The sequence below is a fragment of the Rutidosis leptorrhynchoides genome, chromosome 10 (genome assembly GCF_046630445.1).
Source record: "Rutidosis leptorrhynchoides isolate AG116_Rl617_1_P2 chromosome 10, CSIRO_AGI_Rlap_v1, whole genome shotgun sequence".
NCBI classification, from domain to species: Eukaryota; Viridiplantae; Streptophyta; class Magnoliopsida; order Asterales; family Asteraceae; genus Rutidosis; species Rutidosis leptorrhynchoides.
Genome location: NC_092342.1, coordinates 69,403,834 through 69,475,922, shown reverse-complemented (window position 1 = coordinate 69,475,922; position 72,089 = coordinate 69,403,834).

Below are 72,089 nucleotides of genomic sequence, written 5' to 3'. Positions count from 1 at the left end.
TCATCACGATTATCATCTCTTCATCCTTATAACCGTATTCATCATCTTTATCACCTTTCATTTCCGTTTTCTTTCTTAATCTTCTTCTTCATTTTGATCACCATTAATATTTTTGAACTATCATTATCATAGCATGCATCATCATCACTTCCTAATCCTAATTCACATATCATCATACGTTTTTGCTCTTGTTCATCACCACTTTCATGTTTATCTTCCATCATCATAACTGTTCATCGTCATTCCCATTATTTCATCGTTTTCCTTGTTCGTAAACAGAAAAAATTATACAGCAGCGGCTGCAGTAAATGATGGCGAGTTGTGTCTTGAACCGAAACAGAATACAAGCAGCGGCAGTAAAAAAATAAAATGGTGACGGTTTTTGGGGTTTGGAATCGAACAGAACAACAACAAAATCTAATGGTTTTAGTTTATGAGGTGGGCTTTTAATGTAATCTGTTTAATTTAGTGGGCTTATTTATGCAATGGGCTTAAGTCATTTTATGAGCTGAGTTTGTTTTGATAAAAGAAAGAAACGTAACAAAATATAAGTTATAAGAATCGAGTCCTATATCACAATCGATCATCCTCATAACTGTCGCCATCATCAACATTCACCATCATCATTAATTCTATTTACCTTTATCTTAAATTCTGTCTCTCCAATCGTCATATCATATACGGCCCAAAATTTTAATCACAGTCTAATCTAGTAACAATCCAACATAAGTATTTCGTGGGCCGTTTGGTTCTTGATCTTCGACCAGAGATAAGTAAAAGAGAAGAAGAAGAAGAAAAAAATTAAGCAGCCGCTAGTTAACCATGACATCATCGTTATCAATAATCTTATTGCCATCCTAATCATCACACATCATTTTCCATTATCTCAATTATTAAAGATAGTTGGTCGGCTAATTAAATTGATATACTTGCAACTTTTTTTTTAAAAGCAAAAGTGAAAGGGGGTGAGGTTTCCACCATAATTTATATCATCCTCACTTGTGCATTAATGAATTTGTATTATCTTCATTACCTCAACATGGTTCCTCGCAGTTGTAATAGAAACACGAAGATAGCAGTAGGAGTCTTCAAATCACGTTGGGTTTAGGTGGTGTGGTAAAGTGATGAAAGGTGAAGGTGATAATCCTGATGATCTTGGTTGATAGCAATCACGAATAGGTTGGGTTTTGAAAAGAAATAGAAACAGTAGCAAATTTCAGCAGAGATTATTGATGGTGGTTGTAGTTTTAATTCACGAATGAAACAAGGAAAGAAAAGAAAAAAAATAGTTATGGGTATTAATGGGAGTTTACAACATCAAAGAATACGGGGAAAAGAATGGTGGAGATGGTGAATTCAAGTGATGGTGATTCCCGAATGGTTTCATGGTGGTTAGTGGTCGATGGTTATGAGTCGAATTAAGAATGGTGTTTGGTTTTGATTGAAAGAGGAAACGAATTTAGTTATAAAGGTGATGGTGGTGGTAGTTATATTTTTGCAGCCGAGACAATTAGTAGGAAGAAAAATCGAAGATGTTGAAGTGGTGATACCCGATGTGAGTTTTTATATATGTGTAAGTAATATATGCCTATGTATGTGTATATTTATGTAAGTCTATATAATGTTATTGATGGTAATCGAATAATCGATTGAAACTATATCCAATTGTTGTGTAGTGAATGAAGTTGACACCGTAGAGTAAAGAACAGAGAAAGAAGGATAAAAGATTAAAGTTGATCTTGATATCTAACTGCATTGTACCTGCAGTTGTTTGGTAGTGATTTGGAGTCGACAGAATGAAATTCGTGAGCAGGTAATAATGCTAAAAACGAACATATATTTCATAGCATTATTCCTCAAGAAAGACAAGCTTTTAGTTGCAATTGTTCTATTTACAAGTGATATTCGTTTAAATAATAAAAGGTGAAGCCAAAAGACAGATTCGACGAATTGAAGACGCAAACGATCAAAAAGCTCAAAAGTACAAAAGACAATCAAAGAGGTTCCAATTATTGATAAGAAACGTCTCGAAATTACAAGAGTACAAGATTCAAAACGCAAAGTACAAGATATTAAATTGTACGCAAGGATGTTCGAAAATCCGGAACCGGGACATGAGTCAACTCTCAACGCTCGACGCAATTGACTAAAAATTACGAGTCAACTATGTACATAAATATAATATAATATATAATTAATTCTTAAAATTAATATATATATTATAATATATTTATAAATCGTCGGCAAGAAAGAAGCCAAATTAGGGTGAGCTGTATTTTCAAACTCCGCGAGTCGCGGAGTTTGAAGGCAAAAATTGCCGCAAGTCGCGGAGCCCCAAAAACTGAAACTCCCTATAAAATCAAACGAATTCTGATCGCAAAAATCATCCAATATCCATCAATCTCTCTATCTATATACGTAATATTTATATTTATATTTTATATTTTAATTTTAATTTTAATTTTAATCCTAATAATAAGGGTATGTTAGCGAATGTTGTAAGGGTGTAAGTCGAAATTCTGTCCGTGTAACGCTACGCTATTTTTAATCATTGTAAGTTATGTTCAACCTTTTTAATTTAATGTCTCGTAGCTAAGTTATTATTATGCTTATTTAATACCGAAGTAATCATGATGTTGGGCTAATTACTAAAATTGGGTAATTGGGCTTTGTACCATAATTGGGGTTTGGATAAAAGAACGACACTTATGGAAATTAGACTATGGGCTATTAATGGGTTTTATATTAACTAAACAATACCTTGTTAATTTAATATACAAACTTATAATTCGACGTATTTATATATAACCACATACGCTTGACTGGGTACGGTGGGCGGGATATCTATAAATACCAATATTTATTCATTTTACCGGATACGGAACTGGATTAATAGTTAATAGACTTGTTGAAACAGGGGTGAATTACATTCAAGGGTAATTGGTGTAATTATTAACAAAGTAGTAAAACCTTGGTTTACACGCAGCCGATAACCTGGTGTATTCATTAAACAAAGTATTAAAACCTTGTTACAATTCGAATCCCCAATTAGTTGGAATATTTAACTTCGGGTATAAGGATAATTTGACGAGGACACTCGCACTTTATATTTATGACTGATGGACTGTTATGGATAAAAACCAGACAGACATATTAAATAATCCAGGACAAAGGACAATTAACCCATTGGCATAAAACTAAAATCAACACGTCAAACATCATGGTTACGGAAGTTTAAATAAGCATAATTCTTTTATTTCATATTTAATTTCTTTTATTTTATATTTAATTGCACTTCTAATTATCGCATTTTTATTGTTATTGTATTTCATTGCACTTTTAATTATCGTACTTTTTAATTATCGCAAGTTTATTTTATCGCACTTTTATTATTCGCAATTTCATTATCGTTATTTACTTTACGCTTTAAATTAAGTCTTGTATTTATTTATTATTTTACATTTGGTTTTAACTGCGACTAAAGTTTTAAAATCGACAAACCGGTCATTAAACGGTAAAAATCCCCCTTTATAATAATAATATTACTTATATATATATTTGTATTTTTATAAAAGTAAACTAATATAGCGTTAAGCTTTGTTTAAAGATTTTCCCTGTGGAACGAACCGGACTTACTAAAAACTACACTACTGTACGATTAGGTACACTGCCTATAAGTGTTGTAGCAAGGTTTAAGTATATCCATTCTATAAATAAATAAATATCTTGTGTAAAATTGTATCGTATTTAATAGTATTTCCTAGTAAAATATAAACTATTTCGTACCCCCACGCTACGACATCAAGTATTTTTGGCGCCGCTGCCGGGGACCAATCTAGCTTAAAAGCCGGAAGCGCAACGCTACATAAAAAAAAAGAATTTTTTTAGTTTACTTTTATTAAAATTCACTTTTGTAAAAATACGTTTTTAATTATTCGAAAATATAAAAAGAAAAACAAAAATTTATATATTTTTAAGATTTTATTAAATATTTAAGTTTTATAAAGTTTCTTTATTTTTATTTTATAAAAATATAAGTTTTTATTATATAAATATTTTAGATTTTAAAACAGAAAACAGAATAAAAAAAAAACGCGTCGAATTTTAAATTGTACCTGAGTTGAAAATTGGAACCCCGCGACTCGCGGAGTTTGCAGCCTCGAATACCGCGACTCGCGGAGACACTCTGACACACGTGACAGAACCCTAATTTCGCATTAATTACGGATTTTATAATTATTATTATTAATAAACCCTAATTACTTAATTATTAATATAATTAGTTTAAGTTTTTAAATTAAATTGTATTTTAAATTTTAATTAGTTTTATTATATATATAAATTAATAGTTTTATAAAATAAATAATATAAAAATAATATTTTTATAAAAATTGTACTTTTTACAACTTTTAGTTTATTTTTATATTTTGTCCCTTTTTAATCGTTTTAGCATAATATTTGTATTTTTAGCTCATATTTAGTTTTAAACTTAGTTTTTGCCATAGTTATTTTTACTTCTAGATTTTTAGGCTTTGCCGTAGAATTCCTTAAGTGCTTTTTCTTTAGACTAAGATTTAGGTATTTTAGAATTTTGCGACGCCTTTTTAAGTTTTAGTTTCTTTTTAAGTTATTTCCATTTGGGATTTAGTTTTTCCTGTAAGCTTTAATATTTTTAGACGACTTTTACCTATGTATCAATTATCATTTCAATTAGTAATCTCAATTTGCGATTATAATTTTAAGTTAGTTGTGGTAATAAGGTTAGGTTAGTCAAGTGTTTTTAAGTTTTATAAGTTTCTTTTATTTTTCCGTCACCTTTTATTTTTCAACCATTTTTCTTTTTCGACCTTTTTCGACACGCTCTTTTTCTTTCTTATTTCTCGCTATTCTAGTTTTTAGGACATAGATTTTTATTCTACTTCTTATCTAAATTTCTTAAAATTACGAAAATTTATTTTAAGTGGTTAAATTGATAGACATCAAAATTTTCTGGTTCGTAGTAGTAGTTGGATTTGTACGTGGACCGGGTTATTGGAGCCAAACAGTCCTCAATTATATTGAGACCAAACGAATCCTGCCCCTCTGCTGCATCTTTTGGCTATTCGAAACGTGGGCAAAATCAGAAAAGTCTATTAATTGGATAACTTATATAATTTTTCTTTCCTTTTTAAAAAAACTAATAGGATATTCAGTGAATGCACCGAGCAAGACGTTCACCACCTTTTGTACGTTCACCACCTGTAACTAGATCAAGACATTTAGCAAATATTACCGCCGTTGATTTTTCTTTAGAATCGTCATCCAGTCGACCAAGTACTCCAGTTCAAATTTCCGATAATCCATTTTTTGAACCCGACCTCACAATTGAGAATCCGGAGAATATTCAGGGACGATTCGTAGATCCTGAACCATTAAATTTTTCTCCGGAACCACCAATCATTCAAACAGAGATTATTGAGGAACGAACCATTAAATCAGAATCCTCTAGTGATTCCGATTCAACAAATTCAATTATGGAAGTAACAGAACCATTAAGTATGGAAGACCGAATGAGAGCTAAACGCACTGGCCAAGGTCACGCAATTACTCATCCAGACATTAATGCGCCATATTATGAAATCAAAGGACAAATTCTACACATGGTGACTAATCAATGCCAATTTAGTGGTGCACCAAAGGAAGATCCAAATGAACATCTTCGTACCTTTAATAGGATCTGCACTCTATTTAAAATAAGAGAAGTTGAGGATGAACAGATATATCTCATGTTATTTCCCTGGACTTTAAAGGGAGAAGCCAAAGATTGGTTGGAATCGTTACCTGAAGGGGCGATTGATACATGGGATGTTTTAGTTGAAAAATTTCTTAAACAATTCTTTTCTGCATCTAAAGCCGTAAGACTTCAAGCAGAAATTGTTACGTTTACACAGAAGCCAAATGAAACTCTATATGAGGCGTGGACTAGATTTGGAAAGTTGTTAAGAGGATGTCCGCAACATGGTTTAGACACCTGTCAAATAGTACAAATATTCTACCAAGGATGCGACATCACTACAAGGAAAGACATAGATATAGCAGCTGGTGGTTCCATTATGAAGAAAACCGAAACTGATGCATACAAAATTATTGATAACACTGCTTCCCACTCACATGAGTGGCACCAAGAAAAAGACATCGTTAGATCATCTAAAGCAGCTAGAGCCGATTCTAGCCATGACTTAGATTCCATTTCCGCAAAGATAGATGCTGTTGAGAGACGAATGGAAAAGATGACTAAAGATATTCACTCAATACGAATTAGTTGTGAGCAGTGTGGAGGACCACATTTGACAAAAGATTGTCTCAGTATTGAATTAACAATGGAACAAAGAGAGAATATTTCATACATAAACCAAAGGCCTGGAAATAATTATCAGAATAATTATCAACCGCCAAGACCGATTTACAATCAAAACCAGAATTATAACCGAAATATTCCATACAATAACCAACAAGGTCCTAGCAATCAACAAGTATCCAATAATACTTACAACCAGCAAAGACCTAATTTTCAAAACAAACCACCACAACAAACCGATGATAAAAAGCCGAATTTAGAAGATATGATGACGAAGCTAGTTGAAACTCAAACGCAGTTTTTCACATCTCAGAAACAAACTAATGAACAAAATGCTCAAGCATTTAGAAATCAACAAGCTTCTATTCAAAATCTGGAACAAGAAGTAAGTAACCTAGCAAGGTTAATAGGTGAAAGAAAACCGGGAAGTCTACCTAGTGATACAAATGCTAACCCACGGAATGAAACAGCTAAAGCCATTACCACAAGAAGTGGTACAACACTTAAACCACCTGAAATACTTGTAACTTCTGATGAAGCTATTCCTACTCCACAAGAACCACAACCTGATCAAGATAAGGAAAAAGAACCGGTAGTTGAAAAGGTTAATGAAGATAACACAGTTAAGGCTAAACCTTATGTTAAACCATACCAACTACCACTTCCTTACCCGAGTAAAATGAAGAAAGAGAAACTTGAAGCCGAGCAATCCAAATTCTTGGATATGTTTAAACAGATAAATGTAAATATTCCTTTCATTGATGTGATTTCAGGAATGCCTAGATATGCTAAATTCTTGAAAGATCTAATCTCGAATAGAAAGAAAATGGAAGAACTCTCGGCTGTTACTATGAACGCTAATTGTTCAGCAGTACTGTTGAATAAGATACCAGAAAAATTATCTGATCCAGGAAGTTTCACAATTCCATGTTTTCTGGGTAGTCTTAGTTCAATAGAAGCATTGGCAGACTTAGGTGCTAGTATAAATTTAATGCCGTATTCACTATACGCTAAACTAGACCTTGGAGAATTGAAACCAACTAGAATAAGTATACAACTAGCCGATCGATCAATAAAATATCCTAGAGGGATAATGGAAAACATGCTAGTTAAAGTTGGTACTTTAGTATTTCCAGTAGATTTTGTTGTTCTAGACATGGAAGAAGATTCTCAAGTTCCTCTCATATTAGGAAGACCATTCTTAAATACGGCTAAAGCAATGATAGACGTGTTTGGTAAGAAATTGACCCTAAGTATAGAGGACGAGAGTGTTACCTTTTCAGTTGATAGATCAATGCAACAACCACAATCTGCAGATGATACATGTTATTATATTCAAACTATAGATGCACATGCAGAATTATTAGAAGAATTTCCAGAATTACAAGGAACAGGAGAATGTTCTTTAGGAGAAGGTAATGAACCAATTGATGAAGCTGAAATGTTAGCTACACTTATAGCTAATGGATATGAACCAACAACAGAAGAAATTCAAATGCTAAAAGAAGAAGACAGATATCGATATAAATCATCAATAGAAGAACCACCGAAATTAGAATTAAAGCCACTTCTAAACCATTTGGAATACGCTTATTTACATGGTGAATCTGAATTACCTGTAATAATATCGTCTTCTTTTACTGAAAATGAGAAATCACAACTCATTTCTGTGTTGAAAGCTCATAAACCAGCCATTGCATGGAAGATTCATGATATTAAAGGAATAAGTCCTTCGTATTGCACACATAAAATCCTTATGGAATAAGGTCATAAAACGTATGTGCAACGCCAACGAAGACTAAATCCTAATATGCAAGATGTAGTTAAAAAAGAAATTATTAAACTGCTAGACGCAGGTGTAATTTATCCAATTTCTGATAGTCCATGGGTAAGCCCAGTTCAATGCGTGCCTAAGAAGGGTGGCATGACTGTCATTACAAATGAGAAAAATGAGCTTATTCCTACTAGGACTGTAACAGGATGGCGTGTATGTATTGATTATAGAAAATTAAATGACGCCACCAGAAAAGATCACTTTCCCTTACCTTTCATTGATCAAATGTTGGAAAGATTAGCCGGAAATAGTTACTATTGTTTTCTAGATGGATTTTCCGGATATTTTCAAATTCCAATAGCACCCGAGGACCAAGAGAAAACCACATTCACGTGCCCTTATGGTACCTTTGCTTACAAACGCATGCCATTTGGACTTTGCAACACCCCTGCAACCTTTCAAAGGTGTATGATGGCGATTTTTCATGACATGATAGAAGAATGCATGGAAGTTTTCATGGATGACTTTTCAGTCTTCGGTGATACATTTGAATCATGTCTAGTTAATCTGGAACGAATGCTTATTAGATGCGAACAATCAAATCTAGTACTTAATTGGGAGAAATGCCATTTCATGGTTAAAGAGGGCATCGTTCTTGGACATAAAATTTCAAAAGAAGGAATTGAAGTGGATAGAGCTAAAGTAGATGTAATTGCTAAACTTCCACATCCCACCAATGTTAGAGGAGTTAGGAGTTTTCTAGGGCATGCCGGTTTTTACCGACGTTTCATAAAAGAGTTTTCTAAAATTGCCACTCCTATGAATAAAATCCTAGAAAAAGATGCTCCATTCATCTTTTCAGATGAATGTATCAAATCTTTTAATATTCTTAAAGAGAAACTCACTAATGCGCCGATCATGATAACACCAAATTGGAATCTACCATTTGAACTAATGTGCGATGCAAGTGATTTTGCAATGGGAGCCGTTTTAGGACAAAGGATTGAAAAACGATTTCAACCTATATATTATGCTAGTAAGACGTTACAAGGAGCACAAACGAACTATACAACTACTGAAAAAGAACTCCTTGCTATTGTCTTTGCTTTTGACAAATTTCGTTCATATCTCGTTCTAGCAAAAACGGTGGTCTATACCGACCATTCTGCTCTTAGATACCTATTTTCAAAACAAGATGCTAAACCAAGATTAATCCGTTGAATCTTACTCTTACAAGAGTTTGATATTGAAATCCGAGATAAAAGAGGAGCAGAAAATCTCGCCACTGATCATCTTTCTCGTCTTGAAAATCCCGAATTAAAAGTTCTAAATGAATCGGCCATACAAGACAACTTTCCTGATGAATATCTATTGAAGATAGATTATAAAGAAATTCCATGGTTTGCAGACTATGCAAACTACTTAGTTTGTGGATTCCTTGAAAAAGGGTTGTCGTACCAAAAACGAAAGAAATTCTTTAGTGATATAAAACACTATTTCTGGAAAGATCCACATTTGTTTAAAAGTTGTCCCGATTGAATAATATGCCGATGTGTATTCGGGGATGAAGCCAGTCAAATCTTAAACCATTGTCACACAGGACCAACAGGAGGGCATTATGGGCCTCAACTCACAGCAAGAAAAGTTTACGATGCTGGATTCTATTGGCCAACAATTTTCAAAGACGCACACCTTCTTTGCAAATCCTGTGATGCATGTCAAAGGGCTGGAAAAATAAGTCAACGTGATGAAATGCCACAAAATGTCATTCAAGTATGTGAAGTATTTGACATTTGGGGTATTGACTTTATGGGTCCATTTCCAAAATCTCATAATAATCTCTATATTCTCGTAGCCATTGATTATGTATCTAAATGGGCGGAAGCACAAGCTCTCCCAACTAACGATGCACGAGTTGTAGTCAACTTTTTAAAACGTCTTTTTGCAAGGTTTGGAACACTGAAAGCTTTAATAAGTGATCGGGGTACTCATTTATGTAATAATCAACTTGAGAAAGTTCTTAAAAGATATGGAGTAACTCATAAAATCTCCACCGCATATCATCCACAAACAAGTGGACAAGTTGAAAATACCAACAGTGCTTTAAAACGTATTCTAGAGAAAACCGTAGGATCAAATCCGAAGGAATGGTCCATTAAATTGGAGGATGCACTCTGGGCTTTTAGAACAGCCTACAAAACTCCAATTGGAACCATACCTTTTAGACTTGTTTATGGAAAAGCATGTCATCTTCCGGTAGAAATTGAACACAAAGCATTTTGGGCTTTGAAGACATGTAATCTTGATTTACATGAAGTCGGACGTCTACGATTAAGTCAACTAAACGAATTAGAAGAATTAAGACATGAAGCATACGAAAATTCGTTAATCTATAAAGAAAGAACGAAGAAATGGCATGATAAAAGAATCAGAAGTTCAAAAGAATTTAAAGAAGGAGACAGAGTTCTTCTTTTCAATTCACGATTCAAGCTATTTCCTGGAAAATTGAAATGAAGATGGTCTGGACCATTCATAGTCAAAAGAGTTTTCCCATACGGAACGATAGAATTAATAAATTCAAATGGGATTGAATTTAAAGTTAATGGTCACAGAGTTAAACATTACATACATGGTCCGATGGAAGTTGACAACGATGTTAATCACAATTTCGACACCACAGCTAACTAAGTGTGGGGAGAATCAAGTCTTTAAAGGATAATATGTATTTCTGTTAGAGTTAGATTGTCTGTTTTCGTGTAGTTCTCGAAAATGGAACCCGAATGGTCTTTCCCTAGCAGACCCTAAAGAACTAGTCTTCTCCCCCCATTCTGAATTTTTATTTTTTTTAGGTTTTTACAAAATGAAGACTGCCTGTGAACTAAACCATGGTCTAATGCTACACGCTTTGATCACTAAACGTAATAATGACACACTACCAAGTGAAATAGTATCAGTAATCAGAGAAAGATTGGACGGAGTAAGAAAAGAATCCAGATGCGAAGATAATAAGTTACAATTTGGTAAAGGAAAATCAAAATCCGCAGCGAAAAGAAGAGCACGACACCTAGAAAGATGTCACAAATGCGGAAAATGGTCACATGGAGGTAAATGTTCAAATAATCAAACCTATTCAAATACCGAATTTGTTACTTTATGCAGAGACGGACCGTTCATATGTTTAGAAGAAAAAACACTGAATGCTCGAGATTACGCCTATGTAGCCATGGAAAACCAATTAAACCGACTATCTTATGAATGGGATAGATCGTATAACTAAGAATACTATCTCACAGGTAAGTCTGTACAGTTTTTATTTTTAATTTTTTTTAACCTTTTGATAATAAACGCTAATTTGTTCGCTATAAAGTATTAAATTGGTATTGAATAAAATTAGGTTTGGCGACCGAAATTATTGATATCATACAAAAATTTATTACATCACTGCGAAATTTAACGTTTATTCTTAAGGTATAAATATCTTTAATCAATCAACCCAAAATATTTCAAAAATTCGTCATGAGTTAAATTAGGTCTTGGAACCGAAATTACTTTACCGAAAAGAGGGGCGCATATTTTTGATAATATTTGATTGATTAAAGTGGGATAAAAAGCCAAAAAAAATTTTAATTTTATTTTTACCATGTTTTTAAAATTAATATATAAATCTTAAATTAATATTGTAAACTTTGTAAAAACAATATATTTAAAATTGTAAATATTTGAAAAATTAATATAAGTTTGGAGTGAATTTATAATATGAATTTTTAAATTAAGTTTGGTGTGAATTTTTAATTTTTAAAATATGAATTTTATTTTTATGCATTTTAAATTGTAAGTTTGGTGTGAATTTTTAATATTAATTTTGAATTTTATATTTAAATTGTGTGAATTTAAAAACAAAAATTTACTTTATCTCATTAAGTTAAAAATATGATTTTTAAAATTCGTCGTAAGTTGAAGACTAGGTCTTTGAACCGAAATTGCTTTACCCAAAGGAGGGACGAGAACTTTTATTATCATTATTTTTAATCTTATTGAATTAAAGTATGCCAAAAAACATTAAAAAACCCCAAAAATCTTAGCTTTTAAAACAATCGCTACAAAAAGACAAATTTTAAAATTTTGTCGAAGGACGGACTAGGACATCGATCCGAAACGACCTCGTCCTAAATAACAAGGGAAACAAAATTTTAAAATTAATTACTTAATTGTTTTAATTAGAATAAGATGTTTAAAAAAAAATACAAACTCCGCGACTCGCGGAGTTTGAAGGTTCAAACACCGCGACTCGCGGAGGGACCGAATTACAGAAAAAAAATAAAGGAGCTGGAACAGCTCAGTCCACACAACACCCACAAAACATACTGCGAAAAAAACCCAAAAATATCACACAAAAATCGAATTTTTCACCATTAATCATCAAATCTTTTACTAAAATCATGTTGAGAAGGATGCTATCAAGGAATTACTCAAGAAAAACGTTAAATTTCTACACCTAAACACCATTTAATCCGAAAATTAGTGTTCTTGAGCAATTTTATACCCAATTCGATTTTGATGCTTTTTAGTGTAATTATGCTTCAATTGTTTATGTATTATGCTTGTATAACCTAGATTGATGCTATTTAACATGATTAGAAGCCTTAAACGTCAAATTTTGAGTAATCTAGGGTTTGTGTTCTTAAGCAAATTTGGGGCTTTTTGATATAAACAGATTATGGCCGATTTTTGTCATGAATTGTTGCTAAATTAAGTAGTGTAACATGTTTAGGTAGTTAAATGATCCAAACTTTGAGCCTAAACATGATTTTGAGAATTAAAGTGGACTTTTTCAAGTCTAAAATTCATGAACTTGATTTTTGAGAGATAATGCCATTTGAAACTTGTTTAATTGCTAGTGATGATTATTTTGACATGTTATTTGAGTTGAATGCTTATGAACTTGGTGAACATTTTCGTATATGCTTATTTGAAAAAGTATAGATTTGATAAAAATGTGAAAATGAGCTTAAGTTTGGTATAAATTGATCATGTCATTGTAATTATTTTGATTGATGATTTTGCTGACACTAATGCATATTTAGATGCACAAAAATTATGTTTGATGTGTTTTGCAGACTGAAAGGGGTGAATCTTCATCCCAAACTCGCAATGCTCCTGCTGAGAATGCGGAACAACAGGAGGTGGATAACTACTACAAACAAGATATACCTCATCCAGTCATGACATTTTCTGATATGCACTTGGAAGATTTGCACCCGAACCTGAGATTTGACAGACTTTGGATAGATTATCCAAAATACCAAAGGGGTTTGCATACTCTTCATTCTAAAGTTGTTGAGGTACCTAGGGTCATAGAATGGGGACCATTAGAAGCTGTAGAATTGGCCGGGCCAATTAGGAAATTACTTGCACAGAGGTATGGTAATTCTACTTTTAACGACTGGGTACGTTTATTCACCATGCGTAGACCTGTATATAAAGTATGGTGTGAAGAATTGTTGTGTAGTATAGAATTAAATGATCGGGTAGCTAGTTTAACCGATCGATCTTTTATTATATTTTTGTTAGGAGGTTCGATGCGCCACATGTCTTTACTAGACATGGCTCAGGCTTTACGTATATATACGCCTGAGGAGTTAGCATCTGCCGATTGTAGAGGGTTGATACTAAATGGTAGAAAGATAGATGAAAATTTTGATACACATGGTGTATGGAGTCAAATGACAAGCCATCACCGATTCAAAGGGGAAAATTACTCTTATTTGGATATAGATAGTGCTGAATTAAGAGTAATTCATAGGTTTTTAGCTAATTCGATTACACAAAGAGGTAAGAACAAGGAAAAGGTAAATGAACAGGATTTGTTTTACCATATGTGTATTCGAGACCCACAAAGTGCTGTAAGTATACCTTATTGTGTGGGTTATTATTTATCAGCTATGGTTAGGGGGATGAGACCGCATAGCATAATAGGAGGTGGTATATTTATTACTTTGATTGCTGAATATCTAGGTGTGGATATAAGTCGGGGGGATTATTAGTCGAAGAACCAGAACCCCGCGATACAATAGGTTTAAATGTATACCATGGTGTGAAAGTTTTGAAGAGGTTAAATAACGCCGCAGTACAATACCATGGTAGACATCCACAGGTTGAGAGAAACCAACAGCAAGGTAATGTAGGAGGGGGAAATGAAATGCAAGAAATGCAAAGGTTTATAGCTTCACAGGAGTACGAAAATGCTAGACATAGAGCATTTGAAGATTGGCAAGTTCATCAAAACCAAATCATAGCTTATTGCCAACATATAGGTAGAAACTATATTCCTACTCCATCGCCCATATTCCCTCCCTGGTCTATAGAGATTCAACCACCGTATCCTACGTATAACCCAGCCGAAGCATTTTATAGCACCTATGGTTATGCATGGAACCCCTACTGGTATCAGTATCATCCCTAGTCTACTTAGTTTTATTTATTTTGTAATTTGTAAGGTTGATACGTTTAATACTTATTTAATATTGTAATAGTTTTTATAATTTTCTAACTTTTATTCTTAGATTTTAATAATTTTTGAATGTGGGGTAATATACCAAACTTCAAAAATATGTATATATGTATGCAGTTTATCTTATGTACACAACAGGGTAAAACAACACATTTTCAAAGACTGGCATTAAGTTCAGCAAAAGCAACTAATTTTGACGACAAGATGCAAAATATATGTGAAATAACAACAAGACGGAATGAACAAATGATGTGCACCATTTATCATTCAGCAAACAAACACAAATATGTTTGGAAACTTTGGTAAAATTTAATCATTTTCACACAAATCACCCTCAATAATTTAAATTGTTACCGATTTCTTGCAAATGAGGGCATTGCAAGATCTTAAGTGTGGGAAGGGGTTAAATTCTTTCGGATTTTAAAATTCTTACTTTATACACTTGGTTACCATTAGAAATACTAGTAAAGTAGTAGTTGTATTAGAATCTAGTGCTCTCTGATAATAAAGAACAGCCCTAGTCTTATATACTGACTACCCAATTCTAGTAAAATTTTTCAAAATTTTTAATTAAATGAACTCAAAATCATGTTTATACATATTTATGAATGATAAAACTAGGTTTTAACACCGAAATTATTGTTACCTCGGAAAGGACATAAATTGATAAACCAAAATGTTAAAATTCATTTAAAATGGAATAGAGGACAATAAAAAGGAAAATAAAAGCCAAGTGTGGGAAAATTCTCCAAGTTATTCAAAACATATGTCACATATTTTTGTACAAATAACTGAAAATACTTTTGCTTTGGACTAAACTAAACTGTTTTACCCGATGACAGAAAAGAAGAGATGGATCTACACGATGAATCAATTCCATCATTAAAAGGAAGTAAAGTCTTCCGAAAAAGAAACGCGCTTCTTGATTTAGGTCAGGAAGTTGTCGTCCAGACCAACTGTAGGTTGACGAAAAACCTAGAAAAGTCATCACTAAAATCAGCAGGAAATCCACGGACCTCAGAAGTCATCGCTAAAAGTCATCGCCAAGTGGTCAGATTTATCCTAACCATGAGAAGGATTTATCTCGTACAATGGGGGGGCACCTTGCAAATTAGCTGGATAAGACTAATGAATCAGATCCCTAGAAAGGATAATCTCCTTTAAAGATCAAAAATCAGCTTTTAAGCCTGATATTACTCAATCCTTGAGATTGACCTTAAAGATTGAGAATTACAAACTCATGGAATCCAATGATATCTAAACTCGAGCCTGAACGAGAAAATATTTTGATCAAAATTACAAACCGATTTGTTTTCTAAAAACCCATTTTCAATGCGTTCATTACCATTGAACGTAAAATCCTAGGAATTCACCTAGAATTCATTAGGTCACCTGAACCAAATCGGGTGTCAACCGTAAGAACGGTGGTTGCATAGTGGTCAAAGATAGGACCTTGTGCCAAACCTACAAATTATAAGGGTGAGCTTTACTATTGCTCCTACCAAGGATAGTAATTGCGTCTGACACGTTATAGACCATAATTAAAAGCATGTCAGGGGACATTGCCTTCACAGTTGCTTGTTCAACGCTTTCCTTTACAACCGGACGGTAGTTTACCGAAAGGTAATATACGGGACAAGTAAACTGGACGTGTTGCTTTCCAAATACAAGGTTAGCAAGTGGGTGACACAAAACCATAAGTTTTGAGCTAAAATTTTCAAATCTGAAACCCACCAAACCCACAAAAATATTTTGCAAACACCGGTGAAGGGTTATTCCGAAAAACTTATCTAGGGTAAAAACTAGATTTAATTTTCAAAAGATCAAATGTTTTCATAAAGATCCAATTTCCTTAATGGATCTAAATTTTTATAGTCATGTGGGACTGTAAACTATATCGTTATTACCATTGTTTATACCGCCGTATAGAAATCACTGATGTACAAAGTGTGAAGAATAAAGAAGTGATTCTAGTATTTCAAGATGATATTGCTTGAGGACAAGCAACGCTCAAGTGTGGGAATATTTGATAATGCTAAAAACGAACATATATTTCATAGCATTATTCCTCAAGAAAGACAAGCTTTTAGTTGCAATTGTTCTATTTACAAGTGATATTTGTTTAAATAATAAAAGGTGAAGACAAAAGACAGATTCGACGAATTGAAGACGCAAACGACCAAAAAGCTCAAAAGTACAAAAGACAATCAAAGAGGTTCCAATTATTGATAAGAAACGTCTCGAAATTACAAGAGTACAAGATTCAAAACGCAAAGTACAAGATATTAAATTGTACGCAAGGACGTTCGAAAATCCGGAACCGGGACATGAGTCAACTCTCAACGCTCGACGCAATGGACTAAAAATTACGAGTCAACTATGTACATAAATATAATATAATATATAATTAATTCTTAAAATTAATATATATATTATAATATATTTATAAATCGTCGGCAAGAAAGAAGCCAAAGGAGGGTGAGCTGTATTTTCAAACTCTGCGAGTCGCGGAGTTTGAAGGCAAAAATTGTCGCAAGTCGCGGAGCCCCAAAAACTGAAACTCCCTATAAAAGCAAACGAATTCTGATCGCAAAAATCATCCAATATCCATCAATCTCTCTATCTATATACGTAATATTTATATTTATATTTATAATTTATATTTTAATTTTAATTTTAATTTTAATTTTAATCCTAATAATAAGGGTATGTTAGCGAATGTTGTAAGGGTGTAAGTCGAAATTCTGTCCGTGTAACGCTACGCTATTTTTAATCATTGTAAGTTATGTTCAACCTTTTTAATTTAATGTCTCGTAGCTAAGTTATTATTATGCTTATTTAATACCGAAGTAATCATGATGTTGGGCTAATTACTAAAATTGGGTAATTGGGCTTTGTACCATAATTGGGGTTTGGATAAAAGAACGACACTTATGGAAATTAGACTATGGGCTATTAATGGGTTTTATATTAACTAAACAATACCTTGTTAATTTAATATGCAAACTTATAATTTGACATATTTATATATAACCACATACGCTTGACTGGGTACGGTGGGCGGGATATCTATAAATACCAATAATTATTCATTTTACCGGATACGGAACTGGATTAATAGTTAATAGACTTGTTGAAACAGGGGTGAATTACATTCAAGGGTAATTGGTGTAATTGTTAACAAAGTAGTAAAACCTTGGTTTACACGCAGTCGATAACCTGGTGTATTCATTAAACAAAGTATTAAAACCTTGTTACAATTCGAATCCCCAATTAGTTGGAATATTTAACTTCGGGTATAAGGATAATTTGACGAGGACACTCGCACTTTATATTTATGACTGATGGACTGTTATGGACAAAAACCAGACGGATATATTAAATAATCCAGGACAAAGGACAATTAACCCATGAGCATAAAATTAAAATCAACACGTCAAACATCATGGTTACGGAAGTTTAAATAAGCATAATTCTTTTATTTCATATTTAATTTCTTTTATTTTATATTTAATTGCACTTCTAATTATCGCATTTTTATTGTTATTGTATTTCATTGCACTTTTAATTATCGTACTTTTTAATTATCGCAAGTTTATTTTATCGCACTTTTATTATTCGCAATTTCATTATCGTTATTTACTTTACGCTTTAAATTAAGTCTTGTATTTATTTATTATTTTACATTTGGTTTTAACTGCGACTAAAGTTTTAAAATCGACAAACCGGTCATTAAACGGTAAAAACCCTCCTTTATAATAATAATATTACTTATATATATATTTGTATTTTTATAAAAGTAAACTAATATAGCGTTAAGCTTTGTTTAAAGATTTTCCCTGTGGAACGAACCGGACTTACTAAAAACTACACTACTGTACGATTAGGTACACTGCCTATAAGTGTTGTAGCAAGGTTTAAGTATATCCATTCTATAAATAAATAAATATCTTGTGTAAAATTGTATCGTATTTAATAGTATTTCCTGCTAAAATTTAAAGGCTATTTTATATACACCTCGCACAATATCAGCAGGGAATAAAGAAAAAATTACAAGTGGATTGTGATTGATAACATATTCAAATGAAGTTGTTGTAGTGTTAATGGACTCGACATCTCAATATTCTATCAGAAGAAAATAAGAAAGGTGAAATCGACCCTTAACAAATTTTGTTGTTATTCAATTGTCCTTTGATTCTCACAGACAGTGAAGACTAACACTCTTCGTACAATTTTTCTATTTCTTTATTTTCAGATAAAACAAATACATATAATTGATATCGATGGTGAAGGAACTCGAAGGACTTCTTCCAGTATGAAGAGATTGTCTATTGCTAAAAGTGATGTCGACACAGAATCTTGATAAGAGCAAGAAGACAGGAAAAGAAATAGAACTGAGTGTGATAGCAAACGGATTCGTACAATTTAGAGATATCTATCAGACAGATTACACAGTTTAGATAATGATAGGAAATCTGATTTTGATTTCTTATATGTATAAATACGTAATTATTTGTATTTATATATATATATATATATATATATATATATATATATATATATATATATATATATATATATATATATATATATATATATATATATATATATATATATATATATATATATATATATAACTGTATTTTGTATATGTATATGTATTTATATATATCTGCATTTATTTACCAATCTTAATTTATTATATAAATATGTTAATACAAAAATTCTATAAATTTTATATTATTACTAATAATAAAGATATTAATACAATTGATAATAGTAATAGAAATAATAATAATAGAAACCATAATAATAATAATAATAATCAAAATAATACTAATAATAAAAAATGATATCAATAATAATGATGTTTAAATAAAATGATAATAATAATTAATGATTTATTTAACTCATAACTAGTTTATAATTTCAATCATTCTTATTATGATATTTTTAAAATCTTTATTTTAATAACCCTAAAATTTATTAGAATTTTTATTAATTACAATTATAACAGTAATAATAATAATAGTATTACAAATATTAATATTAGTATTAATTAAAAAGAATGAAGTAATAATTATTTTATTATAACATTATATTTTAACTTGTATTTATTTACATATAAATAAATATTTTGAATTTCTACATATAATACTTTATAACTTATTACAATATTCATATAATAATTATGTATAGAATTTATATCTAAATATTTATATATACATATCTATTGTTCGTGAATCGTCGGAAATGGTCGAAGGTCAAATGGATATATGCAATTGTTTCAAAATTTTTGAGACTCAACTTTACAGACTTTGCTTATCGTGTCAGAATCATATAAAGATCAAGTTTAAATTTGGTCGGAAATTTCCGGGTCGTCACAGTACCTACCCGTTAAAGAAATTTCATCCTGAAATTTGATCAAGGTGGTCATGACTAACAATAAAAATGTTTTTATGACGAATATGAGTTGATAAATAGGGTTTTATCATTATTGATAAATATATATAAAATGATTCGATTATGTGGATCGTTCGAGTGAAGCTGTCACAAAATATTGAGATAGAGATTTAACTTTTGACGTAGATACGGTGGATTTCCGAAATTTAAGGAATTTAAAAAGAAAATCTTGGAAATCTATAAGATCTGATTCTTCAGGATTTATGAAAATTATGATCTCTTTAATTAAATGCGATCATCTTTCTCGATTGCTTTGTCTGGTATTTTCACTATAAATGAACTTCTTTCGTTTCATTACTTCTCACCATTCCCATTTTCTATACTTTAATTCATACTTCCAAATCATCAGTCAAAATGCTTCATCTAGTTTTAATTCTGGATATATTCCTAACTTTCATATCGATCTTTCTCCTTTTTCATCTAACACCGGAATAATCGGTTCACTTCTACTATTACCTTATAGTATTTTCATTCTCCCATGTCTTTATGTTGCGATAAACATTGATATACACGGTTTGTAATTTATGTGTTGTTATTGGGTTTTATATTCTCCTTTATATTTCGGAGCTCTTTTCCTTTTTATTCTCTTCTCGACTCTAAGTACAACAAGTAATGGTCCAGAATTCGTAGGTATGGTATTTCAAATGAACGTGGATAATGTTCTAAGAGAGAAATTGTAATAGCATGATCTTGATTGGTTAAATTACCAGAATTTAAGAGAAAGATAGAACTATCAAGAAAATATATTCTTGATATATTTAGAAGTTAAGTAGAATGAAAGAGTTATGTAACATGGTACATGATGAGAGTATGATCTGTGAACCATCATCACGTTCCATTTGAAACTTAGCATGACTTATTGTAATATAACCACGTTAGCTGGGCGTCGTTATATTATACTAACTCATGCTTCAATTCCAACACTTCTCCAGAAATCATTCATAATTTAAACTCGAATTTTAAAGAAATTTAGAAACTAAAATAGTTTCTTTTATGATGTAACATAGATAGCACGAGGGGATAGATAATTTCGAACAGAGATATTTATGAAGGTATCTTCAGAAATATCGAAGATATTTATAACAATAGATACGATGGTATCGTAGAAATTAAAATATTCGAGATCATGAAGAAATTTTACGTAGTTAATTAATTGATTACTAATCAGTTTTATTTTGTCCATTATTTTCTTCTTTATGCCACTTGTCAAATCTTGACTTGGATTCTGATCGGTCAAAATCCGAATATGAAATTGAATTGGAATAACAATGGTTATTTGTGAGTGAATGAATACGTATATGATAATGCTAAAAACGAACATATATTTCATAGCATTATCCCTCAAGAAAGACAAGCTTTTAGTTTCAATTGTCCTATTTACAAGTGATATTCGTTTAAATAATAAAAGGTGAAGACAAAAGGCAGATTTGACGAATTGAAGACGCAAACGACCAAAAAGCTAAAAAGTACAAAGTACAATCAAAGAGGTTCAAATTATTGATGAGAAACGTCTCAAAAGTACAAGAGTACGAGCCGCAAAACGCAAAGTTCAAATTATTAAATCGTACAAAAGGACGTTCGAAAAACCGGAACCAGGACATGAATCAACTCTCAACGCGCAACGCAACAGACCAAAAATTACAAGTCAACTGTGCACAAGAATATAATATAATATATAATTAATTATATATATTATTATATATATTAATTAAAAGCCGCCCACATTTTGAATCATAATGTGAGCTGTATTTAAGACCTCCGCACTCGCAGAGTTTAGAAGAACAAAAGCTCCGCACTCACGGAGCAGCACAGTAAAATGTGGGCCTATAAAAGCCATCGAATTCTGCATGAAAAAAACACATCTTTTTCTTTTCCTTACTCTATCTCTCAATATATATATATATATTTATATTTATAATTTATAATTTTAATTTTAATTTAATTTTAATAATAAGGGTATGTTAGCGAATGTTTTAAGTTTGTAAGTCGAAATTCTGTCCTTGTAACGCTACGCTATTATTAATCATTTTAAGTTATGTTCAACCTTTTTAAATTAATGTCTCGTACCTAAGTTATTATTATGCTTATTTAATGCCGAAGTAATCGTGATGTTGGGCTAAATATTAAAATTGGGTAATTGGGCTTTGGACCATAATTGGGGTTTGGATAAAAGAACGACACTTGTGGAAATTAGACTATGGGCTATTAATGGGGTTTATATTAACTTAACGATACCTCGTTAATTTAATATAAAGGTTATAATTTGACGTATCTATAAATAACCACATACGCTTAATCAGGTATGGTGGGCAGGATATCTATAAATACCAATAATTGTTCATTTTACCGGACACGGAACTGGATTAATAGTTAATGGATTAGTTGAAACAGGGGTGGATTACATTCAAGGGTAATTGGTGTAATTGTTAACAAAGTAATAAAACCTTGGATTACACGCAATCGATAACCTGGTGTATTCATTAAACAAAGTATTAAGACCTTGTTACAATTCGAATCCCCAATTAGTTGGAATATTTGACTTCGGGTGTAAGGATAATTTGACGAAGACTCTCGCACTTTATATTTAAGACTGATGGACTATTATGGACAAAACTGTATGGACATATCGAATAATCCAGGACAAAGGACAATTAACCCATGGTAATAAACTAAAATCAACACGTCAAACATCATGATTACGGAATTTTAAATAAGCATAATTCCTTTATATCATATTTAATTGCACTTTTAATTATAGCACTTTAATTTATTGTCATTTTAATTATCGTACTTTTTAATTATCGCACTTTTATTTACTGTCATTTTATTTTATCGCACTTTAATTTATCGCATTTTAATTATGGTCATTTACTTTATGCTTTAAATTAAGTTATATTTATTTTTTTTACATTATGTTTTAACTGCGACTTAAGACATAAAATCGATAAACCGGTCATTAAACGGTAAAAACCCCCTTTTATAATAATAATAATACTTCTTATATATATATATATATATATATATATATATATATATATATATATATATATATATATATATATTTATATACAAATTTAGTTTTAAAAATATAGCGTTAAACTTGGCTAGTTCCCTGTGGACGAACCGGACTTACTAAAAACTACACTACTGTATGATTAGGTACACTGCCTATAAATGTTGCAGCAAGGTTTAGGTATATCCACTCTATAAATAAATAAATAAATAACTTGTGTAAAATTGTAACGTATTTAATAGTATTTCCTTGTAAAAATATTATAGTATTTAGTACCCCTTCGCTTTAACATCAAGATTTTTGGCGCCGCTGCCGGGGAACAACACTTAACGCCGAAGCAAGACGCTATTAAAAAGTAAATTTTTTTTTAGTTTTTAATTTATTTTTGTAAAAATATATTTACATAAGTTTTTAAATATCATAAATATAAAAATATAAAAAAATATATATCTTTAAGTCTTTAAAAAAAAGCATTTTTAGTTATAAAATACTAATAAGTAATTTTTATTCAAAATATAAGTTTTAGTTATATTATAAAACATTTTCTATAAAATAAAAACAGAAAATTAAAAATAAAACAAAAAAAGTAAAAAAAAAATAATAACTGAATCTGTAATATTTCGACCTGCACTTCAACTGAACCTGCATCCTCCGCACTCGCAGAGTTTTTGAACAGAATATATCCGCACTCGCGGAGCAGTCTGACAGACTGAAACATAGTACGTAATTAATGCGAAATTAGGGTTAAATTATTTATTATTAATTATAATTAGGGTTTATATTTAATATTAATTAGTTAATTAAATTTGTATTTTTAAGATTTATTTAGTTTTATTAATATATAAATTAATACATTTATAAAATAAAAAAATATAAAAATAATATTTTTATAAAAATTGTATTTTTTTACAACTTTAAGTTTTATTTTTATTTCGTACCTTTTTAATCGTTTATAAAAATATTTATATTTTTCGCTCGTAATTAGTTTTAAGACTAGTATTTGCCGTAGTTTATTTTTATTTTTAGATTTTTTAGGCTTTGCCGTAAAATCCCTTAAGTGCTTTTTCTTTAGACTAAGATTTAGGTGCTTTAGAATTTTGCGACGCTGTTTATAAATTTTAGTTTTTTTTAAGTTTCGACGCGCTACTCTATTTTTATTTTTCGACGCCTTATTTTTCGACCTTTTATTTTTCGACGTTTTTCGACACAATCTTTTTCTTTCTTATTTCTCGCCGCTCTAGTTTTTAGGACTTAGAATTTTCTCTACTTCTTCTCTAATAATTCAAAACAAAAAATTATTTTAAGCGGTTAAATTGATAGACATCCAAAATTTTCTGGTTCGTAGTAATAGTTGGATTTGTTAGTGGCGAGTTGTGGGCTTCCGATTTAAAGGGTCCTGGCTACCTGCTGCATCTATTGGCTATTCGAAACGTGAGTAAAATCAGAAAAGTTTATTAATTTGATAACTTATATAATTTTTATTTTTATAACTAATAGGATATTCAGTGAATGCACCGAGCAAAACGTTCACCACCTTTTATACGTTCACCACCTGTAACTCGATCAAGACATCTAGCCAATATTGTCGCCGTTGATTTTTCTTTAGAATCGTCATCAAGTCGACCAAGTACTTCAATTCAAATTTTCGATAATCCATTTTTTGAACCCGACCTCACAATTGAGAATCCGGAGGATATTCAGGGGCAATTCAGAGATCCTGAACCATTAATCTTTCCTCCGGAACCACCAATCATTCAAACAGAGATTGTCGAGAAACAAACCATTAAATCATAATCCTCTAGTGATTCAGATTCAACAAATTCAATCATGGAAAATCGGAACCTCTAAGTATGGAAGACCGAATGAGAGCTAAACGCACTGGCCAAGGTCATGCAATTACTCAACCAGACATTAATGCACCAGATTATGAAATCAAAGGACAAATCCTACACATGGTAACTAATCAATACCAATTTAGTGGTGCGCCGAAGGAAGATCCAAATGAACATCTTCGTACATGGAAAACATGCTAGTTAAAGTTGGTACTCTAGTATTTCCAGTAGATTTTGTTATTCTGGACATGGAAGAAGATTCTCGAGTTCCTCTCATATTAGGAAGACCATTCTTAAACACGATTAAAGCAATAATAGACGTGTTCGGTAAGAAACTGACCCTAAGTATAGAGGACGAGAGTGTTACCTTTTCTGTTGATAGAGCCATGCAACAACCGCAATCTGTAGATGATACATGTTATTATATTCAAACTATAGATTCACATGCAGAATTGTTAGAAGAATTTCCAGAATTACAAGGAACAGGAGAATGTTTTTTAGGAGAAGGAACTGAACCAATTGATGAAGCTGAAATGTTAGCCGCACTCATGGCTAATGGATACGAACCAACAACAGAAGAAATTCAAATGCTAAAAGAAGAAGACAGATATCGATATAAATCATCGATAGAAGAACCATCGACATTAGAGTTAAAGCCACTTCCAAACCATTTGGAATATGCTTATTTACATGGTGAATCTGAATTACCTGTAATAATATCGTCTTCTCTTACTGAAAATGAAAAATCTCGACTCATTACTGTGCTAAAAGCTCATAAACCAGCTATTGCATGGAAGATTCATGACATTAAAGGCATAAGTCCTTCGTATTGCACACATAAAATCCTTATGGAAGAAGGTCATAAAACGTATGTGCAATGCCAAAGAAGACTAAATCCTAATATGCAAGATGTTGTTAAGAAAGAAATTATTAAACTGCTTGATGCAGGTTTAATTTATCCAATCTCTGATAGTCCATGGGTAAGCCCAGTTCAATGCGTACCTAAGAAGGGTGGCATGACTGTCATCACAAATGAGAAAAATGAGCTTATTCCTACTAGGACTGTAACAGGATGGCGTGTTTGTATTGATTATAGAAAATTAAATGACGCCACCAGAAAAGATCACTTTCCTTTATCTTTCATTGATCAAATGTTGGAAAGATTAGCCGAAAATAGTTACTATTGTTTTCTTGACGGTTTTTACGGATATTTTCAAATTCTAATAGCGCCCGAAGACCAAAAGAAAACCACGTTCACGTGCCCTTATGGTACTTTTGCTTACAAACGCATGCCATTTGGACTTTGCAACGCCCCTGCAACCTTTCAAAGATGCATGATGGCGATTTTTCACGACATGATAGAAGAATGCATGGAAGTTTTCATGGATGACTTTTCAGTCTTCGGTGATACATTTGAATCATGTCTAGTTAATCTTGAACGAATGCTTATTAGATGCGAACAATTAAATCTAGTTCTTAATTGGGAGAAATGCCATTTCATGGTTAGAGAAGGCATCGTTCTTGGTCATAAAATTTCAAAGGAAGGAATTGAAGTAGATAGAGCTAAAGTAGATGTAATTGCTAAACTTCCACATCCCACCAATGTTAGAGGAGTTAGGAGTTTTCTAGGGCATGCCGGTTTTTACCGACGTTTCATAAAAGTTTTTCTAAAATTGCCACTCCTATGAATAAACTCCTAGAAAAGGATGCTCCATTCATCTTTTCGGATGAATGTATCAAATCTTTTAATATTCTTAAAGAGAAACTCACTAATGCGCCGATTATGATAACTCCAAATTGGAATCTACAATTTGAACTCATGTGCGATGCAAGTGATTTTGCAATGGGAGCCGTTTTAGGTCAAAGGATTGAAAAACGATTTCAACCTATATATTATGCTAGTAAGACATTACAAGGAGCACAAAAAAATTACACAACTACTGAAAAAGAACTCCTTGCTATTGTCTTTGCTTTTGACAAATTTCGTTCATATCTCGTTCTAGCTAAAACGGTGGTCTATACCGACCATTCTGCTCTTAGATACTTATTTTCGAAACAAGATGCTAAACCATGATTAATCCGTTGGATCTTACTCTTACAAGAGTTCGATATTGAAATCCGAGATAAAAAGGGAGCAGAAAATCTCGCCGCTGATCATCTTTCTCGTCTTGAAAATCCTGAATTAGAAGTTCTAAATGAATCAGCCATACAAGATAACTTCCCTGATGAATATCTATTGAAGATAGATTATAATGAAATTCCATGATTTGCTGTGACGATCACTCCAAATCCATATGGACGAACACGTCATTCATCGATTTCATTGCGAGGTATTTGACCTCTATATGATACGTTTTGTAAACATTGCATTCTTTTGAAAAGGCATACCATAAATGAATATTTAAATCAAAGGTTTTCGACATCTGATGATTTCTACATATAGACAATCACTGTAAATAATAGTTTACAATAGTACTTCCGTTGACAATGCAGTCAAAATAAGATACATGGTGATGATTTGGTGAATGCAACGTTTCCTTGAAAAATATGCCATGTATGACTCCATGCACATAGCTTGTCTAACATATAATCAAACAGCGGAAGACTTCTAGGAAACCTGAGAATAAACATGCTAACAAGTGTCAACACAAAGGTTGGTGAGTTCATAGTTTTAGTGTTTCGCATAATCTATATATAAAAGTGGATCACAAGATTTCAGTTGTTTCATCCAGAAACATTTATCAAAAGTTTGTCAATAGATTCTACGTAACAGAGCACCCTGGTAACTAAGCTTTAACGTTATAATGATAAATACCCCATTCGTTTTAATACACGCAAACCAACGTGTCCTAAACTCAAATAACACACATCCGTTAAAAGGCTAGCGCTCTAGCTCGGATGGGGATGTCAAGCCCTATGGATCCATATACTGTTATTCGCGCCCACCAGTCCATATCCTATGTACTGGAAGCTACTAGTTACCAAAGCTAAGGGATTTTCGGTTCAAACTCAGTGTAGAATTAAGTATGTACTTGTATCCATTGCGTTTAAAATAAATTGCATGTATTCTCAGCCCAAAAATATATATTGCAAAAGCAATTAAAAAGGGAGCAATGAAACTCACGCATATAAATATTGTATATCAGTTAATAAAGCATTTGCATGTATTCTCAGCCCAAAAATGTAGAGAGTAAAAGGGATCTTATGAAACTCACCTTAGCAGCATATATAGTCGTTCACCAAAATGTGACCGAAACTCGGATTACCAAATAACCGTAGATCTCAACGTATCAGTATTGAGATTCAATATTGTAGGAAAGTACGTAGACGTAACGGAGATGATAAACACTAGGTTTGATTCACAAATATACCCCCGAACATTACCCATAACCTCCTTGGCAATAACCCATAATTTCCTTAGCTTTATCCCGCTCGAAAACTCATTTTGAAAGTGACACGCTCATAACCTCGTCGTAGTATTTTATGTATAATACTACTATTATTAATAAGATTAATAATATTAATAATAATAATAATAATAATAATAATAATAATAATAATAATAATAATAATAATAATAAATATAAATATAACTAATAATACGGAGGAAGAATGAAGAATGTTTTGGTCATTTACTTCTATCACTCAAAGTATATCTTAAACTTTCGAGTGTTTTGGTCATTTACTTCTATAAATTATCGCCTCGTTATATATACATATACATGTATACATTTTCATTTTAAATAGTGTTTTACTGTAGCAAAGTTACTGTTTTTACTGTAGCAATTCACTGTAGCAAATAGTGATTTTTGAAAACACTGTAGCATTTTGGGTACTGTAGCGATTTGAAAATACTGCAGCAAATAAGTGTTTTACTGGTTCATCTTAAACGCTTTAGTTAACTTATCTAAATATCAATCGAATCAATAAATGAATGTTACTATCGTTTACTAAATAACTTGAAATTATATATATGTATATATCTTTTTAATATACATAAATCAGTTTTTAAATACACATTGAAAGTTATTTATAAATAAATTTTAATAATAAATATTTCAACTTATCATATATATTCAAATAGATATTTAAACCAATAAGTTTAATGTACGGTATCAAATAATTAATACATTGTTACCTTTTCAAGTTATTGTATATATGTATCTATTTACATATAATTGTTCGCGAATCGTCGAAAACAACTGAAGGGTATTTAAATATATAAAAGTAGTTCAAAAATTTTGAGATTCAGTTTTACAGACTTTGCTTATCGTATCGGAAATGTTAATCATACAAAGATTAAGTTTAAATTTGGTCAGAAATTTCCGGGTCATCACAGTACCTACCCGTTAAAGAAATTTCGTCCCGAAATTTGAGTGAGGTCGTCATAGCTAACAATAAAAATGTTTTCATGATGAATATGAGTCGATAACTAGAGTTTTATCACGGTTGAATAATATAGATACAACAATCCAATTACTCGAAGCGTATGAGAGAAGTTATCGTAATCAAGTGAAATGGAGAATAGAGATGCGTCTTATCTCTTGATGTAGTAACAATTGATTTCCGGGTTTTAAGGAATAGAAAATCTTCATAATCTAAATAAGATTTGATTTTTTTTTTTTTTTGAAATTTGCGGAAATTAGGATTTTCTTTGATTTAATGCGTAATCTGCCTCTATTGCTGCGTCCGATATTTTGCTATAAATTGACCTCTTCCGTTTCATTATTTTCACTACTCCTACATCTTCTTCCTCATTTCATACTTTCAAAAGATTGTGAAATGCTTCATCCAGTTCTGATTCTTGATATACTCCTAACTTTCATATCTGTCATTCTTCTTTTTCATCTACCACCAGAGAAAATTACTTTCTTCTACCATTACCTTGGGGTTATAGTGTTTTTCATTCTTCCGTGTCTTTATATTGCTATACGCATTGATATACACGGTTTGTAATTTCGGGGTTGTTTTCGGGCTTCATATTTTCCATTATATTTTGGAGCTTCATGCTTTCGTTTTCTCTTCCCGACTTTAAGTCAAGCGAATAATGGTCCAGAATTCGTAGCTATTCATTTCGGAATGAACATAGTTAATGTTCTAAGAAAGAAATTGTAATGGCACGATATTGATTTGTCAAATTACTAGAATATCTGGAAAAGACCGAATCATCAAGAAAAATATTTTCTTGATATGTTTAGAGGTTAAATAGAATGAAAGAGTTATGTAACATGGTTCATGATGAGGGTATGATCTGAGAACCTTTATCACGTTCCATTAGAAACTCAGCATGACTTACTGTAATATAATCACGTTGATCAAGTATCATTATATTATACTAACTCATGCTTCATCTCCCAACACCACTTCCAAAATATTCATATTTTAAACTTGAAAGTTTCTGAATTTAGAAACTAAAATAGTTTCTTTTATGATGTAACACAGATATCGCAAGGAGAAAGTTAATTTTCGATACGAATGATTATGAAATTATCTCCAGAAATATGGAGGATATTTATAATGAAAGATACGATGATATTTTAGAATTTCTAATATCAGAGGATGATGAAGAATATTGTCTGCAAGGGTTTAGATTCAGAAGCAAGGTATTCGTTAATGGCTTCAGCAGATACTGAATCATTTGAATTTTTTTTTTGAAGGCAGATTTCATCCTTGTGATTTATCTACAGCCTCTTTCATACTTTGCTCAATCCGTTTTCCAGTTCCAAACTTTCTCTTTTTCTGAGCTTTGGCAGCACACTATCCTTTATCATCAAACTTTTTACTGTTAAGGTCGTTTACAGTTTTTGCTGCTTCATCAGCATTTTTCAAGATTTCAAGAACTAGTTCGTAGTTTAAGGTGTTTTTCAGAAACTTCACATTCGAAATCTGTAAGTCTAGAAGATCGATGTTATCTATATATAACTGTTGTCGTAGAAAATGCTGCGAGATTCAAAATATTGATTGCTAATTCCCGATAGTTGGTATGGCAATTGCCGTTACAAGATGTGGATGAGTACATGATACGGTTTCAATGAGTATAAGGATTTTTTCGGAAGGTCAAAGATCAATGAAGTTGTTGGTAAATTTACTGCTAATGTGGTGGAACATGAAAGATTCCCCGATAACAAAAACGTATATGCCAAAGTTACAAGTCTGAAAGGTCATCGTTGATTGGTTGAACGGTTGATAATACTGGATACTTTGAAAAGAAATTGCAAGGTTATTTTCAGTAATAACAATGCTAAAGGATCTTTCACATTTTTGAAGTCAAAGTATAGCTTTGAAAGATGTAGAGATCTAAGAATGATGTCACCCGTTAAATCTTGACTTGGATTCTGATCCGTTAATATCAGAATATGTAATTGAATTTGTATGGAAACGATTGTATATCGCTGTGAGCATAGTTAATAATTTTTGAATCAAAATTGAAGAATGTACAGTATAACATATTAATTGTGAAGTTATATATTTTCCGGGAATTACCTACCCGTTAAAGATTTCACAAGTAATATTTTGTACAAAAGAATTTTCATTACAGTCTTTATGAAAATATATGTATGTATATATTTCTTCAGATGTAATACGGATTTAATGAGTTAACATCATAATAAGCTCATTTGATTTTTGGCTTGACTTAGAAATGATTAATCTCTAAAACATTAAAGATTACATAATCTTTGCGGAGTTTTTCACTAATGAAATCAACACTTCATTATTTATTCTTATTGATATTCCTCGGTGAAGGATGTTGGTGCTCGTGGAATTTTTTTTTTGTGAAGCTTACAAGGCACAGATGATGTTTTCTGAAAAGTTTCGGGTATATTGAAATTGAAAATATAAAATCAATTATGTAATTGATTAATACACTTGGTTTATTATGAAATGGAATTCTTTGGATTGAAACAGAGATTGTAGTTAACGAAGGTTAAGTTGTTAACGAAGGATGTACATCATAGCATATTAGTAATATGAATTTAACCGAGTAGTATTTACCCTTTTTCAATTCATACTTAATAGCTTAGTACGAAAAGATTTAAGATGGTTTTAAAATATATATATAAGATATACATATAAATTCTTCAGAGGGAATGAGTTAATATTTCATAACTCGTTGATACAAATATACGCGTTGTTGACTTGTAATAATATCCACGGTGCTTTCTTGAACTGGCGGAGCTTGTGATGTTAGAGGTGCTGATGATTCTAATGATGTTGACAGCACTAACTGTGCTGGTGAGGCTAAGGGTACTATTGATGCTGTTGGTAAAACAAGTCTAGCTTGTACCTTACACATCATTCTTGTCAGGGTTTCTATTCTTCCTTCTATTTATCTGATTTACAGTTAGAACTGGGATAAATAATCTCTAAGATTTTAGAGATTACATAATCACCGTAGAATATTTCTTCGATGAAGTTATGAATCAGTACTTCATCATTTATTGTTGTTGACACTCCTTGGTATCTACGGTGCGTATGATGTTGATATCCGAAGTACAGTTTTTAGATGTGATATTGAGGTGTGGGATGCGGATGTAGTTGTTGGTGGTGGTAATGGTACTGTTGTTGTTGATGATGGTGGTACTGGTTATGCTGCTGGTGCTGATACTGGTGTTTGTAACCTTCGCACCATATTCTTCAAAGCCACTACCCGAGCGCGAAGCTCGTTGACTTCTTCTATTATACCGGGATGATCGGTGGTTCGGACGAGCGGACGAATAAGATTTAGAATGTGAGATAGTATATAATCATGACTAGATATTCTGGAAATGAGAGAGAAAATGGTATTACGAACAGGTTCGCCGGTAAGTGTTTCAGGTTCTTCGCCAAGAGGGCAATGTGGTGGATGGAAGGGATCACCTTCTTCTTGTCTCCAATAACTAAGTAAGCTACGAACCCATCCCCAATTCATCCAGAATAGATGATGGCTAATTGGTTGATCCATTCCGGTTACACTGTCTTCGGAGTTCAGGTGAATATCCATATCGGAATAGCTGTCGGAATTTAAGTTATTTGAACTAGATACGGGATCCATCTTGTATAATTAGGGAGATGATTTTTGATATGAATTAGATTATAGAATTTAGTTTGGTATTCTTCAATACATAATTTACATATGTATATATAATACCAAATTCCATAAATCACGGAGAAATTTTCGGAAGATATCAGGAAAAGTTTACAGTAACAGATACACTAAGATATGAATTTTTGTCTATACACTATTTATGCAATAAATGCAGGAAAACGTGTCTAGACTTAAGAATGATAAGCATGTAATTTTCGACAAGAAATGATAAGCAAAACTTTTAACATGCAGACACGGTCGAAGTCCAGACTTACTAATGCATCTTAACAACTATCAGTTAGACACATTCATGCAAGACCTGGTTCGCTAGGACCAACGCTCTGATACCAACTGTGACGATCACTCCAAATCCATATGGACGAACACGTCATTCATCGATTTCATTGCGAGGTATTTGACCTCTATATGATACGTTTTGTAAACATTGCATTCTTTTGAAAAGGCATACCATAAATGAATATTTAAATCAAAGGTTTTCGACATCTGATGATTTCTACATATAGACAATCACTGTAAATAATAGTTTACAATAGTACTTCCGTTGACAATGCAGTCAAAATAAGATACATGGTGATGATTTGGTGAATGCAACGTTTCCTTGAAAAATATGCCATGTACGACTCCATGCACATAGCTTGTCTAACATATAAGCAAACAGCGGAAGACTTCTAGGAAACCTGAGAATAAACATGCTAACAAGTGTCAACACAAAGGTTGGTGAGTTCATAGTTTTAGTGTTTCGCATAATCTGTATATAAAAGTGGATCACAAGATTTCAGTTGTTTCATCCAGAAACATTTATCAAAAGTTTGTCAATAGATTCTACATAACAGAGCACCCTGGTAACTAAGCTTTAATGTTATAATGATAAATACCCCATTCGTTTTAATACACGCAAACCAACGTGTCCTAAACTCAAATAACACACATCCGTTAAAAGGCTAGCGCTCTAGCTCGGATGGGGATGTCAAGCCCTATGGATCCATATACTGTTATTCGCGCCCACCAGTCCATATCCTATGTACTGGAAGCTACTAGTTACCAAAGCTAAGGGATTTTCGGTTCAAACTCGGTGTAGAATTAAGTATGTACTTGTATCCATTGCGTTTAAAATAAATTGCATGTATTCTCAGCCCAAAAATATATATTGCAAAAGCAATTAAAAAGGGAGCAATGAAACTCACGCATATAAATATTGTATATCAGTTAATAAAGCATTTGCATGTATTCTCAGCCCAAAAATGTAGAGAGTAAAAGGGATCTTATGAAACTCACCTTAGCAGCATATATAGTCGTTCACCAAAATGTGACCGAAACTCGGATTACCAAATAACCGTAGATCTCAACGTATCAGTATTGAGATTCAATATTGTAGGAAAGTACGTAGACGTAACGGAGATGATAAACACTAGGTTTGATTCACAAATATACCCCCGAACATTACCCATAACCTCCTTGGCAATAACCCATAATTTCCTTAGCTTTATCCCGCTCGAAAACTCATTTTGAAAGTGACACGCTCATAACCTCGTCGTAGTATTTTATGTATAATACTACTATTATTAATAAGATTAATAATATTATTAATAATAATAATAATAATAATAATAATAATAATAATAATAATAATAATAATAATAATAATAATAATAATAATAATAATAATAATAATAATAATAATAAATATAAATATAACTAATAATACGGAGGAAGAATGAAGAATGAATAAAAAAAATCAGAGAAACGCTCGAATTTATAGATGTGGCCTGTCCCCCATAGCCATGCGATCGCATGACTTTGATGGTTTATTCCCATGCGATCGCATGGGACCAATTTCCAGCTCACATATGTTTTGTACACTAGTTCGTCGACATATTATTATATTAATATAATATATTTAATTTATATAATTAATTATATATTATATTAAATTCACGTGCACAGTTGATTTGTAAATTTTGTTCCGATAAGTCGTACGTCATCACGCGACTTATGTCCCGGTTCCGATTTTTCGAGTGTCCTTTCATACGCTGAGAAAACTTGTAATTTACATGTTGGGACACGTACCTTTGTCAAAATATAGCCTTAAATTATCCCTAAATTATATCACTCAAAGTATATCTTAAACTTTCGAGTGTTTTGGTCATTTACTTCTATAAATTATCGCCTCGTTATATATACATATACATGTATACATTTTCATTTTAAATAGTGTTTTACTGTAGCAAAGTTACTGTTTTTACTGTAGCAATTCACTGTAGCAAATAGTGATTTTTAATATACATAAATCAGTTTTTAAATACACATTGAAAGTTATTTATAAATAAATTTTAATAATAAATATTTCAACTTATCATATATATTCAAATAGATATTTAAACCAATAAGTTTAATGTACGGTATCAAATAATTAATACATTATTACCTTTTCAAGTTATTGTATATATGTATCTATTTACATATAATTGTTCACGAATCGTCGAAAACAACTGAAGGGTATTTAAATATATAAAAGTAGTTCAAAAATTTTGAGATTCAGTTTTACAGACTTTGCTTATCGTATCGGAAATGTTAATCATACAAAGATTAAGTTTAAATTTGGTCAGAAATTTCCGGGTCATCACATTAGTGTATGCTAAATTGAGTTTTGTAACATGTTTAGGTTGCTAAATGATCAAAACTTTGATCCTAAACATGATTTATGAAGATTAAAGTGGACTTTTTGAGTCAAAAATACATGAACTTGATCTAATTGATATGAATGCCATATGGAACCTGTTTAATTGATATAATGATTATTTTTGACATGTTTTATAAGTTAAATGCTTAGGAATGTTGTATACATTTTCATATAAGTTTATTTGTAAAAATATATAATTTTTAGTATTATGAAAATGTTTATAAAGTTTAATATGGTTTAAACATATCATTGTAATTGTTTTGATTTATAATATTGCTAACACTAATGCATATTTGGATGCACAAAAATTGTGTTTGATGTGTTTTGCAGACTGAAAGGGGTGAATCTTCATCCCAGGCTCGCAATGCTCCTCCTCCTGAGAATGCGGAACAACAGGAAGTTAATGACTCTTATCGACAAAATGTACCGCATCCAATCGTTTCATTTTCAAATATCGATGTGCCGAATTTACACCCAAACTTGAGGTTTGACAGACTTTGGATAGACTATCCAAAATATCAGAGGAACTTGCACATCCTTCAGTCTAATGTTGTTGAGGCGCCTAGGATAATAGAATGGGACCCGTTAGAAGCAGTTGGATTAGTCGAACCAATCAGAGAATTACTTACACAAAGGTATGGTAATTCTACTTTTAATGATTGGGTACGTTTATTCAACATATATAGGCCTGTATATAGAGAATGGTGTGTGGAGTTGTTATGTAGTATTGAAATAAATGATCGGGTATCTACTTTAACCGATCAAAGTTTTCTTAGATTTTTATTAGGAGGTCAGATGCGCCATATGTCCCTACTAGATATGGCTCAGGCTTTACGTATATATACGCCTGAGGAACTAGCATCTTATGATTGTCAAAGGTTGATAGTTAATGGTAGGAGGGTTGATGAAAATTTTCCTATAAACGAAATATGGAGTAGAATGACTAGCCATAACCGATTCAAAGGGGGATCTTACTCTTATCTTGATATTGATAGAGCCGAGTTAAGAGTGATCCACAGGTTTTTAGCCAACTCGATTACACAGTGAGGTAGAAACAAAGAGAAGGTAAATGAACAAGATTTATTCTACCACATGTGTATTCGAGACCCACGGAGCGCTGTAAGTATACCTTATTATGTGGGTTATTATCTATCAACTATGATTATGGGTATGCGGCCTAATAGCATAATAGGAGGTGGTATCTTTGTTACATTAATTGCTAAACATCTCGGTGTGGATAGAAGTCGGTGGGGATTATTAATGGCAGAACCAGAACCCCGTGATAGGATAGATTTACGCGTGTATCATGGTGCTAAGGTTTTAAAGAAACGAAACAATGCTGCAGCACCATATGATGGCAGGCATCCACAGGTCGAGAGAGATCAACAGCAAGGTAATGCGGGAGGGGGTAATCAGATGACAGAAATGCAACTTTTTATGGCTCATCATGAGTATGAAATGGCTAGACAACGAGTATTTCAAGATTGACAGTATCATCAAAACCAAATCATAAGTCATCGTACACACATAAATGCAAACTACATTGCTACTCCAATGCCCGTATTTCCTCCCTGGACTATACAGACCCGACCACCGTACCCTACATATGACCCAGCTCAAGCATTCTACAGCACATACGGCTATGAATGGGATCCCTACTGGCACCATCCTCATCAACCCCGATTTTCTTTTATGCTTATTTTTATTTATTTGGTAACTTGTAATTTTATACTTTTAATATTTCTTTTGATACTATAATAGTTTTTATAATTTTCTAACTTTTATTATTAGATCTTAATAATTTTTAAATGTGGGGTGATATACCCAACTTCAAAAATATGTATATATATGTTTGTAGTTTATCTCATGTACAAAACAGGGTAAAACAGCGCATTTTCAAAGACTGGCATTAAGTTCAGCAAAAGCAACTAATTTTGACGACAAGATGCAAAATATATGTGAAATAACAACTACAGGAATGAACAAATGATGTGCACCATTTATCATTCAACAAATAAACGCCAATATGATGGGAAACTTTGGTAAAATTTAATCATTTTTCTACGCTAATCACCCTCAATAATTTAAACTGTACTGATTTCTTGCAAATGAGGGCATTGCAAGATCTTAAGTGTGGGAAGGGGTTAAATTATTTTGGATTTTTAAAATTTTTTTGACTTATATACTTGGTTACCATTAAAAATACTAGTAACGCAGTAGTTGTATTAGAATCTAGTGCTCTCTGATAATAAAGAACAGCCCTAGTCTTATATACTGACTACCCAATTCTAGTAAAATTTTTCAAAATTTTTAACTAAATGAACTCAAAATTATGTTTATACATATTTATGAACGATAAAACTAGGTGTTAACACCGAAATTATTGTTACCTCGGAAAGGACATAAATTGAGAAACAACCCAAAACGCTTGAATTCATTTAAAATGGAATAGAGGAGAATAAAAAGGCAAAGAAAGGAAAATAAAAGCCAAGTGTGGGAAAAATTACCAAGTTATTTAGAACATATATCACATATTTTTGTACAAATAATTAAAGATACTTTTGTTTTAGACAAAATTAACTGTTTTACCTGGTAAATTATAATATATTTGAAAGAAAGATGGATCTACACGATGAATCAATTCCATCATTAAAAGGAAGTAAAGTCTTCCGAAAAAGAAATGCGCTTCTTGATTTATGTCAGGAAGTTGTCATCCAGACCAGTTGTAGAGTCTACGAAAAACCTTGAAAAGTTTTCTCGAAAATCAGCTGGAAATCCACGGACCTCCTCAACATCAAACAGGGTCGCCAAGTGGTCAGACTTATCCTAACCATGAGAGGATCTGTCTCGTAAAATGGGGAGAGCGCCGTGAAAATTAGCTTGATAAGACTAATGAATCAGACTCCCAGAAAGGATAATCTCCTTAAAGATTAAAAATCAGCTTTTAAGCCTGATATTACTCAATCCTTGAGATTCACCTTAAAGATTGAGAATTACAAAGTCATGGAATTTAATGATATCTAAACTCGAGCTTGAACGAGAAAATATTTTGATCAAAATTAAAACTGATTTATTTTCTAAAAACCTATTTTCAAGGCGTTCATTACCATTGAACGTAAAATCCTAAGAATTCATCAGAATTCATTAGGTCACCTGAACCAAATCGGGTGTCAACCGTAAGAACGGTGGTTGCATAGCATGGTCGAAGACAGGACCTTGTGCCAGACCGAAAATTATAGGGTGATCTTTGCTATTTCTCCGACAAAGGATAGTAATTGCATCCGACATGTTGTGGCCTATAATCAAAAGCATGTCACGGGACATTGCCTTAACAGTTGCTTGTTCAACGCTTTCTTTTACAACCGGACGGTAGTTTATCAAAAGGTAATATACAGAGCAAGTATACTGGATGTGTTGCTTTCCCAATACAAGGTTAGCAAGTGGGTGACACAAAACCGCAAGTTTTGAGCTAAAATTTTCAAATCTGAAACCCACACAACCCACAAAAACATTTTGCAAACACCGGTGAAGGGTTATTCCAGAAAACTTATCTAGGGTAAAAGCTAGATTAAATTTTCAAAAAAATCAAATGTTTTCATAAAGATCCAATTTTCTTAAGGATCTAAATTTTCATAGTCATGTGGGACTGTAAACCACATCGTTACTATCATTGTTCATATCGCCGTATTGAAATCACTGATGTACAAAGTGTGAAGAATAAAGAAGTGATTCAAGTATGTTTTTATTCAAAGTACTATATTGCTTGAGGATAAGCAACGCTCAAGTGTGGGAATATTTGATAATGCTAAAAACGAACATATATTTCATAGCATTATTCCTCAAGAAAGACAAGCTTTTAGTTGCAATTGTCCTATTTACAAGTGATATTCGTTTAAATAATAAAAGGTGAAGACAAAAGGCAGATTCGACGAATTGAAGACGCAAACGACCAAAAAGCTAAAAAGTACAAAGTACAATCAAAGAGGTTCAAATTATTGATGAGAAACGTCTCAAAAGTACAAGAGTACGAGCCGCAAAACGCAAAGTTCAAATTATTAAATCGTACAAAAGGACGTTCGAAAAACCGGAACCAGGACATGAATCAACTCTCAACGCGCGATGTAACGGACCAAAAATTACAAGTCAACTGTGCACAAGAATATAATATAATATACAATTAATTATATATATTATTATATATATAAATTAAAAGCCGCCCACGTTTTGAATCATAATGTGAGCTGTATTTAAGACCTCCGCACTTGCGGAGTTTAGAAGAACAAAAGCTCCGCACTCGCGGAGCTGCTGATAGTGCTCCAAATGAACATATATTTAGTAGCAATATCCTTCCAATATGTAAAGTTTTCAGTTGTAATTGTTCTATTTTCAAGTGATATTCGTTTATATTAAATAACTGCGAAGACAAAAGGCGAAAACGAAGATTCGAAGACAAAAACGTCCAAAATGATCAAACGTACAAGATACAATCCAAGTGGTTCCATTTATTGATGAGAAATGTCTAAAAATGACAAAAGTACAAGTTGTGAAACACAAAGTACAGGATATTAAGTTGTACGAAAAGGCGTTCGAAAATCCGAAACCGGGACCTGAGTCAACTATCAACGCCCGACGCAACGGACCAAAAATTACAAGTCTACTATGCACAAGAATATAATATAATATTTAAATAATTATATAAATTATTTATATATATTATATATATTTAATAAATATGTCGACAAATAAAAATCCAAAAATGGTGAGCTGGATCTGCGAAACTCCGCAATAGCGGAGCTGTAAAGGGTAAAATCTAAGCGATAGCGGAGCAGCCGAAATCAGAAAAGGCCTATAAAAGCTCGAGCAGTCTGCACTCTTTACGTACCCAATTCTATCTGTCTATCTCAGTTTATATTTACATTTATATTTATATTTTATAATTATAATTTTAATTTTAAGTTAATAATAATAAGGTTATCGTAAGAATATTTTACGGGTTTTAAGTCTGAACTCTGTCCGTGTAACGCTACGCGATAAATAATCACTGTAAGCTATGTTTAAATTATTTAAATTAATGTCTCGTAACTAAGTTATTATTATGCTTATTTGAGCCGAAGTAATCGTGATGTTAGACTAAAAATTAAGATTGGGTTATTAAATTTTGTACCATAATTAGGGTATGGACAAAAGACCAAAACTTGTGGACATTGGACCATGAAACATTAATAGATGGGGGGTATTGTCTAATTGAATGAAAATTCTTTGGAGCCTGTCGAACCTATCTTCAAATTAGCTAATCTAATAATTATTAAATGATTATGCATGTCCTATTTAGTGACGTTTATACGACATCTTTAACAATCATTTAATTAATCAATTAGGTTGAGTAATTGATTATTCATTCTGATCAAGTGGGTAAATTAATAACCATGGACTAATTAAAATAAGGGTGGATTACATACAAGGGTAATTGCTGTAATTGTTAATAAAGTATTAAGACCTTGGATTACACACAGTCGATAACCTGGTGAATCATTAAACAAAGTATTAAGACCTTGTTACAGTTCGAATCCCTAATTAGTTGGAATATTTGACTTCGGGAATAAGGTTAATTTGACGATCATTTTATAATTATGACCGATGATCTATTGTGGACAAAAACCAGATAGGTATCAAATAAATCCAGGACAAAGGACAATTAGCCCAAGATAATTAATTAAAATCAAAACGCCAAACATCATGATTACGGAAGTTTAAATAAGCATAATTGTTTTATTGTATTTCTCATCGTACTTTTATTTACTCGCAATTTTATTTATTGTCATTTAAATATTGTAATTTATTTTACGCACTTTAATTATTGTCATTTATCTTTACGCTTAAAATATAAAATCGACAAACCAGTCAATAAACGGTAAACCCCCTTATATATATATATATATATATATATATATATATATATATATATATATATATATATATATATATATATAAAATATATTTTGTACAAATATAATTGTTTAAAAATATAGTGTTAAACTTTACCAGCTCCCTGTGGAACGAACCGGACTTACTAAAAACTACACTACTGTACTATTAGGTACACTGCCTATAAGTGTTGTAGCAAGGTTTAGGTATATCCACTTTATAAATAAATAAAACTTGTGTAATTTGTAACGTATTTCGTAATAAAAATATAACTATTTCGTACCCCGCTCCAACATCATCAGCTGCACAGTAAACTATGGGCCTATAAAAGCCATCGAATTCTGCACGAAAAAACACATCTTTTTCTTTTCCTTACTCTATCTCTCAATATATATATTTATATTTATAATTTATAATTTTAATTTTAATTTAATTTTAATAATAAGGGTATGTTAGCGAATGTTTTAAGTTTGTAAGTCGAAATTCTGTCCGTGTAACGCTACGCTATTATTAATCATTGTAAGTTATGTTCAACCTTTTTAAATTAATGTCTCGTAGCTAAGTTATTATTATGCTTATTTAATGCCGAAGTAATCGTGATGTTGGGCTAAATATTAAAATTGGGTAATTGGGTTTTGGACCATAATTGGGGTTTGGATAAAAGAACGACACTTGTGGAAATTAGACTATGGGCTATTAATGGGTTTTATATTAACTTAACGATACCTCGTTAATTTAATATAAAGGTTATAATTTGACGTATCTATAAATAACCACATACGCTTAATCGGGTACGGTGGTCGGGATATCTATAAATATCAATAATTGTTCATTTTTTCGGACACGGAACTGGATTAATAGTTAATGGATTAGTTGAAACAGGGGTGGATTACATTCAAGGGTAATTGGTGTAATTGTTAACAAAGTAATAAAACCTTGGATTACACGCATTCGATAACCTGGTGTATTCATTAAACAAAGTATTAAGACCTTGTTACAATTCGAATCCCCAATTAGTTGGAATATTTGACTTCGGGTGTAAGGATAATTTGACGAAGACTCTCGCACTTTATATTTATGACTGATGGACTATTATGGACAAAACCGTATGGACATATTGAATAATCCAGGACAAAGGAAAATTAACCCATGGTAATAAACTAAAATCAACACGTCAAACATCATGATTACGGAAGTTTAAATAAGCATAATTCCTTTATATCATATTTAATTGCACTTTTAATTATCGCACTTTAATTTATTGTCATTTTAATTATCGTACTTTTTAATTATCGCACTTTTATTTATTGTCATTTTATTTTATCGCACTTTAATTTATCGCATTTTAATTATTGTCATTTACTTTATGCTTTAAATTAAGTTATATTTTTTTTTACATTAGGTTTTAACTGCGACTTAAGACATAAAATTGACTAACCGGTCATTAAATGGTAAAAACCCCCTTTTATAATAATAATAATACTTCTTATATTTATATATATATATTTATATACAAATTTAGTTTTAAAAATATAGCGTTAAACTTGGCTAGTTCCCTGTGGACGAACCGGACTTACTAAAAACTACACTACTGTACGATTAGGTACACTGCCTATAAGTGTTGTAGCAAAGTTTAGGTATATCCACTCTATAAATAAATAAATAACTTGTCTAAAATTGTATCGTATTTAATAGTATTTCCTAGTAAAAATATTATAGTATTTAGTACCCCTTCGCTTTAACATCAGTATATCTGTGGTTGTAAGTAGGATAGTAAATGACGGTTGAATCGGAACTGAAGGATGTACAGTGCAAATGTTAATGTGAGATCTAAATTTTCCTCGGGTATTACCTACCCGTTAAAATATTTTCACCATTAACAGTTTGTACAAAAGAATTTTTAATTACAATTTTTATGAAAATATACCTAGATATATATTTTCTTTAGATGTAATCATGGATTTAATGAGTTAATATGATATTAATCTCATTTGATTTACTGTTAAAACTAGAGTACATAATCTCTAAAACATTAGAGATTACATAATCGCCATGTCGAACGAAGATAAATGAGATAGAGCGGTACGTAGAACAAAGATAATCGATGTATAACAAGATGTAGAACGAAGGTTGATTGTCCAACTCAGCTCCACGGAAACTGAGTTGGAAGATATTAAAAAATCAATTCATCCGATTAAATTCGAAAGGACAGATTATCGTCTAAAATCGAAACGACTTGCAGAAAAAGTTCAATTTCTAGAAAAAGATCTTTCTGATTTGAAAACTCAACTTGAACCCACACTTTCAAAGCTAAACAAGAAAATTATTCAATTGGAAAACACCATAATTGAAAAGAACTCTGAAATGTCAAAAGAGTCTTTTCAAATGAAAGTACAACTTGCTCGATATGAGGAAAAACTCTGTCGTACAGATCAATCCAAAGCTATCATGAATATGGAACTTTCAAAATAAACGATTTTCATGAATAGACCAAAAACAATTCATGGTGACAAGTGGGGGTTAGGTTATGAAGATCCTAAGATCTTAGATAATTCTTCCAAAAAGATTCCAGGATTATATCATTCTGATTACTTTCATGCTGGTTTACCATCTCATCCTCCCTATCTCCTGATCGAGTTTGTGCATGCTTCTGATGCTGATTTTGATGATATTATTGTTAATCGCAAATCTAGGAGATACCATTAAATTAGCTTAATGTATGAGAAAATCACTGCTAAAATGGGTAAATCAAATCCTGATTTCTTGAAGGAACTTGTTAAAACTGAAAAGAATATGCAACGTGAAAATTATGTGCCTAAGCGTAGACTGGTTTATATCCCAACACTCATGCTAGAGAAATACATTTTAATGCTTGAGAATGAAGTGCTTAATAAACCTAGTTCTAGCATTATTGCCATAGATGAGGTGTTTGATGAACCAAGTTTTGATGTGAAACCAATTCTACCGGCTTTACCTGCATGTTCTGATAATGTTTTTCGTGAAGACCTAGCACATGAACTAACTGTCTTCTTTGAGACAGAATCCCTAGGTCAAACTGATTTAGATGTAAAGGTAGAACTCGAGATGAACCAAATGTTGAAAACGTGATAGATTTTGACACAACAATTAATGAATTTTATGAAAACATACCTGTTGTACGAAACTTGAAACGTATATTAGGTATAGTTGAAAAGGAAAATATTGATTTGCAACTTAAGTGTCAATCATTAGAACAAATGCTTGCTTTGTGTGATAAATTGCCTCCACTTCCTAAGAAAAAATGTACTTATGATTTTTTGGAAGGTGAAGTGCTTGTTTCTTGTAACGACCCGGAAATTTCCGACCAAATTTAAACCTTAAACTTTATATGGTTCCGACACGATAAGCAAAATCTGTAATTTGAGTCTATGAAGTTTGAAAATCTTTTTTTCGGATAATCAATTGACCTTCGATTGCTCCCGACGATTCACGAACAATTGTGTGTAAATAACTATGTAAATAAAATATATATATGTAAATATAGATATAAATGTAGGGATTGGAGATAATAAAATTAAATAATTTGAATTAAGAATTATTATTATTAAATTATTAAAAATTATCAAATTTATGATTCTTACCTATGTTGTTATTAATGTATTTAGAATTATTGATATTATTATTATCATTAATAGGATTATTATTATATTTATATCTATAAATTTTATCTATAAACTATTATATATATAATATAATAGAACAAAGTTTGTTATATATATCAATCAAATTTATCGTTTCTTCTGATTTCTATTTACATGTGAATGTTTGTCAATATGAATTATGTATAGGAGAAAAACCATTTTGTTCCATTCCTATATCTTCACACTATGGAAGCCAACTACTAATCCACTAAGCTATTAATATATATATTTATTGACATTGTTTGATTTATGCACGTTGGATGTATATGTATAACTCAATAAATATTATGTTCCTCATTCACAAAACTCACTACACCATTTACCTTATTTTTTTTTTATCAACAATCATAAAGCCCACAACCTGGGCACACCATCAAATAACCTACCATCTCTCTATATATATTATAGATATATATCACCTTCTTCGTGGAATCAAAACACACACGTCCACTATTAGTTAAATCACTAACCGTGTTCTTAATCCCTCTCTATTCTCAATTAGAACCAATACCACCACCTTCGATCATATTCGACTATTTCTATTCTGTTTCGGTTCAACACAAACATCACAACACACACCATCATCGATCGTTTTTTTTTTAAAATTTGTTTTGGCTGAGAACTACCAACCCAAGACCTGCAAAAATTGTTGCTGTTAGATTCAATCACCACTTGTTCGATACCTGGAGGCTGCTGTTTTCCTTTCGGTTTTGTTGTTTGAAGACCAAAAACCACCTGCACTCCCTTCCCTACCAGATAAACCCAAAACCATCAAACCTGCTTCTGTTTGTTTCTATTCGAATTGCAAACTAAAACCACCACTATGGTCTTCCTTGCCGCTATGCTTATTTCTTTCTGTTTCCAACTCGAACAACCACCACAAACCATCTACGATTACCATCATCAAACAACCATTAGAACCTGCTTCTACTTCTGTTTTCTTGTTCAAACCACAAACCATCGAAACCCACTTGTTGTCGCCACCGAAATCTATCTGTTTACATCTGTTTCTATCGACAAACAACACACATACGCACCATCCCATCCAGCCTGTTTTATAACAATTTATATTATGATGTCATTACGATGATGGGGATGATGATTAAAGAGACGAGGGGAAAGTGATGATGAAGATGATTATAAAGTGTGAAATATCCTTGTGACTGTCGGTTAAGAAGAAGAAGAGAAAGATAAAAATGACGTTTTTAGATAAATGATTATACAATAAACCGAAGACCCCACTTGTGACTTTCGGTTCCAGAAGTGACAAAGGCTGCTATTCGATTAAGATTATTAATTTATATTTCTGTTTCAGTTGTGAAAAACGTGGTATTCCCTAAACCGAATGTTGGGCCGAAAATTGAGTTACAAGTTGGGCCATTGAAGTGGGCTAGTTATATTAAAAGAGTTGGGCTTCAACATATTTATTTTGTTGTTGGGCTTTTGGGCTTGAGCGAACGATGGGTTAAATAAACATAAGATCCGTGAAATAATAGATAAAATAGAATGGTTCAATGGTTAAGGGTGGTGTGTGTATCCTGGAGGTTGTGGGTTCAAGACCTGGCAGAGGCAAATCTTTTTATTTCAAATAAAGGAGGTAGATGCTTTATTATTATTAATTATTGTTATTATAAATTGCTCTTATTATTATGATAGAATTTGTGACATGATTATTATTATTCTCCTTTTAGTTATTAGAAAGTAATATCACTAAATAATAATAATATTATTATTATTACTATTATTATTATTATTATTATTAATATTATCATTATAATAAAGTTATTATTAATATTATTAGTAAATTATTAATAACAACACTATCGATTTTTAAGTATAACATTTAAACAATCACATATATATATATGGATATATTGATATAACTATATGAATATAAACCATTTTAATTATATACACAAATTAATTATACAAAATAATGATATAATAAATAATTTTGTTCAGTTACGGTTATGTGTATTAATAATTATACAAATGATATAGGTTCGTGAATCGAAGGCCAACCCTATAATTTACCAATGGTGTTATGTGTATTTTTACTACAAAATACAGTATGGTGAGTATATATTCCCCTTTTAAACTTTAAATATTTTGGGCTGAGAATACATGCGCTGTTTTTATAAATGATTTACGTTATGGACACAAGTAACTGAGAAATATATTCTACGTTGAGTTGTACCACTGGCATACTTCCCTGTAGCTTGGTAACTAATATTTACAGCGGTATTGTAAACGCGAATCCTGTTGATAGATCTATCGGGCCTGACAACCCCAACCGGACTGGACGACCAGTATTCAACGGTTGCACAGTACTTCGTTTCGTGACTACACTTGGTACAGTGTAGTAAGATTTCATATTAAAGGGAATATGCGACATGATTAATTGTTAAGTATGGTTACCAAGTGCTCAATCACTTAGAATATTTTTATTAAAATGTTTACATATGAAATCTTGTGGTCCATAGTTATAACGCTGCTAGCAACAAACCTATATATCTCACCAACTTTATGTTGACGTTTTAAAACATGTTATTCTCAGGTACGAATTAAGTCTTCCGCTGTGCATTTGCTCAATTTAAGGACATTACTTGGAGTCGACCATCGCAATGGGACCAAATGTTGAAGATATCGTCCGGATGGATAAGGACGGGTCTTTACAGGTGGTATCAGAGCGTTGGTCTTAGCGAACCAGGTCTTGCATTAGTGTGTCTGACTAGTAGTTGTTAGAATACATTAATGAGTCTGGACTTTGACCGTGTCTATATGTCAAAAGTTTTTCTTATCATATCTAGTTGGAAATCATCTGCTTATCATCCTTAGGAAATTTTCTGCTTATCATTCTTAAGTCTAGACACGTCTTACTGCATTTAGTGCATCGATAGTGTATAGACAAAATTCATATTTTAGCATATCTGTTACTTTGGACTTTAGTTGACATCTTTTCAAAGATTCTCCGTAATTTACGGGATTTTGGTATTATATATACATATGTAAAGTATGTATAGAAGAGTACCAAATCTAACTTCTATAATCTATTTCATACCAAAAATTCATTTTTCCGATTATACAAGATGGATTCCGCATCTAGTTCGAATTCCTCAGATTATGACAGCTATGCCGATATGGATTTTCATTCAAGCTCCGAAGACAGCATCACCGGAATGGATCAACCAATCTCCCATCATCTATTCTGGATGAATTGGGGGTGGGTTCGTAATATACTAAGTCACTGGAGACATGAAGAGGGTGATCCCTTCCATCCACCAAATTGCCCTCTTGGCGATGAACCTGAAGCACTTACCGGCGAACCTGTTCGAGAAACCATTTTCTCTCTCATTTCTAGAGTATCTCGTCACGATTATATACTATCCCATATTTCAGATCTTGTTCATTCGCTCACTCCAACCACCAATCATCCCGGTGTACTAGCAGAAGTTAACGAACTTCGCGCTCGCGTGACGGCTTTGGAGAATACGGTGCGAAGGTTACAAACACCAGCAGCAGCACCAGCAGCATAATCCGTACCACCATCATCAACACCGACAGTACCCATATCACCCTCAACCACAACCGCATTGTAAACCTCAACATCACAATTTGTACCTCGGATATCAACATCACTCACCTCAATATCACTATTTGTACTTCGAGTATGATCTTCGTTTTACATATCATTCTATATCGATTATCTTCGCTTTACTTATCGTTCTATCTCATTTATAACTTCGTTCGACATGGTAATTATGTAATCTTTAATGTTTTAGAGATCATGTAATCAAGTGCTAACAATAAATCAAATGAGTATAATATCTTATTGACTCATTAAATCCATGATTACATCCGATGAAAATATATATGCAAGTATATTTTCATAAAGATTGTAATTAAAAATTCTTTTGTACAAACCGTTAGTGATGAAAATATTTTAACGGGTGGGTAGTACCTGAGGAATATTTAGAATTCACATTAATAAGTTACACTGTACATTCTTCGAATCTGATTCAACGGACATTTGCTATCCTACTTACAATCACCGATATACGTATCTGTTCACCCCAGATTTACCATTTCCATTTCAATTTCAAATTTGGATTTTTACCTATCAGAATCCAACAAGTGGCATAAAGAAGAAACATTGGACAAATTAAAAATTGTTAGAAACACACGAATTAACTAATTGAAATCTGTTAAGGATTCCACGCTAACTGTTCCTAGCTAACTGTTCCCAGCTAACTGTTAATTCCGTATTACATTTTATCGCAATTTAGTTTATTGTCATTTAAGTTCTGTTATTTATTTTACGCACTTTAAATAACGGGACACGTATACAAGGTTTCGACCTATCATATCGACCCATCTATATATATATTCCGGAACAACCATAGACACTCTATATGTGAATGTTGGAGTTGGCTATACAGGGTCGGAGTTGATTCCAAAATATATATATACTTTGAGTTGTGATCGACACCGAGACCGGTACACGGGTCACGATACGTATTATGTAATTCGAATATTATATATTAAATTATATATGAATCATTGAACCATCAGACTATTGGACTGCTAACTTTGGACAATTAAAATGAATTAAATTAAAATATTGATTATAACATATGAAACTAAATAATTCTTCAAGCTTGCCACTTGATTTCATCTTAAACCTCATTTGTATCTCGACAGTTACAATTACATTCAAATCTTTTCATGATTCTTGAAAACACTTCGATCGAAAAGTTGAACCAACCGCACCTCGTTTACGGAAGGAAGATTTATGCATATAGTTATACACCTGAAAACTCTCGAAAACCGAGTCAACAGTTAACACGTAGCAGTGATAATTCCTTTGGTGTTATTATTACCCAAAATAACTTTGTAATCCCTTTCCAAAATTAGCCAATTTTATCACAGCTTCAACAAGTTAACTTCGACTTCTCAGAAAGGTTAGTCTCGATATATACGTTATTCTTGCGCAGTCGCTACCGGAAAACCCTTTTATATTCCACCATACTACCATAAGCGTTTAATCATCTAAAAACACAATTCGCTCGAAAACACCTCGGATTGATAACCGACGATTCAGTTATGGCTGCATTAAATGCAGAGGAAACAGTAAATTCATAGATAGCCTAAATAGCCAAAAGTTTGATGATAAAGAAGGGAGTGTTAGGAACGCTCGATAGAAAATTTGGTACTGAAAAAAAAAAAAAAACGGTTTGAGCTAACCGTGAAGGAAACAAAGAACAAATGCAAGGACTGAACCTGTCTTCAAAGAATCCAAACGATTCAGTGCCTCCTGAAACCGTTAGTATGAACCCTACTCCTTATTCTAAACTTTTTCAGATGATATTATTCATCATCATCTTATCTTAGATATTATAAGATATCTTCATATTTTCCGCTATACATATTCTCCATAATTCTAAAGATATTTTCACAGCTATTCCTATCTGCAATCATCTATCTCCCCGTAATATCTGCGTTACAACATAAAAGAAACTGTGGTAGTTTCTAAATTCTGAAATCTTAAAGTTTAAAATATGAATGTTTTGAAGCAGTGTTGGGAACTGATGCGTGAATTAGTATAATATAATGAAACTTGATCAACTTCATTATATTACAGTAAGTCACGTTGCGTTTCTAATGGAATGTGATGATTCACAGTACCATCATCATGTGCCATGTTACACGGCTCTTACAATCTATCCAATCTCTAAACATATCAAGAAAATATTCTCTTGATGACTCGGTCTTTTCCAGGATATTCTGGTAATTTGACAAATCAAAAATCGTGCCATTACCAATTCTCTCTTAGGACATTAACTATATTCATTTCGAATTTCATACCTACGAATTCCGGACCATTACAAAAGATGCTTAGTTGAAAAGGAGGAAAAGAAAAAGAATGAAGCTCCGAAATAGAAATTGGAGTATAAATCGCAGTAAATGGAAGAGAGTATTAACTGTGGATGATAATGATTATAGAAAACAAAAGCAAGGACATCGAAGTATAAGGGAAGATATAAAACCCAATAATCACCCAGAAACTACAAACCGTGTATATCAATACGTATTGCAACGTAAAGACACGGGAGAATAAGAAACATTATAATTCCAAGAAAATCATAAAAGTAAATAGATTCTTCTGGCGGCAAATGAAAAAGAAGAATGAAAGATATGAAGGTTAGAAGTATAATAAGAATCAGGATTGGATGGAACATATTAAGAATGAGTAGAGGAAGAAAGAATAAAAGGTGTGGAGAATAAGGAAAACGAAGGGGGTGGATTTATAGCAATATATCCGACAGAGAAATCAGGAACAGATTATTGCATTAATTAAAGAAGATTTTGATTTTCTAAATCGCCGAAGAACCAAATCTTATTACGTAAGATTTTCTTTAAATCCCTTAAATCCCGGAAATCAACAGTAACTACGTCATCGGTTGAAACGAATATATTTATTTACACATTTCGCTCTTTTGTGATAACTTCACTTGTACGCTTCACATGATCGAATCGTTTTATCTATATCTCTCAATAATGATAAAACTTCATTATTACCTCATATTCGTCATGAAAACATTCCTATTGTTATTTATGACAACCTCTACCAAATTTCGGGGACGAAATTTCTTTAACGGGTGGGTACTGTAACGACCCGGAAATTTCCGACCAAATTTAAACCTTAAACTTTATATGGTTCCGACACGATAAGCAAAATCTGTAATTTGAGTCTATGAAGTTTGAAAATCTTTTTTTCGGATAATCAATTGACCTTCGATTGCTCCCGACGATTCACGAACAATTGTGTGTAAATAACTATGTAAATAAAATATATATATGTAAATATAGATATAAATGTAGGGATTGGAGATAATAAAATTAAATAATTTGAATTAAGAATTATTATTATTAAATTATTAAAAATTATCAAATTTATGATTCTTACCTATGTTGTTATTAATGTATTTAGAATTATTGATATTATTATTATCATTAATAGGATTATTATTATATTTATATCTATAAATTTTATCTATAAACTATTATATATATAATATAATAGAACAAAGTTTGTTATATATATCAATCAAATTTATCGTTTCTTCTGATTTCTATTTACATGTGAATGTTTGTCAATATGAATTATGTATAGGAGAAAAACCATTTTGTTCCATTCCTATATCTTCACACTATGGAAGCCAACTACTAATCCACTAAGCTATTAATATATATATTTATTGACATTGTTTGATTTATGCACGTTGGATGTATATGTATAACTCAATAAATATTATGTTCCTCATTCACAAAACTCACTACACCATTTACCTTATTTTTTTTTTTATCAACAATCATAAAGCCCACAACCTGGGCACACCATCAAATAACCTACCATCTCTCTATATATATTATAGATATATATCACCTTCTTCGTGGAATCAAAACACACACGTCCACTATTAGTTAAATCACTAACCGTGTTCTTAATCCCTCTCTATTCTCAATTAGAACCAATACCACCACCTTCGATCATATTCGACTATTTCTATTCTGTTTCGGTTCAACACAAACATCACAACACACACCATCATCGATCGTTTTTTTTTTAAAATTTGTTTTGGCTGAGAACTACCAACCCAAGACCTGCAAAAATTGTTGCTGTTAGATTCAATCACCACTTGTTCGATACCTGGAGGCTGCTGTTTTCCTTTCGGTTTTGTTGTTTGAAGACCAAAAACCACCTGCACTCCCTTCCCTACCAGATAAACCCAAAACCATCAAACCTGCTTCTGTTTGTTTCTATTCGAATTGCAAACTAAAACCACCACTATGGTCTTCCTTGCCGCTATGCTTATTTCTTTCTGTTTCCAACTCGAACAACCACCACAAACCATCTACGATTACCATCATCAAACAACCATTAGAACCTGCTTCTACTTCTGTTTTCTTGTTCAAACCACAAACCATCGAAACCCACTTGTTGTCGCCACCGAAATCTATCTGTTTACATCTGTTTCTATCGACAAACAACACACATACGCACCATCCCATCCAGCCTGTTTTATAACAATTTATATTATGATGTCATTACGATGATGGGGATGATGATTAAAGAGACGAGGGGAAAGTGATGATGAAGATGATTATAAAGTGTGAAATATCCTTGTGACTGTCGGTTAAGAAGAAGAAGAGAAAGATAAAAATGACGTTTTTAGATAAATGATTATACAATAAACCGAAGACCCCACTTGTGACTTTCGGTTCCAGAAGTGACAAAGGCTGCTATTCGATTAAGATTATTAATTTATATTTCTGTTTCAGTTGTGAAAAACGTGGTATTCCCTAAACCGAATGTTGGGCCGAAAATTGAGTTACAAGTTGGGCCATTGAAGTGGGCTAGTTATATTAAAAGAGTTGGGCTTCAACATATTTATTTTGTTGTTGGGCTTTTGGGCTTGAGCGAACGATGGGTTAAATAAACATAAGATCCGTGAAATAATAGATAAAATAGAATGGTTCAATGGTTAAGGGTGGTGTGTGTATCCTGGAGGTTGTGGGTTCAAGACCTGGCAGAGGCAAATCTTTTTATTTCAAATAAAGGAGGTAGATGCTTTATTATTATTAATTATTGTTATTATAAATTGCTCTTATTATTATGATAGAATTTGTGACATGATTATTATTATTCTCCTTTTAGTTATTAGAAAGTAATATCACTAAATAATAATAATATTATTATTATTACTATTATTATTATTATTATTATTAATATTATCATTATAATAAAGTTATTATTAATATTATTAGTAAATTATTAATAACAACACTATCGATTTTTAAGTATAACATTTAAACAATCACATATATATATATGGATATATTGATATAACTATATGAATATAAACCATTTTAATTATATACACAAATTAATTATACAAAATAATGATATAATAAATAATTTTGTTCAGTTACGGTTATGTGTATTAATAATTATACAAATGATATAGGTTCGTGAATCGAAGGCCAACCCTATAATTTACCAATGGTGTTATGTGTATTTTTACTACAAAATACAGTATGGTGAGTATATATTCCCCTTTTAAACTTTAAATATTTTGGGCTGAGAATACATGCGCTGTTTTTATAAATGATTTACGTTATGGACACAAGTAACTGAGAAATATATTCTACGTTGAGTTGTACCACTGGCATACTTCCCTGTAGCTTGGTAACTAATATTTACAGCGGTATTGTAAACGCGAATCCTGTTGATAGATCTATCGGGCCTGACAACCCCAACCGGACTGGACGACCAGTATTCAACGGTTGCACAGTACTTCGTTTCGTGACTACACTTGGTACAGTGTAGTAAGATTTCATATTAAAGGGAATATGCGACATGATTAATTGTTAAGTATGGTTACCAAGTGCTCAATCACTTAGAATATTTTTATTAAAATGTTTACATATGAAATCTTGTGGTCCATAGTTATAACGCTGCTAGCAACAAACCTATATATCTCACCAACTTTATGTTGACGTTTTAAAACATGTTATTCTCAGGTACGAATTAAGTCTTCCGCTGTGCATTTGCTCAATTTAAGGACATTACTTGGAGTCGACCATCGCAATGGGACCAAATGTTGAAGATATCGTCCGGATGGATAAGGACGGGTCTTTACATTTCTGCAGAGGAATTATGTCTTGAAATTAAGAGCTTAAAAAAAATAATTCAACCGAAACAGGCTAACACACTTAAGCAATCATCTACTGTTGAAACCAATGTGTCTGAATGTGTTGGTGGGATTCATAAGAAGGGGAAGGGAACAACAACATCTACGGATGCAAAACCCATTACGTTCTCAATTTGGTAAACGTGTTTCAAAAATTGCACCTTCAACACAATTTGTTGTCAAGAGAGTTCATTCTCAAAATGGTTCTGTGTTAACTGAAAAGATTCCTATGATTCCAATGTCAAATCAATCAAAGGAAAGTCTTTTAACGAAATCAGTCAAGTCAACACAACACACGAGTCCAAAACCTGATTTTAGTGAGTATGATGCAACAGAACGTAAAATAAAATTGGAAATTTTGCAAAATCAATCATCTCATGTGTCAACTGAAAAGTTTGGACGTCTAACTAACAGAGGTGTTTTTCGTGTCACAGGTCATAATTCAAATTTGACTTACAAGTTTGTATGGGTTCCTAAGTTCACGACTAAGAAAGTAGCAATCGAACCAAAGAAATCTGCTAGTCGACCTAGGAAATCATCTCATGTTTTTCGATTTTCGTTTGTGAACAAAACATCTACTTGGAATAAGTTATGTGTTAAGACTTCTGATAACGATGTAAAACTTGATATTGCGTATGATGCTTCATGTAATGTGGTTTTAAATGATGCTTTATTGTCTAAATTGCATGATGCTTTAAGTGATTATCTCATTGTTGATCCAAAGTTTATTGTTGGTACTAACCGTAGAGGACCCAAGAAACTTTGGGTACCTAAACTCTAGGAAATTAACATTTACAGGGTTTCGACGTCTGTGTTTGGTATATCGATTCCGGTTGCTCTCGACACATGACGGGCGATAAATCCTTGCTTGTCAATTTCGTTGACAAATTCCTAGGAACGGTTACTTTTGGAAATGATGAGATTGCAGCAATAACGGGTTATGGAGATTTTGTGACAAATGGCATAACGATCAAACGGGTCTCATATGTTGAGGGTTTGGGGTGCAGTCTATTTAGTGTCAGCCAATTTTGTGATGGAGATCTCAAGGTTTTGTTTGAACGTCGTCAATGCTCGCTGCAATACACCGATGGAAACGATCTCCTTGTTGGTAAACGTTGTGCTTCACTTTATACTATTGACCTCAATGATGCACCATCACATGGAACCATGTGTTTGGTCACTCGTTCAACAAAGGAAAATACATGGTTATGGCATCACCGGATGTCTCACCAGAATTACAAGGGTATTAATCGACTCGTCTCTAAAGACTTAGTTGATGGTATTCCAAGCTTTCAATATGATAAGCATCATGTGTGTCCATCATGTGCGATGGGTAAGCTGAAACGGACTAATCATCCGCTTAAGCAAAACCCCAGTACTTCATCGTCCTTGCAATTATTGCATATGGACTTATGTGGATCCATGAGGATTTCTAGTCTTGGTGGCCGGAAACATGTGCTTGTCATTGTTGATGATTATACCCGATTTACATGGATTTTACTTCTCCGAACAAAGTCAGAAACCCCCGCCATTATCATTGAGTTCATTAAAAAGACTCAACGCTCTTTTAACAAACATGTTAAGAGCATTCGAACTGATAATGGGACGGAATTTAAGAACGACCTGCTTGATAGTTATTTGAAAGACCAAGGCATTGAACATCAGTTCTCTGCTGCACGAACCCCTCAACAGAATGGAGTAGTCGATCGACGTAATTGTACGTTGTACGAAACGGATCGAACGATGCTTGCTTACTCCAAACTACCTCCGAAAATGTGGGGGGAGGTCATTTCCACTGCATGTTATACCCAAAATCGTTGTATCATTAATAAACATTTTGATAAAACTCCTTATGAGTTACTATATGGTAGACGCCCGAATGTCAAATATTTCTGTGTCTTTGGTTGTATATGCTATGTGCTTAACGATTGTGACAGCCTCAGAAAGTTTGATCCTCATGGCGATCAGGCCATATTTCTCGTTTATTCTTCGAACAAAGTTGCCTATCGTGTCTATCATAAATGGACAAAGATGATCAAGGAAAGCATTAATGTAAGGTTCGATGAGTTATCGGGAATGGCTTTTGAACAACTCAGTTCAAAACCTGATCCTAACCTGACTACTTCTTCTTCCACGAGAAACTCAATTTTCTTGAAGAAGGGTGTTCCTACGGTAACAACAGAAGAACTGGATGTCTTGTTTGATAGTCTTTATGCTCCTCAACGGAATTCAAATGTTCAAACCGTACTGGTTACACCATCACAGTCAACTTCTGTGGAGACTCAATCAAGTCTTTTTGATGAAGATACAACACCAGCTGATTCACCCATTGCTTCTTCATCCTCCCTCCCACCTCCAGATACAGATAATCTTGAACCAATTCAAAATTCATCAGTTGATACAACTCCAGTTGTTTCTCCAGATACTCAATTGAATCCATTAGATGGTGTTACATCAGATCAAACGGATCAAGGCTCAACGTCAACAACGATTGATGTTCCAACGGATACCACTGATGTACAACCTCTTCCACATAACAACCGATGGACTAAAAGTCATCCAATTGATCTTATCATTGGTGATGCATCTGCTCCAGTCTCAACTCGAAGGGCAACTCGGAATATGTGTCTATACACTGCCTTTCTTAGTAAGATTGAACCAACAACGGTTGCTCAAGCTTTACTAGATCCGAACTGGGTAGTAGCAATGCAAGAAGAGATCAGTCAATTTGATCGTTTGAAAGTATGGCGATTATTTCCAAGACCAACGGGTCAATGACCAATAGGGGTTAAGTGGATTTTTAAGAACAAGAAGGATTCTGATGGAATTGTGGTTCGAAATAAGGCACGTCTTGTGGCCAAGGGATATCGACAACAAGAGGGTATTGATTATGATGAAACGTTTGATTCGGTGGCTAGGATTGAGGTTATTCGTTTATTCCTTGCATTTGCTTCTTATATGAAGTTCACGGTGTTTCAAATGGATGTCAAAACTGCTTTTCTGAACGGTCATCTTCAAGAGGAAGTTTATGTTGATCAACCAGAAGGCTTTGTCGATCCCATTCATCCAAACCACGTCTACTACTTGGAAAAAGCTTTATCTGGTCTGAAGCAAGCACCGCGTGCATGGTACGAGACCTTAACAAAGTATTTGCTGGACAATGGCTTCTCTCGTGGAACGATTGATACAATGCTATTCATCCGTAAAAACCATGGTCACATTCTCTTGGTTCAAATTTACGTTGATGATATTATTTTTGGTTCCATGTCCCCGGCCTTATGCAAAGAATTTGGTGACCTTATGGCAAACAAATTCAAAATGAGCATGCTTGACCAGTTAAATTTCTTCTTGGGGTTACAAGTAAAACAATTACCAAATGGAATTTTTATCAGTCAAACAAAGTATATCAATGATATGCTAAAACGTTTTAAAATGACTGATTTAAAACCAATGACAACCCCAATGAGAACTCTACTGGATGCTGATGCTAATGGGGAACCCTTTGACATTACGCTTTATCGAAGCATGGTTGGTTCTTTAATGTATCTGACTGCAATTCGACCAGACATTACACTTGTTGTAACTGTCTGTGCCCGCTTTCAGTCCAACCCTAAGAAATCTTACTCCAAAGCGATTGTTAGGATTTTTCAGTACCTTAAAGGTATACCTAACCTTGGGATCTGGTATCCTCATGGATCCGATTTCAATCTCACTGCTTATACTGATGCGGATCATGGCGGTTGCCATGTTGATAGAAAAAGCACATCTGGATCAATTCAGATGTTAGGGAATAAGCTAGTTGGTTGGTCATCCAAAAAGCAGAACTGTGTGTCTTTATCAACAGCTGAGTCTGAGTACATTGGTGCAGCTCACTGTTGTTCACAAGTTTTGTGGATGCAAACTCAACTTTTGGACTATGGCTTTAAGATTTCTAAGACCCCAATTTACTGTGATTCACAAAGTACTATTGCAATCACGAGCAACCCGATCTAGCATTCTAAGAGTAAACACATTGATATTCGTTATCATTTCATTAAGGACCATGTGGAAAAAGGGGATGTAGAGTTATACTTTGTGCCTACCAAAGTGCAATTAGCTGACATGTTCACTAAGCCCTTAGATGAACTTAGGCTAAAGTTCTTGATCAAAGAGATTGACATGGTGGAGTATAGTGCTTGATATTCCTTAGATCTGTTGAGAATTATACTTGGGATCTTGTGTTTAGGGGGAGTAGATACATTCTAGGGGAGCAACTACTTCTTATGTTTTAGATAACATCATTCAAGGGAGAGCCTTACTTTTATAATTCTATTAACTTTCTGGGATTAAATTTCAATGGTTACAAAAGGGGAAGGTAACTCATTGATATCATATTTCAAGGGGGAGTTAACTCATTTTCTTGGGAATATATCAAAATGGTGATTTACTTTCTTGTATATCACATTTTGAGGGGGAGAAAAAGGGAGAAAATGAAAAGAAAATTGGTTTTCAAAAGTGAATTTCATAAACTCTTTGTTTTTATCTGAAATTATTCAATAAGGCTTGTATACATCTCAGTATGCAACCCGTTTTAACAATTGGTATCACTGAAGATTTGTACTTTGTACATAATTCAAAATTTTCTAAGTACAAATCTTGTTTTGATAAAATTCAAAAAAATTGGAAAAGGTAAAATCCAAAAAGATTTGAATTTAAATGAATAAATGCTAATTTTAGCATTATACCGAATCTGACAACTAACAGTACAGATTCGTTAAGTTCAAAATTTTCAACAATTGTCTCAGAAATGTTTTTCATCAAAAATGTGATAATCTAGAATGATTTTTGATAAAGATTTGTCAAAGTTTGATGTGCAATGTGTCTAAATTTGAAAATGGACTGCATTCGGTACTTAAGGCTCATTCGGTAAAGCCCATTTCTTTAAAACATTCGGTATCTATAAATAGCAGGGTCAAAGTCAAACTTTCTTTTACTTTTACCTAATTGCATACCGAATCTGATAAACCTACCGAGTCTGCCTAATCTACCGAATCCGTCTCTCTGTATCTTCAAATCTTTGGTATATTCTTGTTTTAATTGAATTTAAGTTTCACATGTTGTAGATCTGAGATAATTGAACATTTATAAATCAGAAAATCAAGCAAATAACATGATTGTGACACTTAATTTTGAAAAATGTTTCTTATACCGAATCTGAGTCATATTCCTTAATTCTTTGATTAAACTTATCTGATTTGGTTGATTAACATGAAATCTTGTCAAATCCATGTTAAATTAGTTGATCTATCAATTGACCGAGTCTGATTACATGTTTAATTGAGTATTTGATAGATTATGTACATACTGAATGTGTTCTTGCTACAGTACCGAGTCTGTTCAAGTCATTAACATATTTTTCTGATTTGTTTAGGTTGTTAATTGATTGTGACTATGTTTTTGCATGATATAAGACTGAATATGCATGTTTGGATGATTATGTGTGATTTTTGAAGATACCGAATCTGTTCTTGGCATTTTTACCGAGTCTGTAATTTGGTACTTTCAAAATCTGAGATTTTCAACTTGATAAATCTTACATGCTTTATTTAAGTCTTCGGTATGAAAACTCAAGCTTATTTGGTTACAGAATCTCAAGTTTTCATGACTACCGAATCAGCTTGAATTGTGCTTAAATATGACTAAGTGTTGTTCTGATTCTTTGTGTTATATAATTGACTTTGCATGATGATTTTGTACTGTAATGAATATCATATGAATGTCATGTTTGTCAATTACTTGTTCATGTTTGGAATAAATGATGTTTATAACTTAGAAAATCCATAAAAATTATAAAACTTGAAAAATACAAAGAATTTCAAAGGCAAATAAGAATAGAGATATGTGCTTTATGTTAAATATCTTGTGGTCTTCTATTTCTTATTTATACAGCTAAATGGCGAACAATCACTTCATCAACTCTGAAACCAACATTCCGTGCAATTACTGGACTGCAATACTAGAGAGGCATACACTGTGGCATGCTCTAAGCTCAACTGTCAGTGTACCTGTGACAGATCTGGAGCTACTCAATAGAACAATTAGGTTTGTGGAAGCTACACAACCTACTGCTGCAAATTCAGATGTTACACAAGCTCGATTTGAGTTTGGGCTAAGAGGAGTTCAAGGGATGAGGAGTATCACTAAGGCTGATTTTAGGAGGATCTTAAGGCTTCCTCTTGTACAGAATGCTCCTGCTTTCCCTGCTACTCAGCAGATGATGTCATCAATCTTTGATCTTGGTTATGTTGGAGCAAACAATGTTCCACCGGCTAAGTTTCAGAAGAAATACTTGCACTCAAGGTGGTGTGTGATCTTCTCAATCATCAACAGATGCTTATTGATGACAAGGAGTGGATCAGACAGCTTGACGGTGCCAATGTTGAGGCTGTTCTACTCATTTACAAGAGTAGAGACTCCTGACTATGCAGAACTATTATGAGATTTGGTTCAGGCTCAAGTTGATAAGCCAAGGGGTTCATACATCCCTTGTGAAAGGTTTTTCTGTATCTTTATCCATGATGCTATCACTGCTTGCAGAAATGTAAATATATTTGTACCAGGTACACATGGATTACAGATGAAAAGATTTGGGGAGCTGAAGATGAATACCCCGATGGTATCTGACAATCAATTCACTACTCCGATTTCAAATTGGCTTGTGGGGCTAGCTGCACCCCAAGACGTTTGAATGCGTTCTTATTTTGAGGCTGTAGGAATACCTCTTCTGAACCTGGCACAACAAGAACAAGTTGAACCCGCCGTGGTTTCAGCCCCAGAGGTTGTAGACGAACCTGTAGTACAACCACCCGGGCCAGCTAATCCTCCACTTAGGGTGAACCTCAAATGTTCTAGGGTAGCACACCAAGCTCAACCCGTGAGGATCAGGGAGCCTAGATAATCTAGGATTGAACCAACCCTTTAAACAACACCCGAAGTGAGCAGTGACACTAATTCTTCAGCAACTGAATCATCTCCTGAACATTCTCCTAAGAGAACTCGATATATGCCTAATGAGATGATTCAGACTCCGCCAACCCAACGAGTAACTAGATCTAGGACTTCGACACCTATCGTCCACCAAACAGTTACTCCAACCGTTGGTGATACGGATCAGGACCTAGAGCCAATTAGGTCACCCTCACCCATCTCCGTATCACATCCAATAATAACAGTAAGCCCTACGCTAAATGAAGCGCAAGCTTCGGTAGGCAAGAGAGCTAAACGCACGGATGGTAAAAATACCACTAAGCCCATCCAATCTAAACAGGACTTAATAATAAATCTTACACAGCAAGATGTTTCGGCATCTAAGGAAGTAAAGTCTTCCTCTGCAGTAAAGTTTGCGTTGACTCAATCGATTGAGGAAACTCAATCATTGAAGTCCAGAATGGCCGAAGGGGAGCCAAAAAGTCTTGAAAAGGCACCCTGCGTATCGGCTAGAAATCCTCCTGTGCCTCAATGTACAACAGGGTCTCGAGGTCCGGCTTATCTTGATGAGGGAGATCTGCCGCGTCCCATGGAAATGAGTCAACATGACAATCCTTCGGGATATTTATCAGACTTCCAGCAGACTGATCCCTTGGTTCATGAAAGTGATCCATTGGTTCAAACCACTTCTCTTTCGGATTCTGAAACTCAAGGTCTGGAGGAAGAGTCGTTAACTGAAAGAGATGTACCACCTCATGGTATATCAATGATTTCAGGAGTCGAAGATAGCAATATCTCTGCGAGATCTAAATCGACGGGTAGTTCTACTACTTTGTCAGAGTCCCATGAGACTAAAGTCATGGAGGTGGATGCTTCGAAAGAAACTTCGTCGACAACTCTGGTTGTTGCCCAACCTCCATCAGAAGGGGATATCATGAATCTGACTAGTAGTATGTACAGCCCTACATATAAGAATAATACCGCACAAACATCCTTACCTGCCCTCACAGCAAATCAAACACTTCCACCAACATTGCCTCCAACCGATGCTGCTGATGCTGATGTTGTTCGTGGTTACACCGTTGTTTCACCAACTGGGTTACCTTCTTGAATTTCGAATAGATATGGATTGCAATATCTCTCTGACAATGAGGTGGAGGAACTATATCTTGCTGAATTTGCTAAATGAACTGATCTTGATGAATTTTGCGAGACTATGATGATTTATCTTGAGCAAGCAAGGATAGTATCTCCTTTATCTCCATGCAAGTCACCTGGACCAATTCACATGCCTGATCATGATGATTTCGATCCTGACAATCTTCATGAGGGGGAGAATAGACAAGGTGGTTATCGGTCCAGTGGTTTTCAAAGATCAACGTATGAAGCTGGTATATCTAGTCAACATAAGGATCAAGATGTTGTTGATATATCTGTGTCTGAAAGCGATGAAATTGAGGAAATTCAGCGTGAAAGTTTTCTAGATGAATTGGAAGGTCAGAGAAAGGGTGACTCATTGATGCTTATGATTATAGATTCAGCTGATCAATTAGAGAATAAATCAGCTCAAGAGGACAATCAAAATTTCGATAATATTGAAGATATTTTGAAGGGGTCGTCGAGTGTCGCCAATGAATTCAATGATCATCAATTTGTTAACTTGTCATCTCCAACTGATGAATTTGGGATACACTTTGAAAAGGAGATTTTCTCTAATGGCAAGGAAGATACTACGACTCCTCCTGATCTGAATGTTCCATTTCAAATTGCAGAGATTGTTCTTGAGCGTGATGCTGATTTTCAACTAAGTGAGGAAGAAGAGAAGATGTTTCTTCGTTCACTATTCATTGAACAACAAGCGTATAGAATCTATGGTGATTCTGATCTCGTCCTTTCTGCATCAATGAGTGTTCTGGGTGCATTGAAATATCATAAGAAACCAGAATATCTCAAAGCTTATCTGAGTGTTCGTGACAAATATAAATTGAAGAATGAAGAGAAACTTCAAGTTCAGCGAAATTCAGAGATCAAAAGCATAAATAAGATTTTGATGATTAACAAGGATGGAGTGAAGATGCCATTGTTTCAGGTAACAAAAATGGATGATGAAGATTATCAATTCTCTGAAGCAAATTTTGATAGATTGAAGATGGACGACATTATTTTCATTTACAACGACTTGATTAACTTGAATGAATCTGCAACAATTTATCATGCTACTACAATGAAGGCAGTCTATAGATTTATTCTTGACTCGATAAGATGGATGTCCGTTCAAGATTTTCAGATGGGGTTAGAATCTGGACACAAAAAGCTCGTAATCAAACTGCCAAATCAAGTAATCGAAGAGCTAAGATATATGTCCTTACTTGAAGTGAGTGACTGTCCTTATGGGTTTGTGTTTGTCAATTCTCACTATACAAAGATCTTCATCAGAGTCTCAGATTTCGGAAGATACTCAGATGGAACGTTGATGTATGCTTTCAAATACTTGAGATGGAGATTGATCAATAACTGCTATTCAACTGAAGATAATGAGATTGTCAAATACATTCTCACAAGATTGAAAAGTCGTCTAAAGACAAGAGTGAACATACGAAGATATGATAATCTCAAGGGATTCAAATCCAAAGTTCACTTTAGAGGAACAAAGTTCCTTTAGATGTTTTAATAGGATTATATTGTAAAGTTCACATTTAACACTAAGGGAGAGATTGTTAGGACCCCGAAGTTATATAGTGTTAATGTGAAATAAGCTTAAATGATGGTTCCTTAGAAGAGGGCTATATAAGGAACCTAAGTAGTCCTAATTAGATAGCCATTGCATTGTAACTGAGTTCTAGAAGCTGTGGAATGTAAATCTTATTGATTCTCTCTCATACCGAATCTCCTTCACACCTACCGAATCTCATTCTAACTTGTCTTTTCTTCTAATCTCAACATGATCTGACCTATCATTTACTACTAGTATTATTATTATTATTATTACAAAATAATACAACTCTTTATTCATTAACATTATTAATATTATTTTATCAAATAAATACTTATATATAGAATATATATATATATATATAAAAGTATATATACAGAAATATATAACAATTGAAAAAAAAAACATATATAAACTTATTCGATTACGAGTATATGTGTTAATATATATACTTGATATAGGTTCGTGAATCCGAGGTCAACTCTGCACTTGTTCAGTGCCATCATATGCATATTTACTACAAACTATCGTATCGTATCGTGAGTTCATTTGCTCCCTTTTTTATCTATATTTTTGGGCTGAGAATACATGCACTATTTTATAACTATTTGACAAAATAGACACAAGTACAAAACTTCGTTCTACGTGGGTTTGAATCAAAAATCTCCTAGCTTGGTAACTTTAAACTTTGGTCTTTGTACCAATGGCGCGAATCCTAAAGATAGATCTATCTGGTTTAACACCCCCACCCAGTATGTTGTACTAGTCAAGGATTTATATTGGCTTAGAAGAACGGGGGTTTAGTATTTCGAGGTTAACAATCACGCACATGATGCGGTGTACTTATTATAACTCATGAGGTAAAAACAAACTTTTTTAAGGCTAGTTACCGGGTGCTCACAACATGGAATGCTTTTATATACTGCGGTGTATTTATTTATTTATTTATTGAAACTAAAATCTTGCGGTCTACTCTATCTATTACTGAAATCATTATTTATGACAAACCTATGAACTCACTCAACCTCGTGTTGACTTTTTAAAACATGTTTATTCTCAGGTACTTAAATATTGCTTCCGCTGTATATTTGCTGTTTTGATGATGATTGCTTGCTATGCTTGGAGTCTTCATTACATATCATATCAATTAAATACATTTAATGCGTTGTTCATTTAATACAATGCAAATGACTATTTATCTTCCGCTGCAAAACTCAATAAAACGTCTCATATAGAGTCGTTCTCGTTTATACAACTGTGATTTGATATAATTAGTCACAAATACCCCAGGCCCTATTTGGGGGTGTGACAGATTGCTATCAGAGCAGTATTGTTGTAGAGAACCAGGATTGCATTTTAAGTGTGCCTTATACAATTAGGTACCTTAGCAATGTAGGACTACAACTTTTCTTGGCTATAGTGCCTTTAATTGTTAAATGCTACACTATACCTTAGAAACTTTACTTATTAAATTCTTTAATCTTCCTTAGAATGCCAAGCCAACCTAAGAACTCTGCTCACTCTCCTAAGTACTATCCAATTCCGCCACCACATTTAATACGACACCATGATTTCTGAAATTCTTGACATTCCTATGTCATCTATCATGGTTTTGTGTATTGCATATGTATTACATGAAATATTATCCGTGATTTTTGAAACTCCTATAATTGTTACTACTCATACTCAAACGTATATAACCTCCATGTTATATCACGTACCTATATGCCTTATGCCTTTATGCATCGGTTTGCGAATCAAAAAATATCATTGAGTTATCGAGAATCTCAAAGACATCATAATGTCATCACTATTCATATTCATTACTTTCAAAATCTTTGCTTTCTCGTTATTTTTGATCATTGAATTTTCTTGACGAGTGGCGTCTACAAAACTCTAGAATGGAAGGGCTTGGATTACCGATTTAAATGATCCTATAGCTCAAGCCCCTAGACCTGAATAGGCCATTACGAATTGAAAGTCTTTAATCATTATCTGGTTACATACTTATAATTTTTATCTCGACACGTCATACTACAATTATTGCATAAAGGAGTATAGACAAATCATATCTTATCATATCTATCCCAATAGACTTTGTCTGACACTTTTCCTAAATTTTCTCCATAAATTACGGAAATCTTTTGCTATATATACATATTCAAGGAGACGAATATATCATTCAATATTCAACACCCACTTCATATCAAACCCTATTCCAAACACATAATATGGATTTCTCACCTGATTCCTCAAGTTCCTCTATCTCCGAAGATAGCGTGACAGGAGCACACCCACCGATCAATTACCGTGATTTCTTCAGAAAATGGGGATGGGTTCGCGAAATACTTACCCTATGGAGAAATGAAGAAGGTACTCCTTATCAATCGCCAAACTTACCACCAAACATCGGAATACTCGATCCGCTTACCGGTGAACCTATTCGCAATACCGTTTTCACTCTTTTCGCAAGGATTTTCCACCTCAAAGGTCGATTCGATGTAGACCAAGACAGTATTTGTGATGACCCAGAAAAATGGCATTAATAAATTAATTACAGGATAAAATGTTTCCGACACGATAAGCGAACCTATTATGTTGAGTCTTAAAAACTTTTTGAACTAGTTTACACGTTCAAGTACTTTTTGATCATTCCCGACGGTTCACGAACAACGCTTTTTTAATAAAACATATTTATGAATATACATATATACATATATATATATATATATATGTATATATATATATATATATATATATATATATATATGTAAATTTGAAAACGGTTAATGAAATATTATATGAATTTATTTTCAAAATAATATAAGTTACGATATAATGAATTTATTAAAATATTTTTCGAATATAGTAAATAATAACAATATTCGTTTTAAATTATAACAACGAATTATATATCAAACTATAATATATATATATATATATATATATATATATATATATATATATATATATATATATATATATATATATATATATATATATATATATATATATATATATATATATATATATATATATATATATATATCCTTTTACCCGTCTTTATTAATAATAGAGCATAAAATACCAGTCCGTGACACGAGGGTAAAATGTTGGCATACTAAGAAAACAAAAGAAGCTGAATCCTTTGCACTCAAACAAAAACCATGTTAAGTTGTATGATATCAATCAAAACCTTATCCACGTGACAAACATTTACAAATTGGACTTTTGAGTCACATGGGTTAAAAAGCTAAGATAATGATCCAAATTGATTACTATTTCAAGTATGTCAATTTCAAGAATTAGGTGTAATTTTCTTTGTAATATTCTCATGGTGATCTGTAGTATAAATAATAATTGTGTGCTTTTAGCAACTTTAAATAATGTCGACACATAAATTCTAACAAAAGTCACGGAATGCTTCTTTGTGTCTTTCACGTGGGATAGAAACCAAAAAGAAAAAAAGATTGCGACTGTTTCAAATTTTTGTGTGTTCCTTCATACGCATGTGTCATCAATTAGCAGTTCCTGAAAATGATTTTAAAATAGATGGATGACCCATGTCTATTATATATATATATATATATATATATATATATATATATATATATATATATATATATATATATATATATATATATATATATATATATATATATATATATATATATATATATATATATATATATATTCACATTTAACAAAAGGGACCTACATGGCTAAAGTTAATTGTTCACATGTGACGATTAAAGTGACTTGATATTTCTGGTATCTTGCTCGACATAATATTATGAGATTTTTTTTTGGGTCTTACTATACCTAACATGGAGGTTGGACAAAAGCATGGAGACTAATCAATTTTTTTTCCCTTTTGTTTTCACCCGTTTCCAAATAAGAGATATATACCTCTATTGTTTTCACCCAACATAGCACACTCATATGTATATAATATTTTAAAAGTATCTAGAACCATTTTTTTACAACTTGCTCCTTAGCTGTCATGACATGTATAAATATTTTAACCTTATCCCAAAATATAAAATTTTATAAGATTTTTTTACCATTTATTATTGGTAACAGAGCACGATAAACTAGTCCGTGATAAAACTCATAAATATAATAAATAAATAAATAAATAATTAAATAAATAATTATTTACATATGACTCGAGCAATTAAAACTATAACTCACCAACATTCGTGTTGACCTTTTTAAGCATGTTTTATTCTCAGGTCCTAAGAATGCTTCCGCTGTAATGTGCTTGTTTCCTGCATGGAGCCTCTCATGCTTTGTATACATTTTATTTCATTCGAAACAAAACTACGTTGTGTAATAAATAATTTGACTGTGATGTCAACCTGTAAAATAAAGACTTATGTATTTTGGGGATATGCTTATACTTAAGCACTCGCCCACATGTTTATAACTTTCTATGTTTAGAAAGTCACTTATTTTAATGAATGCAATATTTTATCAAAACGTATCATATAGAGGTCAAAACCTCACTGTGGAATCAATGATTAACGTGCCACGTCAATAGCGATTTTGACGGGTTGTTACAGTTGGTATCCGAGCTTGAGGTCATAGGGAACCAGAATTTGCATTAGTGTGTATAACTGGTAATTGTTAGGATGCATTAGTGAGTTTGGACTATGACCATATCTATTATTATTTTTTTACTGATTTTTGACTTATCATTTTTGTCAAAAACATTATATGTGATATATTTATATGCTAACATAATTGTTGTTTCAATTATGTGATAGATGACTTCTATAATCCCATCATTTTGTACGATTCTGAATCGGACACTGAGTCTATTCTTTCCACAACTAAAAATGGCATTCCAATACCTATTAAAGAAGAAATTGTGTTAGCCGGGGAATCTCAACTCCCCATAAACCCAGAGGAGGATTTCGCTAATGAAATAAAAGAAATCACTAGGAAGGAATTCAAACTTGCTATAAAGAACCACAAAAATAAAAAGTCCTTAATTATTAAAAAGGAACAGGACCATTCGATCCGTAACCACCCTTATTGTATTAAACCCACTGAGGCAACGGGTACCTCAAAACCCCGACCAAAAATTAAATACACTGCTAGAATGTCTGTCGGACCATGCACACACAAACAATTGGCAGAGAGAACCAAATGGGAAGAAGCTTCTGATAGTTCTGAATAAACGACCTCGTAACCATAAATCTTTCATGCGCTATTCTATTGCTTATGTGTGCTAGTCTATCTTGTTATGTAAAATAAGCATATGTAAAATATCGGTATTCTAAGGTATTGTATTATTTTGGTTTATTAATAATAAAAGCATGAAATGATTATTTGTATTATTACTACTTCTTATTATTATTACTACATAATAACGTAGTAACTCGCTATAAATTTTTCATAGTCAAATATTATTAGGATTTTAGTAGTTAATTCCTTGTACTATCTATTATGTATGAACTTAACGGGTAGGTACTACCCGAGTTATAATTATAAAATGCTAATAAAGAAGAATCAGCTTTTATAATAATTGGTTCATATTACTAATATGCTATGATGTACTATTGACTACTCATTATACTTATGATGTTCTATATGATTAAATTATCTCTGTTGTGTTTATTGAAGAAACATGTCTCAAATGTCGGATGCTGAGTTTGAGGAACTAGTCGAGAAACGTGTTAATGAAAGAATTGCTGCAGTCGAGGTGACAAAAGCAGCAGCCGAAGCGGCGGCCAAATCAGTAGCCGAAGCAGCAGCCGTGAATACAAACTCACGAAATGGATGCTCATACAAAACTTTTCAAGTATGTAAACCACAGACGTTTAGTGGAACTGAGGGACCAGTCGGTCTAACCCGATGGTTCGAAAAGATGGAGACCGTTTTCAAAATCAGTAATTGTGCGGACGGAGAAAAGTCAAAGTATGCTTCGTGCACGTTGCAAGACGGTGCACTTACTTGGTGGAACAATTATGCTAAAGCAGAAGGAGTAGATACGGTATATGATATCTCTTGGGAAGAATTGAAAAAGATGCTTATCGAGGAGTACTGTCCTCGAAATGAGATCAGAAAAATGGAATCTGAGTTACGTAATCTGAAGGTTGTCGGTGCGAAACTCAGAAACTATGAAAAGCGTTTCATGGAACTAGCCTTGTTGTGTCCCGAATTAGTGCCAAACGAGAAACGAAAGATAGAGATGTATATTGACGGTTTGTCGATCAATATCAAAGGAAATGTTACATCATCCAAACCGAATACGATGCAGGAAGCCATGAGAATGGCACACCAACTCATGGACCAGATCACGGAGAGTTCGATTAAGGCATCAATTACCGAAGTCAAGACAACTGAAGGAAAGAGGAAATGGGAAGACTATAAAGGCAAAAGTACTCACCTGAAGAGGCGAGAGACTTTTAAAGGTAAACAAGATGGGGCAACTGCTAGTCTAAACTATAAGGGACCCCATCCATTTTGCAAAAGATGTTACACCCATCATTCAGGTTATTGCCAGGTGGTCTGTAATAAGTGCAACAAGAAAGGACATGTGGCAAAAGATTGTTATGCCACTGTTTCTGAAGTAAAGACAAAACCGACCGATGTCAAGAAATGTTTTGGATGCGGAAAGCCTGGTCACTTTATAAATCAATGCCCTGATAAGGAGAAGAACAAAGAACCCGCACGTGGGAGGGCATTTAATGTTAGTACCAGTGAAGCACGTGAGGATCCTGATCTTGTCATGGGTACGTTTACCATTAATAATCAACTAGCTTCTATTATGTTTGATACGGGTGCTGATAAAAGTTATATGTGTAAAGACTTTAGTTCTAAACTGAAATGTGCATCACTGCCTCTAGACGATAAATATACTATTGAATTAGCTAATGGTAAACTGATAAAAGCCGATAAAATTTGCCATGGTTGTGAAATAAATCTCGCTGGTGAAACCTTCAAAATCGATTTGATACCCGTAGAATTAGGAAGTTTTGACCTAATCGTTGGCATGGACTGGATGTCCAAAACAAGAGCAGAAGTTGTTTGCGCTGAGAAAGCGATCTGCATCCCTCGTAAGGATGAAACGTCATTAATGATTTATGGGGAGAATAGCAACTCGAAGCTGAACCTTACCAGCTGTATGAAGGCCCAAAAACTTATAATAAAAGGTTTTTATGCTATTCTGGCACACGTGAAGAAGATCAATACCGAAGAAAGAAGCATTGATGACGTGCCAGTTGTGAGAGAATATCCCGAAGTATTTCCAGAAGAATTACCTGGGCTACCTCCACACAGATGTGTAGAATTCCATATTGATCTCGTACCAGGAGCCGCACATGTAGCACGATCTCCATATAGA